Genomic DNA, 61,163 nt, shown 5'->3' on the forward strand with positions numbered 1-61,163 from the left:
GCGCTCAGAGCTCCCCGCAGTAGATGTTCCCGCGCCGCTGTGCATTGTAGTTGTAGGTTGTGTAATAGGAAAAAACAGGTACGAGAGTAAGATTTTTGTGTTGGATAACATGTGTATTGCAACGGATCACACCATCTTCGAGTGATTTGGCATGACATCATTTCAGACAGCAAGTCGTGAGTCTGTGCGTGGACATTTATGGCAGCTGCAGCTATCCAGTCATGGCAGCTACTGTTCAACAAACATGGCAACCATTGTTTTGCCTACAAATAACTACAAATAGCAAACATAGCGCTGTTTTTTGTGGTTCAGATTTTTCCCTTACCTTGTTGTGCTGTATTTGACCATCTTGTGTGGTCTGTGACACCATAATGACGTGCTCCACCTGCAATTTGTGAAGCTTGCCAGGAGACGTTTGCCGGGTCACTGCCATCGTAATAACTTGTAAGCATAGTAGTGGTTGGTCAATTCGTGGCAAATGCAGTTCGTGCTAGCACGGCAACTACAGTTGCCCCTTATGTGGCAACTGCAGTTTTGCTTGCATGGCAACTGAAGTTGCATCGGTATGGCAACCGCAGTTGTTCCTACATGGCAATTGCAGTTGCCATGACATGGCAACTGCAGCTGTTCCTCCATGGCAACTGCAGGTGTGCCGAGATGGCAACAACAGTTGTCCACGGACGACAAGTGTAGTTTTTAATCCATGGCAATTGTAGATGTCCAGTCATGGCAATTTGTAGTTGTCAACTATGCTCCTTGTGCTAATTGAGCATCCGCAACTTCACTATTTTTATGGACTCACCTGTGTATGACGTCGATGGCAGGTACATGGGTGCTGCCTGATGCCACGTGCTGCATGAAGGCTCTGCATTTTTCACCCGTGATAACTCGTGAGTCCTTTTGCCATCTTTTTTTCATGTTCATTTTTCATGTCCATAATAGTATGTGCTCTTTTTTCGTTTTGCATTACCTTGATTAGCCATACTAGCTAGTTGAAGTTGGCTGCCCGTACATTTGTCAGCGTTAGCGCCTTGTGACTGAACTTGCCATGGGCCCCCCCTAAGAGTGTTCTGGTCATAAGAACCTGCAAAAAAATTACAGTGCATGACATAAGTAGAATGTCATCTTCATCGTAGCGAAGATGGCAACTGTTCTCTTCTTTGTTTAGCACGCATCATACCTACGCCTGCATACTGTTCTAGTAGTGGCAGCAACGGCCCCGCAGAGATGAGCTGACTGTACTCTGATGCATCCAAAGGGTGCGTTTTTGGCCTTTGAGAACCCCAAGCATCAGCGCCATCTTCGTGATTCATTCTTTCCGTGTCTCGCTTCTTTTCGATGTGTTCTCAATCACTGGATGAACAAGAAGGCATCAACAATCCACAAGAATGGTATTCTTGTGCTGCTTGCACATAGAAGATAGGGATGGCAAGCAACAGGTCAAAATAGGTGGCAGCTACTGACAACGAAATGTGGCAACTGTAGTTATACACAAGTGGCAATTAATTTCTTCCACCCCCTTCATTCCAAAAATTGTCCTTCCTGCCCTTTTTTAGGGATTCCTACTCATCCATTCCATACCCAACTACTTTGCGTCAACTAAACCATGAACTTAAGTTAATCTCAAACGTAGTACATGGCAGATCTGGTGTATTCTACCTGGCAATTTGCGAATATGCATTGAACCACGCAGTGTTCTACCCCCTATAGCATGGACCCGGTACAAGATCGGGAGATTTTCAGCCTTAAGAATGAGAAGGATGAGATCGGGATATGTTCACCTGGTTTTAGATGATTGTCTCTAAAGCGCTGGGTTGGAGTGGGGGGCTGGGGGTGGGGAGGGCTGGTGTGTGGTTTGCGGTGGGAGTGCCCTATGGATCTGCCCTGGTTGCCATGGCAACCAGAGATGGCCGGCGACGGAGGTCGGGGTTCGACAGGCGGGGGACGAGGGTGGCAGACAAGAGAGGGGAGGGATCGGAGGCCAGGAACGGCTGGGTCGTGCGGGCAGCGGGTCGTCTGGCCCGGACGAGGCAGTGCGGGCGGGGTTGCCACACACCGGACGTGCGGGCCGCGCTTTTGTACGCGCGGACGGGGTCGTGCGGGCCGGTTCCCGTCCATGCCACACGAGGCGTGCGGGCGGGTTCCCGTCCACGCCACACGTGTGGCAGTTAGCGCGACCCATATTTTATGGAACTAAACTAAAGTCTATAGTCGATTCATCTGATTAGAAAATAACTGATGCAATCTGCTATGGCGAGTCGGGTGGAGCATGAGTGCCATGCTCATGCTTGTGTTTGCTGACTTTGGTCGCCATCTGTCCGAACAACTTAATGGCCTTCCGACATTGTCACTTCTCAGATTGATCTTGCTGTATTGGACTCGTCGATATCGCCAAGCCAGGCCCGTCTTGTAAGAACATGTTAATTCTGTGTCAATGGCAAGAGGACAACCTGGTTTAAAATCGCAATAAGGACTTGTTTTAGACAGTGCCACTAACTCGCTAGTATTCTGCCGGGTGGACTCGTTGGAAACCTTGCCGCAGACTCAGGGCGATTTAGTGTGTTCATCAACTTCTTGCCCATGCGAGATCGATCGCAGTGGTTTCTCAAACTCATCTGAGACTATTGTTTTGAAGTATCTATGCCGGCATTCCAAGGGTTGCCGCCATGCCAAGATCCCCTCAATAGACATTTTTCATGGCTGTTGCTGCTGCACGCGTGCTTCTGCAGTTGTTTGGAAGCCACCATGGTTATCATCTGAGCGTAGCAGCAAGACGGCTTTTCTGGGAGTCTGGGACAGAGATATTTTTTCTCGAGGCGAAGGTGGATCCGTGGATATCGTACGATTTTGATTCGCTGGGCGTCGTATAATTTCGATTCAATGAACCTCTAGATGTGTATTCTTTTGTACGCTTGGCCTCCGGATATGCATCGTTTGGAGTCCGCATCCTTCTCAACTACGTGTACGTGTAGTTACCGGAAAGCAATCAATTGTATAGTAATCTTTCCTAAAACAATATTGAATAGTTTCCAAGTCCATGTGCTCTTCTAGACCGTATTGCATAAGAATCGATCTTCCCATCATTTTTTCCTTTTGCAAGGATTCTAATTGTTGGTACTGCTTAGGAATCGATTTCTTCTAATCATTATTTTCGTTTTGCAAGGATTCTGATCGTATTTAGATCGGTTCTTTTATTTTCTTTTTTCTTTGCTATAGCGTGGGTGTTTTTGAGAGGATTTTTTAATTTCTATACAATGCATGTGTATGTACGTGCATGACTTGGTCTCGTAGGCCATCACATCCGGGTTATAGCGTAACTTTTCTGTTGCTATTTTTTTTGTCGGTCTCAGTGGACTAATGCATGTTTCCGTTCAAGTAGCTTTTTCTTATATGCATATAGCGTGTCAACTTGAAAGTTCAATACTATTGCCACAGATATATTAAGATGTTACGTAAAAACGTTTAAATCTCAGCCGTTATTATTCTAATCAAATGGTGTAAAAAATATTAGCATATGTGGATGAACGTGATGACTTGTTTGACTCTTGTAATATATATATAATAGATGAGCATACGGTACACTTTCCGAGAAAACAACCTCAAGTCCACAGTATCAACTCTGTTGGAAAAATTCCATCGATTATATTTGGAAGTTTTGAATTTCCTTTTCCTACTGTCAAAAAGAAATATGATATACTTATTATTGGGGATGTGCATATCCCCGTTGAGGTAACCTAGTGTTATTCGAAATTTCTCCGGTTCCATGTTAATCGGAATGAGTTTGTTAACAAGACTTGATCAACCTTGTTAGTGGATTCTTTTTGATGAGCATGAGATGGATGAAACTAGAAGCACAACCTTCTGTACCCTCTTTATACTTTCTGTTATTTAGTTGAAATAAAGTAAAAATAGTATTTTTCTGTCTGTTTCCTGATTTATCCGTGCAATATAAAAATATCCAGAAAATAAAAGTCCTCAGGATGACATGCCAATTTAATATGATTTTTTCGGAAATATTTGAGGATTTATGGTGCAAAAATCACCACGGGGGGAGCTGCCACCTGCCCACGAGGGTGGAGGGCGCGCCCTACCCCCCTGGGGCGCCCCCTGCCTCGTGGGCCCATGGTGGCCCTTCTCCACTTATTCCTGCACTCATCCTCTTCTTCTTTCTCCCACAAACACGAAAGACCAACTCAAGCACGAGTTCCAGCCCTCTTTGCTGTGATTTTTGATCTCCTTGCTCAAAGCACCTCTCGCAAAACTGCTTGGGGAGATTGTTCCTTGGTATGTGACTCCTCCATTGGTCCAATTAGTTTTTGTTCTAGTGCTTTATTCATTGCAAATTTGTGTTGCATAGGTGACCATGTTCTTGAGCTTGCATGTTAAATTTATATGGTTCCAAGTAGTTCTAATGCTTGATATAGGTTCTAGGCACTTGTAGGAGTAGTTGCTATCAATTTTATTGAAGTTGGTTCGCTTTTGTTTGAAGTTACTAAAAATTTCAGAATATTTCAGAAAATAATGAAGAGACTTTTGAGGGGCTCTTCGAGCCGAAGCTCAAAGGAGAAACAAAATGAAGAAGCACAGAAGCCCAGATATAATTTGCCTCGTACCGCGGAGGTCCGGCCGTGTGAATGGCCTTCCGATAATTTCTTGAGACAGGCCGGGATTTATGAGGATTTCTATTCATTGATTGAGAATGCTGGCCTCACCGACTTCGTCCGCGACCAACGTCCTCAACATCTCTTACTCACAAATACTTTTGTGCAAACTTCTACTTTTTCCCTAAGGAATCACCTCCTTCAGTAGAGTTTCATTTATATGACGTTGTTAAGAAGATGCCATTGTCTGAATTTTGCAAAGTCTGCAACATACCCCCTGAGGGTATCTTAGAGGAACCACACAGTAAAGAGGTGGAAGCGTTTATTAACACTATCTCTGTGGGAGAAACTAGAAAGGTTTCTGATGAAAGAATCACTAGCATACATTTTCCTGTATTACGCTATTTTGCCTTATTTGCTAGTCGTTGCTTGATTGGTCGTGGGAACTGTGGGAACCTTAGTGTTCCTGATATTATTATTTTGTTCCATGGTTTATACCGCGATAACACTGTTAGCATGGGCGGAATTATTGCTAGACGGTTAAGTATGAACCGTACTAAGGGTCCCATCTTTGGAGGCATTTATGCTTCACGCCTCGCTATACATTTTAACATAGCTATTAGGCTTCATGAGAAAGAAGAAAAATTGTTGCCTAGTGCTTATCTAGACTATAAGAGTATGCTAGCGCATGATTTTATTGTTAAAGGCAGGGAAGGAGAGCTCAAATATAAATTATTCTTTCATAAACATCACCCTGAAACTATTACCTTGCCTGCTCCTTCTTTGTTTAATTTTGTAGGACCCTATCTCATTACGTGGGCTGCCATCCAAGCTTACAAGAATCCTGCACCAGCCCCGAAACCGGAACCACAAGAGGAGCCTCCATGATAGTCTGTTTATTCTTGGGATCCAGAGATGGCTGTCAGCCAGTGGCAGTCAGAGTCTTCTTCATCACAGTATGATCCCAACTATTCTTCGTCGCAGTACGACCCCAGCTACATCTACGGGTATCCGCCAGGCTATCCCTGGCAATAAACCAACTTAGGCCAAAAGCCTAAGCTTGGGGGAGTACGTATTTCTCACCGACATTATATTTATGTTCACACACACTCATTGCTAGATGTCGGTGCTCATACTCTTTCACTGTAATATCCATGCTAGTTTATTTTGTTTTTTCCTGCTTTCTTCTTGTGTGTTTGTTAAACCTTAAGAAAAACAAAAAAATAGTAGTAGTTTACTTTTCTGATGTAGTAATAATTAAAAAAGAAAAACCCAAAAATATTTTCCGTTCTTCTTTTGCTTGTTGGGAGCTTTCCCGTGTAAATAGTTTTTATTTCTTTGGGGGTCGATAGGAGAAGACCATGATTAAATTGTTGAAGTGTCTCTTATATGCATTATTGTTGATTTAACCCATATCCCATATTGCCTTGTCTTCTCCTTTTTATTGAATGCTCGCAGATTCCAGCTTAGTCCAATGCACGTGCACTTTTATAATTATTCACATCGTTCGGTCGTGCAAGTGAAAGGCAATTATGATGATATATGATGGACTGGCTGAGATGAGAAAAGCTGGTATGAACTCGACCTCTTTTGTTTTTGTAAATATGATGAGTTCATCGTTCTTGATTCAGCTTATTATGAATAAACATGTTTGCAATGACAATTAGAGATCGTAGTTACTTGTGCCATGCTTGATTAGCTATGAGTTATAATGTTTTACCTTGCGTGCCAACATGCTATTGAGATGGTTATGATGTGGTATGATGGGGTGGTATCCTCCTTTGAATGATTTAAGTGACTTGACTTGGCACATGTTCACGCATGTAGTTGAAATAAATCAACATAGCCTTTACGATATTTATGTTCATGGTGGATTATATCCTACTCATGCTTGCATCCAATGTTTATTAATTTTAATGCATGTACATGGCTATTGTCGCTCTCTAGTTGGTCGCTTCCCAGTCTCTTGCTAGCCTTCACTTGTACTAAGCGGGAATACTGCTTGTGCATCCGATCCTATAAACCCCAAAGTTATTCCATATGAGTCCACAATACCTACCTATATGCGGTATCTACCTGCCGTTCCAAGTAAATTTGTATGTGCCAAACTCTAAACCTTCAAATAAACATTCTGTTTTGTATGCTCGAATAGCTCATGTATCAACTATGGCTGTCCTTATCTTCCATGTTAGGCGGGTTATTCTCAAGAGGAGTGGACTCCGCTCCTCACTCACGAGAAAATGGCTGGTCACCGGGATGCCCAGTCCCATGCTTTATGCAAACTAAATCAAAATTAATTGCAAACAAAACTCCCCCTGGGACCTGATGTTTGTTGGAGGCACTCGTTGTTTCGAGCAAGCCATGGATTGATGCTTGTTGGTGGAGGGGGAGTATAAACTTTACCATTCTGTTTGAGAACCGCCTATAATGTGCGTGACATGGAAGATATCGCCATCTCTTAGTTGCTATGTTGACAATGAAAGTATACCGCTCAAAATATTATCTATCTCTATTTCAAAACCGAGCTCTGGCACCTCTACAAATCCCTGCTTCCCTCTGCGAATGGCCTATTTATTTACTTTTATGTTGAGTCATCATCCTCTTATTAAAAAGCACTAGCTGGAGAGCGCAGCTGTCATTTGCATTCATCACTGTTAATTTATATTGGGTGTGACTATGATTGGATCTCTTTTACCATGAATTACAATGTCTAGTCAGTCCTTGATCTTTAAAGGTGCTCTCCATTTATGTTTTGCGGTCTCAGAAAGGGCTAGCGAGATACCATCTTGTTATATCTGAAGGAAATATGCCCTAGAGGCAATAATAAAGTTATTATTTATTTCCTTATATCATGATAAATGTTTATTATTCATGCTAGAATTGTATTAACCGGAAACATAATACATGTGTGAATACATAAACAAACAGAGTGTCACTAGTATGCCTCTACTTGACTAGCTCGTTAATCAAAGATGGTTATGTTTCCTAACCATGAACAAAGAGTTGTTATTTGATTAACGGGATCACATCATTAGGTGAATGATCTGATTGACATGACCCATTCCATTAGCTTAGCACCCGATCGTTTAGTATGTTGCTATTGCTTTCTTCATGACTTATACATGTTCCTATGACTATGAGATTATGCAACTCCCGTTTACCGGAGGAACACTTTGTGTGCTACCAAACGTCACAACGTAACTGGGTGGTTATAAAGGTACTCTACAGGTGTCTCTAAAGGTACATGTTGGGTTGGCGTATTTCGAGATTAGGATTTGTCACTCCGATTGTCGGAGAGGTATCTCTGGGCCTTCTCGGTAATGCACATCACATAAGCCTTGCAAGCATTGCAACTAATGAATTAGTTGTGAGATGATGTATTACGGAACGAGTAAAGAGACTTGCCGGTAACGAGATTGAACTAGGTATTGGATACCGACGATCGAATCTCGGGCAAGTAACATACCGATGACAAAGGGAACAACGTATGTTGTTATGCGGTCTGACCGATAAAGATCTTCGTAGAATATGTAGGAACCAATATGAGCATCCAGGTTCCGCTATTGGTTATTGACCGGAGACGTGTCTCGGTCATGTCTACATTGTTCTCGAACCGTAGGGTCCGCACGCTTAACGTTACGATGACAGTTTCATTATGAGTTTATGTATTTTGATGTACCAAAGGTTGTTCGGAGTCCCGGATGTGATCATGGACATGAGGAGGAGTCTCGAAATGGTCGAGACATAAAGATCAATATATTGGAAGCCTATATTTGGATATCGGAATCGTTCCGGGTGAAATCGGGATTTTACCGGAGTACCGGGGGGTTACCGGAACCCCCCGGGGGGTTATTGGGCCTACATGGGCCTTAAGGGAGAAGAGGAAAGGAGGCAAGACGTGGCCGCGCGCCCCTCCCCTTCCTAGTCCAAATAGGACAAGGGAAGGGGGGCGGCGCCCCCCCTTTCCTTTCCCTCTTCCTCCTCTTTCCCCCTTCTCCTTCTCCAACTAGGAAAGAAGGTAGTCCTACTCCCGGTGGGAGTAGGACTCCCCCTTGGCGCGCCCTCCTTGGCCGGCCGCCCCCTCCCCTTGGCTCCTTTATATACGGGGGCAGGGGGCACCCTAGAACACACAAGTTGATTTTCATGATCGTTCCTTAGCCGTGTGCGGTGCCCCCCTCCACCATATTCCACCTCGGTCATATTGTAGCGGTGCTTAGGCGAAGCCCTGCGACGGTTGAACATCAAGATCATCACCACGCCGTCGTGCTGACGGAACTCCTCCCCGAAGCTTTGCTGGATCGGAGCCCGAGGAGCGTCATCGAGCTGAACGTGTGCCAAGAACTCGGAGGTGCCGGAGTAACGGTGCTTGGATCGGTTGGACCAGGAAGACGTACGACTACTTCCTCTACGTTGCGTCAATGCTTCCGCTTTGGTCTACGAGGGTACGTAGACAACACTCTCCCCTCTCGTTGCTATGCATCACCATGATCTTGCGTGTGCGTAGGATTTTTTTTGAAATTACTACGTTCCCCAACAGTGGCATCCGAGCCTAGGTTTTATGGTTTGATGTTATATGCACGAGTAGAACACAAGTGAGTTGTGGGCGATATAAGTCATACTGCTTACCAGCATGTCATACTTTGGTTCGGCGGTATTGTTGGATGAAGCGGCGCGGACCGACATTACGCGTACGCTTACGCGAGACTGGTTCTACCGCCGTGCTTTGCACACAGGTGGCTGGCGGGTGTCAGTTTCTCCAACTTTAGTTGAACCGAGTGTGGCTACGCCCGGTCCTTGCGAAGGTTAAAACAGCACCGACTTGACAAACTATTGTTGTGGTTTTGATGCGTAGGTAAGATTGGTTCTTGCTTAAGCCCATAGCAGCCACGTAAAACTTGCAATAAACAAAGTAGAGGACGTCTAACTTGTTTTTGCAGGGCATGTTGTGATGTGATATGGTCAAGGCATGATGCTAAATTTTATTGTATGAGATGATCATGTTTTGTAACCGAGTTATCGGCAACTGGCAGGAGCCATATGGTTGTCGCTTTATTGTATGCAATGCAATCGCTCTGTAATGCTTTACTTTATCACTAAGCGGTAGCGATAGTCGTAGAAGCATAAGATTGGCGAGACGACAACGATGCTACGATGGAGATCAAGGTGTCGCGCCGGTGACGATGGTGATCATGACGGTGCTTCGGAGATGGAGATCACAAGCACAAGATGATGATGGCCATATCATATCACTTATATTGATTGCATGTGATGTTTATCTTTTATGCATCTTATCTTGCTTTGATTGACGGTAGCATTATAAGATAATCTCTCACTAAATTTCAAGATAAAAGTGTTCTCCCTGAGTATGCACCGTTGCCAAAGTTCGTCGTGCCCAGACACCACGTGATGATCGGGTGTGATAAGCTCTACGTCCATCTATAATGGGTGCAAGCCAGTTTTGCACACGCAGAATACTCGGGTTAAACTTGACGAGCCTAGCATATGCAGACATGGCCTCGGAACACGGAGACCGAAAGGTCGAGCGTGAATCATATAGTAGATATGATCAACATAGTGATGTTCACCATTGAAAACTACTCCATTTCACGTGATGATCAGTTATGGTTTAGTTGATTTGGATCACGTGATCACTTAAAGGATTAGAGGGATGTCTATCTAAGTGGGAGTTCTTAAGTAATATGATTAATTGAACTTAAATTTATCATGAACTTAGTACCTGATAGTATCTTGCTTGTCTATGTTGATTGTAGATAGATGGCCCGTGCTGTTGTTCCGTTGAATTTTAATGCGTTCTTGAGAAAGCAAAGTTGAAAGATGATGGTAGCAATTACGCAGACTGGGTCCGTAACTTGAGGATTATCCTCATTGCTGCACAGAAAAGTTACGTCCTGGAAGCACCGCTGGGTGCCAGGCCTGCTGCTGATGCAACTGACGACGTTAAGAACGTCTGGCAGAGCAAAGCTGATGACTACTCGATAGTTCATTGTGCCATGCTTTACAGCTTAGAACCGGGACTTCAACGACGTTTTGAATGTCATGGAGCATATGAGATGTTCCAGGAGTTGAAGTTAATATTCCAGAAGAATGCCCGGATTGAGAGATATGAAGTCTCCAATAAGTTCTATAGCTGCAAGATGGAGGAGAATAGTTCTGTCAGTGAGCATATACTCAAGATGTCTGGGTATTGTAATCACTTGATTCAACTGGGAGTTAATCTTCCGGATGATAGCGTCATTGACAGAATTCTCCAATCACTTCCACCTAGCTACAAGAGCTTCGTGATGAACTATAATATGCAAGGGATGGATAAGACAATTCCCGAGCTCTTTGCAATGCTAAAGGCTGCGGAGGTAGAAATCAAGAAGGAGCATCAAGTGTTGATGGTCAACAAGACCACTAGTTTCAAGAAAAAGGGCAAAGGGAAGAGAAAGGGGAACTTCAAGAAGAACAACAAGCAAGTTGCTGCTCAGGAGAAGAAACCCAAGTATGGACCTAAGCCTGAAACTGAGTGCTTCTACTGCAAGCAGACTGGTCACTGGAAGTGAAACTGCCCCAAGTATTTGGCGGATAAGAAGGATGGCAAGGTGAACAAAGGTATATGTGATATACATGTTATTGATGTGTACCTTACTAGAGCTCGCAGTAGCACCTGGGTATTTGATACTGGTTCTGTTGCTAATATTTGCAACTCGAAACAGGGACTACGGTTAAGCGAACACTGGCAAAGGACGAGGTGACGATACACGTGGGAAATGGTTCCAAAGTCGATGTGATCGCGGTCGGCACGCTACCTCTACATCTACCTTCGGGATTAGTATTAGACCTAAATAATTGTTATTTGGTGCCAGCGTTGAGCATGAACATTATATCTGGATCTTGTTTGATGCGAGACGGTTATTCATTTAAATCAGAGAATAATGGTTGTTCTATTTATATGAGTAATATCTTTTATGGTCATGCACCCTTGAAGAGTGGTCTATTTTTGATGAATCTCGATAGTAGTGATACACATATTCATAATGTTGAAGCCAAAAGATGCAGAGTTGATAATGATAGTGCAACTTGTTTGTGGCACTGCCGTTTAGGTCATATCTGTGTAAAGTGCATGAAGAAACTCCATTCTGATGGACTTTTGGAACCACTTGAATATGAATCACTTGGTACTTGCGAACCGTGCCTCATGGGCAAGATGACTAAAACGCCGTTCTCCGGTACTATGGAGAGAGCAACAGATTTGTTGGAAATCATACATACAGATGTATGTGGTCCAATGAATGTTGAGGCTCGTGGCAGATATCGTTATTTTCTCACCTTCACAGATGATTTAAGCAGATATGGGTATATCTACTTAATGAAGCATAAGTCTGAAACATTTGAAAGGTTCAAAGAATTTCAGAGTGAAGTTGAAAATCATCGTAACAAGAAAATAAAGTTTCTACGATCTGATCGCGGAGGAGAATATTTGAGTTACGAGTTTGGTCTACATTTGAAACAATGCGGAATAGTTTCGCAACTCACGCCACCCGGAACACCACAGCGTAATGGTGTGTCCGAACGTCGTAATCGTACTTTACTTGATATGGTGCGATCTATGATGTCTCTTACAGATTTACCACTATCGTTTTGGGGTTATGCTTTAGAGACGGACGCATTCACATTAAATAGGGCACCATCAAAATCCGTTGAGACGACACCTTATGAACTATGGTTTGGCAAGAAACCAAAGTTGTCGTTTCTTAAAGTTTGGGGCTGCGATGCTTATGTGAAAAAGCTTCAACCTGATAAGCTCGAACCCAAATCGGAGAAATGTGTCTTCATAGGATACCCAAAGGAAACTGTTGGGTACACCTTCTATCACAGATCCGAAGGCAAGACATTCGTTGCTAAGAATGGATCCTTTCTAGAGAAGGAGTTTCTCTCGAAAGAAGTGAGTGGGAGGAAAGTAGAACCTGATGAGGTAACTGTACCTGCTCCCTTATTGGAAAGTAGTGTTGGGTTTCGTAGTAATTTCAAAAAATTTCCTACGCACACGCAAGATCATGTGATGCATAGCAACGAGGGGGAGAGTATTGTCTACGTACCCAACGCAGACCGACTGCGGAAGCGATGACACGACGTAGAGGAAGTAGTCGTACGTCTTCACGATCCAACCGATCAAGTACCGAAACTACAGCACCTCCGAGTTTGAGCACACGTTCAGCTCGATGACGATCCCCGGACTCCGATCCAGCAAAGTGTCGGGGAAGAGTTCCGTTAGCACGACGGCGTGGTGACGATCTTGATGAACTACAGCAGCAGGGCTTCGCCTAAACTCCGCTACAGTATTATCGAGGAATATGGTGGCAGGGGGCACCGCACACGGCTAAGGAACAGATCACGTGGATCAACTTGTATCAACTTGTGTGTTCTATGGTGCCCCCCTGCCCCCGTATATAAAGGATCCAAGGGGGAGGGTGCGGCCGGCCTAGAGGTGGCGCGCAGGAGGAGTCCTACTCCTACCGGGAGTAGGACTCCCCCCCCAATCCTTGTCCAACTAGGAGAGGTGGAGGGAGAGAAGGAAAGGGGGGGCGCCGCCCCTCCCTCCTTGTCCAATTCGGACTAGGGGGAGAGGGGGCGCGCGGCCTGCTGTGGCAGCCCCTTCCTCTTCTCCACATTAGGCCCATAAGGCCCATTAACCCCCCGGGGGGTTCCGGTAACCCCCCGGTGCTCCGGTTTCATCCGATACTCTTCCGGAACCCTTCCGGTGTCCGAATATAGTCATCCAATGTATCAATCTTTACGTCTCGACCATTTCGAGACTCCTCATCATGTCCGTGATCACATCCGGGACTCCGAACAACCTTCGGTACATCAAAATGCATAAACTCATAATATAACTGTCATCATAACCTTAAGCGTGCGGACCCTACGGGTTCGAGAACAATGTAGACATGACCGAGACACGTCTCTGGTCAATAACCAATAGCGGGACCTGGATGCCCATATTGGCTCCTACATATTCTACGAAGATCTTTATCGGTCAGACCGCATAACAACATACGTTGTTCCCTTTGTCATCGGTATGTTACTTGCCCGAGATTCGATCGTCGGTATCCAATACCTAGTTCAATCTCGTTACCGGCAAGTCTCTTTACTCGTTCCGTAATACATCATTTCACAACTAACATATTAGTTGTAATGCTTGCAAGGCTTATGTGATGTGTATTACCGAGAGGGCCCAGAGATACCTCTCCGACAATCGGAGTGACAAATCCTAATCTTGAAATACGCCAACTCAACATCGACCATTGGAGACACCTGTAGTACTCCTTTATAATCACCCAGTTACGTTGTGACGTTTGGTAGTACCCAAAGTGTTCCTCCGGTAAACGGGAGTTGCATAATCTCATAGTCATAGGAACATGTATAAGTCATGAAGAAAGCAATAGCAACATACTAAACGATCGGGTGCTAAGCTAATGGAATGCGTCATGTCAATCAGATCATTCTACTAATGATGTGACCTCGTTAATCAAATAACAACTCATTGTTCATGGTTAGGAAACATAACCATCTTTGATTAATGAGCTAGTCAAGTAGAGGCATACTAGTGACACTTTGTTTGTCTATGTATTCACACATGTATTATGTTTCCGGTAAATACAATTCTAGCATGAATAATAAACATTTATCATGATTATAAGGAAATAAATAATAACTTTATTATTGCCTCTAGGGCATATTTCCTTCAGTCTCCCACTTGCACTAGAGTCAATAATCTAGATTACACTGTAATGATTCTAACACCCATGGAGCCTTGGTGCTGATCATGTTTTGCTCATGGAAGAGGCTTAGTCAACGGGTCTGCAACATTCAGATCCGTATGTATCTTGCAAATCTCTATGTCTCCCACCTGGACTAGATCCCGGATGGAGTTGAAGCGTCTCTTGATGTGTTTGGTCCTTTTGTGAAATCTGGATTCCTTTGCCAAGGCAATTGCACCAGTATTGTCACAAAATATTTTCATTGGACCCGATGCACTAGGTATGACACCTAGATCGGATATGAACTCCTTCATCCAGACTCCTTCGTTTGCTGCTTCCGAAGCAGCTATGTATTCCGCTTCATATGTAGACCCCGCTACGACGCTTTGTTTAGAACTGCACCAACTGACAGCTCCACCGTTTAATGTAAACACGTATCCGGTTTGCGATTTAGAATCGTCCGGATTAGTGTCAAAGCTTGCATCAACGTAACCTTTTACGGTGAGCTCTTTGTCACCTCCATATACGAGAAACATATCCTTAGTCCTTTTCAGGTATTTCAGGATGTCCTTGACCGCTGTCCAGTGATCCACTCCTGGATTACTTTGGTACCTCCCTGCTAAACTTATAGCAAGGCATACATCAGGTCTGGTACACAGCATTGCATACATGATAGATCCTATGGCTGATGCATAAGGAACATCTTTCATATTCTCTCTATCTTCTGCAGTGGTCGGGCATTGAGTCTTACTCAATTTCACACCTTGTAACACAGGCAAGAACCCTTTCTTTGCTTGATCCATTTTGAACTTCTTCAAAATTTTGTCAAGGTATGTGCTTTGTGAAAGTCCAATTAAGCGTTTTGATCTATCTCTATAGATCTTAATGCCCAATATGTAAGCAGCTTCACCGAGGTCTTTCATTGAAAAACTTTTATTCAAGTATCCCTTTATGCTATCCAGAAATTCTATATCATTTCCAATTAGTAATATGTCATCCACATATAATATCAGAAATGCTATAGAGCTCCCACTCACTTTCTTGTAAATACAGGCTTCTCCGAAAGTCTGTATAAAACCAAATGCTTTGATCACACTATCAAAACGTTTATTCCAACTCCGAGAGGCTTGCACCAGTCCATAAATGGATCGCTGGAGCTTGCACACTTTGTTAGCTCCCTTTGGATCGACAAAACCTTCCGGTTGCATCATATACAACTCTTCTTCCAGAAATCCATTCAGGAATGCAGTTTTGACATCCATTTGCCAAATTTCATAATCATAAAATGCGGCAATCGCTAACATGATTCGGACGGACTTAAGCATCGCTACGGGTGAGAAGGTCTCATCGTAGTCAATCCCTTGAACTTGCCGAAAACCTTTTGCGACAAGTCGAGCTTTGTAGACAGTAACATTACCATCAGCGTCAGTCTTCTTCTTAAAGATCCATTTATTCTCAATTGCTTGCCGATCATCGGGCAAGTCAACCAAAGTCCATACTTTGTTCTCATACATGGATCCCATCTCGGATTTCATGGCTTCAAGCCATTTTGCGGAATCTGGGCTCACCATCGCTTTTTCATAGTTCGTAGGTTCATCATGATCTAGTAGCATGACTTCCAGAACAGGATTACCGTACCACTCTGGCGCGGATCTTACTCTGGTTGATCTACGAGGTTCAGTAGTATCTTGATCTGAAGTTTCATGATCATTATCATTGGCTTCCTCACTAACCGGTGTAGGTGTCACTGAAACAGTTTTCTGTGATGAACTACTTTCCAGTAAGGGAGCAGGTACAGTTACCTCGTCAAGTTCTACTTTCCTCCCACTCACTTCTTTCGAGAGAAACTCCTTCTCTAGAAATGATCCATTCTTAGCAACGAATGTCTTGCCTTCGGATCTGTGATAGAAGGTGTACCCAACAGTTTCCTTTGGGTATCCTATGAAGACACATTTCTCCGATTTGGGTTCGAGCTTATCAGGTTGAAGTTTTTTCACATAAGCATCGCAGCCCCAAACTTTAAGAAACGGCAACTTTGGTTTGTTGCCAAACCACAGTTCATAAGGCGTCGTCTCAACGGATTTTGATGGTGCCCTATTTAACGTGAATGCGGCCGTCTCTAAAGCATAACCCCAAAATGATAGCGGTAAATCTGTAAGAGACATCATAGACCGCACCATATCTAGTAAAGTACGATTACGACGTTCGGACACACCATTGCGCTGTGGTGTTCCGGGTGGCGTGAGTTGTGAAACTATTCCACAGTTTTTCAAATGTACACCAAACTCGTAACTCAAATATTCTCCTCCACGATCAGATCGTAGAAACTTTATTTTCTTGTTACGATGATTTTCAACTTCACTCTGAAATTCTTTGAACTTTTCAAATGTTTCAGACTTATGCTTCATTAAGTAGATATATCCATATCTGCTCAAATCATCTGTGAAGGTGAGAAAATAACGATATCCACCTCGAGCCTCAATATTCATCGGACCACATACATCGGTATGTATGATTTCCAACAAATCTGTTGCTCTCTCCATAGTACCGGAGAACGGTGTTTTAGTCATCTTGCCCATGAGGCATGGTTCGCAAGTACCAAGTGATTCATAATCAAGTGGTTCCAAAAGTCCATCAGTATGGAGTTTCTTCATGCGCTTTATACCGATATGACCTAAACGACAGTGCCACAAATAAGTTGCACTTTCATTATCAACTCTGCATCTTTTGGTTTCAACATTATGAATATGTGTATTACTACTATCGAGATTCAATAAGAATAGACCACTCTTCAAGGGTGCATGACCATAAAAGATATTACTCATATAAATAGAACAACCATTATTCTCTGATTTAAATGAATAACCGTCTCGCATTAAACAAGATCCAGATATAATGTTCATGCTCAACGCTGGCACCAAATAACAATTATTTAGGTCTAATATTAATCCCGAAGGTAGATGTAGAGGTAGCGTGCCGACTGCGATCACATCGACTTTGGAACCGTTTCCCACGCGCATCGTCACCTCGTCCTTAGCCAATCTTCGCTTAATCCGTAGCCCCTATTTCGAGTTGCAAATATTAACAACAGAACCGGTATCAAATACCCAGGTGCTACTGCGATCATTAGTAAGGTACACATCAATAACATGTATATCACATATACCTTTGTTCACCTTGCCATCCTTCTTATCCGCCAAATACTTGGGGCAGTTCCGCTTCCAGTGACCAGTCTGCTTGCAGTAGAAGCACTCAGTTTCAGGCTTAGGTCCAGACTTGGGTTTCTTCTCTTGAGCAGCAACTGGCTTGCTGTTCTTCTTGAAGTTCCCTTTCTTCTTTCCATTGCCCTTTTTCTTGAAACTAGTGGTTTTGTTAACCATCAACACTTGATGCTCCTTTTTTGATTTCTACCTCCGCAGCTTTCAGCATTGCGAAGAGCTCGGGAATAGTCCTGTTCATCCCTTGCATATTATAGTTCATCACGAAGCTCTTGTAGCTTGGTGGCAGTGATTGGAGAATTCTGTCAATGACGCAATCATCCGGAAGATTAACTCCCAATTGAATCAAGTGATTATTATACCCAGACATTTTGAGTATATGCTCACTGACAGAACTGTTCTCCTCCATCTTGCAGCTATAAAACTTATTGGAGACTTCATATCTCTCAATTCGGGCATTTGCTTGAAATATTAACTTCAACTCCTGGAACATCTCATATGCTCCATGACGTTCAAAACGTCGTTGAAGTCCCGATTCTAAGCCGTAAAGCATGGCACACTGAACTATCGAGTAGTCATTAGCTTTGCTCTGCCAGACGTTCACAACATCTGGTGTTGCTCCAGCAGCAGGCCTGGCACCCAGCGGTGCTTCCAGGACGTAATTCTTCTGTGCAGCAATGAGGATAATCCTCAAGTTACGGACCCAGTCCGTGTAATTGCTACCATCATCTTTCAACTTTGCTTTCTCAAGGAACACATTAAAATTCAACGGAACAACAGCACGAGCCATCTATCTACAATCAACATAAACAAGCAAGATACTATCAGGGACTAAGTTCATGATAAATTTTAAGTTCAATTAATCATATTACTAAAGAACTCCCACTTAGATAGACATCCCTCTAATCCTCTAAGTGATCACGTGATCCAAATCAACTAAACCATGTCCGATCATCACGTGAGATGGAGTAGTTTCATCGGTGAACATCATTATGTTGATCATATCTACTATATGATTCACGCTCGACCTTTCGGTCTCTGTGTTCCGAGGCCATATCTGCATATGCTAGGCTCGTCAAGTTTAACCTGAGTATTCTGCGTGTGCAACTGTTTTGCACCCGTTGTATTTGAACGTAGAGCCTATCACACCCGATCATCACGTGGTGTCTCAGCACGAAGAACTTTCGCAACGGTGCATACTCAGGGAGAACACTTCTTGATAATTTAGTGAGAGATCATCTTATAATGCTACCGTCAATCAAAGCAAGATAAGATGCATAAAAAGATAAACATCACATGCAGTCAATATAAGTGATATGATATGGCCATCATCATCTTGTGCCTGTGATCTCCATCTCCGAAGCACCGTCATGATCACCATCGTCACCGGCGCGACACCTTGATCTCCATCGTAGCATCGTTGTCGTCTGGCCAATCTTATGCTTCCACGACTATCACTACCGTTTAGTAATAAAGTAAAGCATTACATCGCGATTGCATTGCATACAATAAAGCGACAACCATATGGCTCCTGCCAGTTGCCGATAACTCGGTTACAAAACATGATCATCTCATACAATAAAATTCAGCATCATGCCTTGACCATATCACATCACAACATGCCCTGCAAAAACAAGTTAGACGTCCTCTACTTTGTTGTTGCATGTTTTACGTGGCTGCTACGGGCTTAAGTAAGAACCAATCTCACCTACGCATCAAAACCACAACAATAGTTTGTCAAATAGACTCCGTTTTAACCTTCGCAAGGACCGGGCGTAGCCATACTCGGTTCAACTAAAGTTGGAGAGACAGTCGCCCGCAAGCCATCTATGTGCAAAGCACGTCGAGGGAACCGGTCTCGCGTAAGCGTACACGTAAGGTTGGTCCGGGTCGTCTCGTCCAACAATACCGCCGAACCAAAGTATGACATGCTGGTAGGCAGTATGACTTGTATCGTCCACAACTCACTTGTGTTCTACTCGTGCATATAACATCAACATAAATAACCTAGGCTCTGATACCACTGTTGGGTTTCGTAGTAATTTCAAAAAATTTCCTACGCACACGCAAGATCATGTGATGCATAGCAACGAGGGGGAGAGTATTGTCTACGTACCCAACGCAGACCGACTGCGGAAGCGATGACACGACGTAGAGGAAGTAGTCGTACGTCTTCACGATCCAACCGATCAAGTACCGAAACTACGGCACCTCCGAGTTTGAGCACACGTTCAGCTCGATGACGATCCCCGGACTCCGATCCAGCAAAGTGTCGGGGAAGAGTTCCGTCAGCACGACGGCATGGTGACGATCTTGATGAACTACAGCAGCAGGGCTTCGCCTAAACTCCGCTACAGTATTATCGAGGAATATGGTGGCAGGGGGCACCGCACACGGCTAAGGAACAGATCACGTGGATCAACTTGTATCAACTTGTGTGTTCTATGGTGCCCCCCTGCCCCCGTATATAAAGGATCCAAGGGGGAGGGTGCGGCCGGCCTAGAGGTGGCACGCAGGAGGAGTCCTACTCCTACCGGGAGTAGGACTCCCCCCCCAATCCTTGTCCAACTAGGAGAGGTGGAGGGAGAGAAGGAAAGGGGGGGCGCCGCCCCTCCCTCCTTGTCCAATTCGGACTAGGGGGAGAGGGGGCGCGCGGCCTACTGTGGCAGCCCCTTCCTCTTCTCCACATTAGGCCCATAAGGCCCATTAACCCCCCGGGGGGTTCCGGTAACCCCCCGGTGCTCCAGTTTCATCTGATACTCTTCCGGAACCCTTCCGGTGTCCGAATATAGTCATCCAATATATCAATCTTTACGTCTCGACCATTTCGAGACTCCTCATCATGTCCGTGATCACATACGGGACTCCGAACAACCTTCGGTACATCAAAATGCATAAACTCATAATATAACTGTCATCGTAACCTTAAGCGTGCGGACCCTACGGGTTCGAGAACAATGTAGACATGACCGAGACACGTCTCTGGTCAATAACCAATAGCGGGACCTGGATGCCCATATTGGCTCCTACATATTCTATGAAGATCTTTATCGGTCAGACCGCATAACAACATACGTTGTTCCCTTTGTCATCGGTATGTTACTTGCCCGAGATTCGATCGTCGGTATCCAATACCTAGTTCAATCTCGTTACCGGCAAGTCTCTTTACTCGTTCCGTAATACATCATTTCACAACTAACATATTAGTTGTAATGCTTGCAAGGCTTATGTGATGTGTATTACCGAGAGGGCCCAGAGATACCTCTCCGACAATCGGAGTGACAAATCCTAATCTCGAAATACGCCAACTCAACATCGACCATTGGAGACACCTGTAGTACTCCTTTATAATCACCCAGTTACGTTGTGACGTTTGGTAGTACCCAAAGTGTTCCTCCGGTAAACGGGAGTTGCATAATCTCATAGTCATAGGAACATGTATAAGTCATGAAGAAAGCAATAGCAACATACTAAACGATCGGGTGCTAAGCTAATGGAATGGGTCATGTCAATCAGATCATTCTACTAATGATGTGACCTCGTTAATCAAATAACAACTCATTGTTCATGGTTAGGAAACATAACCATCTTTGATTAACGAGCTAGTCAAGTAGAGGCATACTAGTGACACTTTGTTTGTCTATGTATTCACACATGTATTATGTTTCCGGTAAATACAATTCTAGCATGAATAATAAACATTTATCATGATTATAAGGAAATAAATAATAACTTTATTATTGCCTCTAGGGCATATTTCCTTCAAGTAGTACATCGCAGAAACCGGTTTCTGTGACATCTAAACCAATTAGTGAGGAAGTTAATGATGATGATCATAGAACTTCAGATCAAGTTGCTACTGAACCTCGTAGATCAAACAGAGTAAGATCTGCACCAGAGTGGTACGGTAATCCTATTCTGGAAGTCATGCTACTAGATCATGATGAACCTACGAGCTATGAAGAAGCGATGGTGAGCCCAGATTCCGCAAAATGGCTTGAAGCCATGAAATCGGAGATGGGATCCATGTATGAGAACAAAGTGTGGACTTTGGTTGACTTGCCCGATGATCGGCAAGCAATTGAGAATAAATGGATCTTCAAGAAGAAGACTGACGCTGACGGTAATGTTACTGTCTACAAAGCTCGACTTGTTGCAAAAGGGTTTCGACAAGTTCAAGGGATTGACTACGATGAGATCTTCTCACCCGTAGCGATGCTTAAGTCTGTCCGAATCATGTTAGCAATTGCCGCATTTTATGATTATGAAATTTGGCAAATGGATGTCAAAACTGCATTCCTGAATGGATTTCTAGAAGAAGAGTTGTATATGATGCAACCAGAAGGTTTTGTTGATCCAAAGGGAGCTAAAAAAGTGTGCAAGCTCCAGCGATCCATTTATGGACTGGTGCAAGCCTCTCGGAGTTGGAATAAACGCTTTGATAGTGTGATCAAAGCATTTGGTTTTATACAGACTTTTGGAGAAGCCTGTATTTACAAGAAAGTGAGTGGGAGCTCTGTAGCATTTCTGATATTATATGTGGATGACATATTACTGATTGGAAATGATATAGAATTTCTGGATAGCATAAAGGGATACTTGAATAAGAGTTTTTCAATGAAAGACCTTGGTGAAGCTGCTTACATATTGGGCATTAAGATCTATAGAGATAGATCAAGACGCTTAATTGGACTTTCACAAAGCACCTACCTTGACAAAGTTTTGAAGAAGTTCAAAATGGATCAAGCAAGGAAAGGGTTCTTGCCTGTGTTACAAGGTGTGAAGTTGAGTAAGACTCAATGCCCGACAACTGCAGAAGATAGAGAGAAAATGAAAGATGTTCCCTATGCTTCAGCCATAGGCTCTATCATGTATGCAATGCTGTGTACCAGACCTGATGTGTGCCTTGCTATAAGTCTAGCAGGGAGGTACCAAAGTAATCCAGGAGTGGATCACTGGACAGCGGTCAAGAACATCCTGAAGTACCTGAAAAGGACTAAGGATATGTTTCTCGTATATGGAGGTGACAAAGAGCTCATCGTAAATGGTTACGTTGATGCAAGCTTTGACACTGATCCGGACGATTCTAAATCGCAAACCGGATACGTGTTTACATTAAACGGTGGAGCTGTCAGTTGGTGCAGTTCTAAACAAAGCGTCGTGGCGGGATCTACGTGTGAAGCGTAATACATAGCTGCTTCGGAAGCAGCAAATGAAGGAGTCTGGATGAAGGAGTTCATATCCGATCTAGGTGTCATACCTAGTGCATCGGGTCCAATGAAAATCTTTTGTGACAATACTGGAGCAATTGCCTTAGCGAAGGAATCCAGATTTCACAAGAGAACCAAGCACATCAAGAGACGCTTCAATTCCATCCGGGATCTAGTCCAGGTGGGAGACATAGAAATTTGCAAGATACATACGGATCTGAATGTTGTAGACCCGTTGACTAAGCATCTTCCACGAGCAAAACATGATCAGCACCAAGGCTCCATGGGTGTTAGAATCATCACTGTGTAATCTAGATTATTGACTCTAGTGCAAGTGGGAGACTGAAGGAAATATGCCCTAAAGGCAATAATAAAGTTATTATTTATTTCCTTATATCATGATAAATGTTTATTATTCATGCTAGAATTGTATTAACCGGAAACATAATACATGTGTGAATACATAAACAAACAGAGTGTCACTAGTATGCCTCTACTTGACTAGCTCGTTAATCAAAGATGGTTATGTTTCCTAACCATGAACAAAGAGTTGTTATTTGATTAACGGGATCACATCATTAGGTGAATGATCTGATTGACATGACCCATTCCATTAGCTTAGCACCCGATCGTTTAGTATGTTGCTATTGCTTTCTTCATGACTTATACATGTTCCTATGACTATGAGATTATGCAACTCCCGTTTACCAGAGGACCACTTTGTGTGCTACCAAACGTCACAACGTAACTGGGTGATTATAAAGGTGCTCTACAGGTGTCTCCAAAGGTACATGTTGGGTTGGCGTATTTCGAGATTAGGATTTGTCAATCCGATTGTCGGAGAGGTATCTCTGGGCCCTCTCGGTAATGCACATCACATAAGCCTTGCAAGCATTGCAACTAATGAGTTAGTTGTGAGATGATGTATTACAGAACGAGTAAACAGACTTGCCGGTAACAAGATTGAACTAGGTATTGGATACCGACGATCGAATCTCGGGCAAGTAACATACCGATGACAAAGGGAACAACGTATGTTGTTATGCGGTCTGACCGATAAAGATCTTCGTAGAATATGTAGGAACCAATATGAGCATCCAATTTCCGCTATTGGTTATTGACCGGAGACGTGTCTCGGTCATGTCTACATTGTTCTCGAACCGTAGGGTCCGCACGCTTAACGTTACGATGATAGTTTCATTATGAGTTTATGTGTTTTGATGTACCGAAGGTTGTTCGGAGTCCCGGATGTGATCATGGACATGACGAGGAGTCTCGAAATGGTCGAGACATAAAGATCGATATATTGGAAGCCTATATTTGGATATCAGAATCGTTCCGGGTGAAATCGGCATTTTACCGGAGTACCGGGGGGTTACCGGAACCCCCTGGGGGGTTATTGGGCCTACATGGGCCTTAAGGGAGAAGAGGAAAGGAGGCAAGAGGTGGCCGCGCGCCCCTCCCCTTCCTAGTCCGAATAGGACAAGGGAAGGGGGCGGTGCCCCCCCTTTCCTTTCCCTCTTCCTCCTCTTTCCCCCTTCTCCTTCTCCAACTAGGAAAGAAGGGAGTCCTAGTCCCGGTGGGAGTAGGACTCCCCCTTGGCGTGCCCTCCTTGGCTGGCCGCCCCCTCCCCTTGGCTCCTTTATATACGGGGGCGGGGGGGCACCCTAGAACACACAAGTTCATTTTCGTGATCGTTCCTTAGCCGTGTGCGGTGCCCCCCTCCACCATATTCCACCTCAATCATATTGTAGCGGTGCTTAGGCGAAGCCCTGCGACGGTTGAACATCAAGATCGTCACCACGCCGTCGTGCTGACGGAACTCCTCCCTGAAGCTTTGCTGGATCGGAGCCCGGGGAGCGTCATCGAGCTGAACGTGTGCCAAGAACTCGGAGGTGCCGGACTAACGGTGCTTGGATCGGTTGGACCGGGAAGACGTATGACTACTTCCTCTATGTTGCGTCAACGCTTCCACTTCGGTCTACGAGGGTACATAGACAACACTCTCCCCTCTCGTTGCTATGCATCACCATGATCTTGCGTGTGCGTATGAAATTTTTTGAAATTACTACGTTCCCCAACAATATCATATTATGATTGTTTTGAGAAAATGTTGTCATCCGAGATTTAGTATTATGGCTCGCTAGTTGATTATGCTATTGATATGAGTAATTATGAGACCTGAGAATTATTGCAAATGTGGTTAGTTATAATCTTTGCTGAAAACTTGAATGCTGGCTTGACATATTTATAACAACAAGAGCAAACAGATTTTGTAAAAGTTTTTCTTTATTTTTCAGTTTGTCAACTGAATTGCTTGAGGACAAGCAAGGGTTTAAGCTTGGGGGAGTTGATACATCTCCGTCGTATCCACTTTTCCAAACACTTTTGCCCTTGTTTTGGACTCTAACTTGTATGATTTGAATGGAACTAACCCGGACTGACGCTGTTTTCAGCAGAATTGCCATGATGTTGTTTTATGTGCAGAAAACAAAAGTTCTCGGAGTGACCTGAAACTCCACGGAATATCTTCCAATAAATAATAAAAAATCCTTGCCAAAGATGAAGACCAGGGGGCCCACACCCTGTCCACGAGGGTGGGGGGCGCCCCCCTAGGGCGCGCCCCCTACCTCGTGGGCCCCCTGGAGACTTTCCGACGCCAACTCCAACTCTATATATTTGCTTTCGGGGAGAAAAAAATAGAGGAGAAGAAATCATCACGTTTTACGATACGGAGCCGCCGCCAAGCCCTAAAACCTCTCGGGAGGGCTGATCTAGAGTCCGTTCAGGGCTCCGGAGAGGGGGATTCGTCGCTGTCGTCATCATCAACCATCCTCCATCACCAATTTCAAGATGCTCACTGCCGTGCGTGAGTAATTCCATCGTAGGCTTGCTGGACGGTGATGGGTTGGATGAGATTTATCATGTAATCGAGTTAGTTTTGTTAGGGTTTGATCCCTAGTATCCACTATGTTCTGAGATTGATGTTGCTATGACTTTGCTATGCTTAATGCTTGTCACTAGGGCCCGAGTGCCATGATTTCAGATCTGAACCTATTATGTTTTCATGAATATATGTGAGTTCTTGATCCTATCTTGCAAGTCTATAGTCACCTACTATGTGTTATGATCCGGCAACCCCGAAGTGATAATAATCGGGACCACTCCCGATGATGACCATAGTTTGAGGAGTTCATGTATTCACTATGTGCTAATGCTTTGTTCTGGTTCTCTATTAAAAGGAGGCCTTAATATCCCTTAGTTTCCATTAGGACCCGCTGCAACGGGAGGGTAGGACAAAAGATGGCATGCAAGTTCTTTTCCATAAGCACGTATGACTATTCGGAATACATGCCTACATTACATTGATGAATTGGAGCTAGTTCTGTGTCACCCTATGTTATGACTGTTACATGATGAACCGCATCCGGCATAATAATCCATCACTGATCCGATGCCTACGAGATTTCCATATACTGGTTTACGCTTATTTACTTTTCCGTTGCTATTGTTACAATCACTACAAAACACCAAAAATATTACTTTGCTTTCATTACTCTTTTTGTTACTGTTACCACCACTATCATATTACTTTGCTACTAAACACTTTGCTGCAGATACTAAGTTTCCAGGTGTGGTTGAATTGACAACTCAGTTGCTAATACTTGAGAATATTCTTTGGCTCCCCTTGTGTCGAATCAATAAATTTGGGTTGAATACTCTACCCTCGAAAGCTGTTGCGATCCCCTATACTTGTGGGTTATCATGGTCCCGATTATTGTCACTTCGGGGTTGCCGGATCATAACACATAGTAAGTGACTATAGACTTGCAAGATAGGATCAAGAACACACATATATTCATGAAAACATAATAGGTTCAGATCTGAAATCATGGCACTCGGGCCCTACTGACAAGCATTAAGCATAGCAAAGTCATAGCAACATCAATCTCAGAACATAGTGGATACTAGGGATCAAACCCTAACAAAACTAACTCGATTACATGATAGATCTCATCCAACCCATCACCGTCCAGCAAGCCTACGATGGAATTACTCACGCACGGCGGTGAGCATCATGAAATTGGTGATGGAGGATGGTTGATGATGACAATGGCGATGAATCCCCCTCTTCGGAGCCCCGAACGGACTCCAGATCAGCCCTCCCGAGAGGTTTTAGGGCTTGGCGGCGGCTCCATATCGTAAAACGTGATGATTTCTTCTCCTCTATTTTTTTCTCCCCAAAAGCAAATATATAGAGTTGGAGTTGGAGTCGGAGGAGCTCCAGGGGGCCCAGGAGGTAGGGGCGTGCCCTAGGGGGAGGGCGCGCCCCCACCCTCGTGGACAGGGTGTGGGCACCCTGGTCTTCATCTTTTGCAACGATTTTTTATTATTTCCAAATAGACGTTCCGTGGAGTTTCAGGTCATTCCGAGAACTTTTGTTTCTGCACATAAATAACACCATGGCAATTCTGCTGAAAACAGCGTCAGTCCGGGTTAGTTACATTCAAATCATGCAAGTTAGAGTCCAAAACAAGGGCAAAAGTGTTTGGAAAAGTAGATACGACGGGGACGTATCAACTCCCCAAGCTTAAACCTTTGCTTGTCCTCAAGCAATTCAGTTGACAAACCGAAAGTGATAAAGAAAAACTTTTACAAACTCTGTTTGCTCTTGTTGTTGTAAATATGTAAAGCCAGCATTCAAGTTTTCAGCAAAGATTATGACTAACCACATTTGCAATAACTCTCCGGTCTCATGTTTACTCATATCAATAGCATAATCAACTAGCGAGCGATAATAATAAATCTCGGATGACAATAGTTTCTCAAAACAATCATAATATGATATAACAGGATGGTATCTTGCTAGCCCTTTCTGAGACCGCAAAACATAAATGCAGAGCACCTTTAAAGATCAAGGACTGACTAGACATTGTAATTTATGGTAAAAGAGATCCAATCATAGTCATACCCAATATAAATTAATAATAATGAATGCAAATGACAGCTGTGCTCTCCAGCTAGTGCTTTTAATAAGAGGGTGATGACTCAACATGAAAGTAAATAGATAGGCCCTTCGCAGAGGGAAGCAGGGATTTGTAGAGGTGCCAGAGCTCGGTTTTGAAATAGAGATAAATAATATTTTGAGCGGTATACCTTCATTGTCAACATAACAACTAAGAGATGGCGATATCTTCCATGCTACACACATTATAGGCGGTTCCCAAATAGAATGGTAAAGTTTATACTCCCCTCCACCAACAAGCATCAATCCATGACTTGCTCGAAACAACGAGTGTCTCCAACTAGCAACAGTCCCAGGGGGAGTTTTGTTTGCAATTATTTTGATTTAGTTTGCATAAAGCATGGGACTGGGCATCCCGGAGACCAACCGTTTTCTCGTGAATGAGGAGCGGAGTCCACTCCTCTTGAGAATAACCCGCCTAACATGGAAGATAAGGGCAGCCCTAGTTGATACATGAGCTATTTGAGCATACAAAACAGAATGTTTATTTGAAGGTTTAGAGTTTGGCACATACAAATTTACTTGGAACGGCAGGTAGATACCGCATATAGGAAGGTATAGTGGACTCATATGGAATAACTTTGGGGTTTAAGGGATTGGATGCACAAGCATTATTCCCGCTTAGTACAAGTGAAGGATAGCAAAAGACTGGGAAGCGACCAACTAGAGAGCGACAACAGTCATGAACATGCATTGAAATTAATAAACATTGGATGCAAGCATGAGTAGGATATAATCCACCATGAACATAAATAGCGTGAAGGCTATGTTGATTTGTTTCAACTACATGTGTGAACATGTGCCAAGTCAAGTCACTCAAATCATTCAAAGGAGGATACCACCCCATCATACCACATCATAAGCATTTTAATAGCATGTTGGCACGCATGGTAAACTATTATAACTCATAGCTAATCAAGCATGGCATAAGCAACTATGATCTCTAATTGTCATTGCAAACATGTTTATTCATAATAAGCTGAATCAAGAATGATGAACTCATCATATATACAAAAACAAGAGAGTCGAGTTCATACCAGTTTTTCTCATCTCAGTCTGTCCATCATATATCATCATAATCACCTTTCACTTGCACGACCGAACGATGTGAATAATAATAAGAGTGCACGTGCATTGGACTAAGCTGAAATCTGCGAGCATTCAATAAACAGGAGAAGACAAGGCAATATGGGCTCTTGGTTAAATCAACAATAATGCATATAAGATCCACTTCAACAATTTAATCATGATCTTCTCCTATCGACCCCCAAAGAAAAGAAAAGAAAAGAAACTATTTACACGGGAAAGCTCCCAACAAGCAAAAGAAGAACGGGAAATATTTTTGTTTTTTCTTTTAATTATTACTACTACAGCAAGAAAAGTAAACTAACTAAAAGCTATTACTAATTTTTTTTGGTTTTTCTTAAAGTTTATCAAACACACAAGAAGAAAGCAAGAAAAAGAAAATAAACTAACATGGATATTACAGTGAAAGAGTATGAGCATTGAAGCAATGAGTGTGTAAACATAAATGTAATGTCGGTGGGAAATACGTACTCCCCCAAGCTTAGGCTTTTGGCCTAAGTTGGAACATTGCCAAGGATGGCCTGGCGGATACCCGTAGTTGTAGTTGGGGTCGTACTGAGATGCAGCGTTTATAGCCTCCTGAGCTGCAGTGTGGTGCCTCCGCCCTCCTCTCGTACTCATCTGCCTCCTCTCTGGTAATAACATATCTTCCTTTTGCCGGATAATCAAAGAAGGTAGGAGCAGGGAGAGTAATACGGACAGCACGCCATTTGTCAAAGATTAGTCGATACTGGAGAGGTGATTCATTCCTCTCGACAAACTGGTGATAGACCATAGAATTATAGTCTAAATAAGTAGGAGGCAACTCCATATCATCCTCACGAACATCCACATCAAGAAAATCAGCTAAGCGGGTTGCATATATTCCTCCAAAGAAGTCTCCATTAAATCTATTATGATGCAACCTACGTGCAACAATGGCTCCCATATTATAAGTTTGGTCTCCTAACACAACACTCCTAAGAATACTGAGATCAGGGACACACATGTGACATACTTCATCTTTACCATTTATGCACCTACCTATGAAGAGAGCAAAATAATGTATAGCAGGAAAGTGAATGCTCCCTATGGTAGCTTGTGCTATATCTCTAGATTCCCCTACAGTTATACCAGCAAGAAAGTCTCTAAATTCAGATTTCGGGGATCACTAACACTACCCCATTGTGGAAGTTTGCAAGCAGAAGTAAAATCCTCTAAGTCCATGGTATAAGATTTTTCATAAAGATCAAACATGACCGTTGGAGAATTACGTGAAGATGAAAGTTCAAACCTCCTCACAAATGAACTAGTGAGTTGATGGTACTGGGGCATTTGTCTGCCTCAAAGCTCACAAGATCGGAGTTACGCAAATATGCATTAAATTCTTCCTTGATTCCCGCTCGATCCATAAAATTTTCTGAGGGCCACTCACAAGGCCGCACTGGAGCGTCCCTTGGTGGCTCCTCGTTAGCATCACACATTGCAACCTTGGGTCCTTGCTTCCTTGAAGAACCACCTTGGAACATTTTCCTAAGCATATTTCTTCTTTTGTAAAATTTCTGAAATTTTTAGTAACTTCAAACAAAAGTGAACCAACTTCAATAAAATTGATAGCAACTACTCCTACAAGTGCCTAGAGCTTATATCAAGCATTAGAACTACTTGGAACCATATAAATTTGACATGCAAGCTCAAGAACATGGTCACCTAGGCAGCACAAATTTGCAATGAATAAAGCACTAGAACAAAAACTAATTGGACCAATGGAGGAGTCACATACCAAGGAACAATCCCCCCAAGCAGTTTTGTGAAAGGTGCTTTGAGCAAGGAGATCGAAAATCACAGCAAAGTGAGCTAGAACTCGTGCTTGAGCTGGATATTGGTGTTTGTGGGAGGAAGAAGGACTGTGTGGGTGCAGGAATAAGTGGAGGAGGGCCACCATGGGCCCACGAGGCAGGGGGCGCGCCCTCCACCCTCGTGGCCAGGTGGTTGAGCCCCCTGTTGTGTTCTCAGTTCCAGAAATCCTCAAATATTCTAGAAAAAATCATATTTCATTTTCATGGCATTTGGAGAACTTTTATTTTCAGGGTATTTTTATATTGCACGGATAAATCAGAAAACAGACAGAAAAATACTTTTTTTACTTTATTTCAACTAAATAACAGAAAGTAGAGAGAAGGTACAGAAGGTTGTGCCTTCTAGTTTCATCCATCTCATGCTCATCAAAAGGAATCCACTAACAAGGTTGATCAAGTCTTGTTAACAAACTCATTCTGAATAACATGGAACCGAAGAAATTTCAAATAACACTATGTTACCTCAACGGGGACATGCACATCCCCTATAATAAGAATATCATATTTCTTCTTGACAGTAGGAAGAGGAAATTCAAAACCTCCAAAAATAATCGATGGAAATTTTCCAATAGAGTTGATACTATAAACTTGAGGTTGTTTCCTTGGAAAGTGTACCATATGCTCATTACCATTAACATGAAAAGTGACATTGCCTTTGTTGCAATCAACAACAGCCCCTGCAGTATTCAAAAAAGGTCTTCCAAGAATAATAGACATACTATCGTCGTCGGGAATATCAAGAATAACAAAGTCCGTTAAAATAGTAACGTTTGCAACCACGACAGGCACATCCTCACAAATACCGACAGGTATAGCCGTTGATTTATCAGCCATTTGCAAAGATATTTCAGTAGGTGTCAACTTATTTAAATCGAGTCTACGATATAAAGAGAGAGGCATAACACTAACACCGGCTCCAAGATCACATAAAGCAGTTTTAACATAGTTTCTTTTAATGGAGCAAGGTATAGTAGGTACTCCTGGATCTCCAAGTTTCTTTGGTATTCCGCCCTTAAAAGTATAATTAGCAAGCATGGTGGAAATTTCAGCTTCCGGTATTTTTCTTTTATTTGTAACAATATCTTTCATATACTTAGCATAAGGATTCATTTTGAGCATATCAGTTAATCGCATACGCAAAAAGATAGGTCTAATCATTTCAGCGAAGCGCTCAAAATCCTCATCATCCTTTTTCTTGGATGGTTTGGGAGGAAAAGGCATGGGTTTCTGAACCCATGGTTCTCTTTCTTTACCATGTTTCCTAGCAACAAAGTCTCTCTTATCATAACGTTGATTCTTTGATTGTGGGTTATCAAGATCAATAGCAGGTTCAATTTCTATATCATTATCATTACTAGGTTGAGCATCATCATGAACATCATCATTAACATTTTCACTAGGTTCATGTTCATTACCAGATTGTGTTTCAGCATCAGAAATAGATATATCATTTGGATTATCAGGTGTTTCAGCAATAGGTTCACTAGAAGTTTGCAAAGTCCTATCATTTTTCTTTTTCTTCCTTTTAGAGGAACTAGGTGCATCAATATTGTTTCTCTAAGAATCTTGCTCAATTCTCTTACGGTGGCCTTCAGGATACGAAGGTTCCTGAGTCATTCTACCAGTTCTAGTAGCCACTCTAACAGCATAATCATTTTTCTTACTATTCATTTCATTGAGCAAATCATTTTGAGCTTTAAGTACTTGTTCTACTTGAGTGGTAACCATAGAACCATGTTTGCTAACGAGTTTAAGTTCACCTCTAACATTAGACATATAATCACCCAAGTGTTTAATCATATAAGCATTTTGTTTTAATTGTCTACCAAAATAAGCATTGAAATCTTCTTGCTTAACCATAAAGTTATCAAAATCATCCAAGCATTGGCTAGCAATTTTAGTAGGAGGGATTTCAGCTTTATCATATCTATAGAGAGAATTTACCTTTACTACCTGTGTCGGGTTATCAAGACCATGAGGTTCTTCAATAGGTAATAGATTAAGATCATATGTTTCTTCAACAGGCGGTAGATTAAGACCATGTATTTCTTCAATAGGAGGTAAATTCTTAACATCTTCAGGACTGAGAAATAGAACACCTCTCTTCTACGGAGTTGGTTTAGGAATAGGCTCAGGAATTGGCTCAGGAGGAGTCCAATTATTTTCATTTGTCAACATATTATTCAATAGAATTTCAGCTTCATCCGGTGTTCTTTCCCTGAAAATAGAACCAGCATAACTATCTAGGTAATCTCTGGAAGCATCGGTTAGTCCATTATAGAAGATATCAAGTATTTCATTTTTCTTAAGAGGATGACCAGGCAAAGCATTAAGTAACTTGAGAAGCCTCCCCCAAGCTTGTGGGAGACTCTCTTCTTCAATTTGCACAAAGTTGTATATTTCCTTTAAAGCAGCTTGTTTCTTATGAGCAGGGAAATATTTAGCAGAGAAGTAGTAAATCATATCCTGGGGACTACGCACACAACCAGGATCAAGAGAGTTAAACCATGTCTTAGCATCACCCTTTACTGAGAACGGAAATATTTTAAGGATATAAAAGTAGCGAGATCTCTCATCATTAGTGAACAAGGTGGCTATATCATTTAATTTAGTAAGATGTGCCACAATAGTTTCAGGTTCATAGCCATAAAAAGGATCAGATTCAACCAAAGTAATTATATCAGGATCAACAGAGAATTCATAATCCTTATCGGTAGCACAGATAAATGAAGTTGCAAAAGCAGGGTCAAGTCTCATTCTATCATTAAGAGATTGCTTATTCCATTTAGCTAATAACCTCTTGAGTTCGTAACTATCTTTGCAAGCTAAAATAGCTGCAGAAGCTTCTTTATCAAAAATATAACCTTCAGGAATAACAGGCATATCTTCATCATCAATTTCATCAATAATATCAGTTTCAATAGTTTCTTTCTCTCTAGCCCTAGCAATTTGTTCATCAAGATATTCACTAAGGGGCACAGTAGTATCAAGCATAGGAGTAGTTTCATCATAAGTATCATGCATAGCAGAAGTGGCATCATCAATATTCGAGGGTCGTGATAACCCACAAGTATAGGGGATCGCAACAGTTTTCGAGGGTAGAGTATTCAACCCAAATTTATTGTTTCGACACAACGGGAGCCAAAGAATATTCTCAAGTATTAGCAGTTGAGTTGTTAATTCAACCACGCCTGGATAACTTAATATCTGCAGCAAAGTATTTAGTAGCAAAGTAATATGATAGTAGTGGTAACAGTAACAAAAGTAACGGAAGAAAATGTAATATTTTTGGTGTTTTGTAGTGATTGTAACAGTAGCAACGGGAAAGTAAATAAGCGAGGAACAATATAGGAAAAGCTTGTAGGCATTGGATCGGTGATGGAAAATTATGCCGGATGCACATTCATCATGTAACAGTCATAACATACGGTGACACAGAACTAGCTCCAATTCATCAATGTAATGTAGGCATGTATTCCGAATATAGTCATACGTGCTTATGGAAAAGAACTTGCATGACATCTTTTGTCCTACCCTCCCGTGGCAGCGGGGTCCTAATGGAAACTAAGGGATGTTAAGGCCTCCTTTTAATAGAGAACCGGAACAAAGCATTAGCACATAGTGAATACATGAACTCCTCAAACTATGGTCATCACCGGGAGTGGTCCCGATTATTGTCACTTCGGGGTTGCCGGATCATAACACATAGTAGGTGACTATAGACTTGCAAGATAGGATCAAGAACACACATATATTCATGAAAACATAATAGGTTCAGATCTGAAATCATGGCACTCGGGCCCTAGTGACAAGCATTAAGCATAGCAAAGTCATAGCAACATCAATCTCAGAACATAGTGGATACTAGGGATCAAACCCTAACAAAACTAACTCGATTACATGATAGATCTCATCCAACCCATCACCGTCGAGCAAGCCTACGATGGAATTACTCACACACGGCGGTGAGCATCATGAAATTGGTGATGGAGGATGGTTGATGATGACGAAGGCGACGAATCCCCCTCTCCGGAGCCCCGAACGGACTCCAGATCAGCCCTCCCGAGATGTTTTAGGGCTTGGCGGCGGCTCCGTATCGTAAAACGTGATGATTTCTTCTCCTCTATTTTTTTTCTCCCGGAAGCAAATATATAGAGTTGGAGTTGGCGTCGGAGGAGCTCCAGGGGGCCCATGAGGTAGGGGGCGCGCCCTAGGGGGGAGGGCGCGCCCCCACCCTCGTGGACAGGGTGTGGGCCCCCTGGTCTTCATCTTTTGCAACGATTTTTTATTATTTCCAAATAGACGTTCCGTGGAGTTTCAGGTCATTCCGAGAACTTTTGTTTCTGCACATAAATAACACCATGGCAATTCTGCCGAAAACAGCGTCAGTCCGGGTTGGTTCCATTCAAATCATGCAAGTTAGAGTCCAAAACAAGGGCAAAAGTGTTTGGAAAAGTAGATACAACGAAGACGTATCAACCCACAAAGGTGACACGTTCCCTATAGGAACCATGAGCATTCTTGAGAAAAGCTTATACCAAAACTTGTCCCAAATCAGACAAATTTTTTACCACGACATGTTGGTGCCATGTCAAGACACCATGCCAAGTTTCATGATTTTCAGGTGAGTTTTGGATTTACAGTAATTTAAAAACCAAGTTTCTCAATGTTTTTGGTTGAGGCACGACGCCCAGATGTTTGAAATTCATTCTCATTTCTTGCATGTGACCTAAACATTCACCCAAGGACACATATATGATTTTTCAACCAATTTTGGTGCACTGGAGCATGTGCATTTAGTTCAAAATCGAATTATGCACATTAAATGCATGGAAAACTCGATTGATGTATAAAAGGTCAAACGAACCCGAAACATTTCCAAATTTTAGCACGACACTCCTATTGGTCCATGTTGCTTCTATAAAAAAATCAAGGCAAGAAGAGGCTGCGTATGTCATTTTGCCCACAAAGGAGACACGTTCCCTATCGGAACCACGAGCCTTCTTGAGAGAAGCTTCCGTTTGCAAAAAGCTTATACCAAAACTTGCCCTAAATTGGACGAACTTTTTACCACAACATGTTGGTGCCATGTCAAGACACCATGCCAAGTTTCATGATTTTCAGGCGAGTTTTGGATTTACATGAATTTAAAAATCAAGTTCTCAATGTTTTCGGTTGAGCCACGACGCCAGATGTTTGAAATTCATTTCCATTTCTTGCATGGGACCTAAACATTCACTTAAGGACACACATATGATTTTTCAACTAACTTTGGTGCACTAGAGCATGTGCCTGTAGTTTAGATTTGAATTATGCACATTAAATGCCTAGAAAGTCAATTAATGTGTAGAAGGGCCAAACGAACTCGGAATTATCTAACTTTTAACACAACACTGCTACAGTTGCATGTTCACTGCTGATAAATGTTCTAGCAATTCAAACACCGTCTTTTCCCGCCGTAATCCCATTTTGTCTTCCAAATCAAAATTAAAAAACATGTACACCACAAACAATTTATTAGCAAGAATCGTGTGCAATGCAGTATAAAATATCTTGGGGCTCCCTCATGTATGACTTATGCCGGAAGCTTCATCGGCTACAGTCCACCGCCTGCGCGTCAACCACACTCCCGCGCCAGTTTTTCACTGCACCGAGCGATAGTAGTCACACAGTGAAGGCAAATAGGTAAAGCAGACAGGCAATGACTTCACGAAGACAACTATAAATAAAGAGAGGGAGACGATAGAACCGGTCGCTTGGCGAAGATAAGGATTTGTTGGACCAGTTCTAGTTGCTGTGACAACTGTACGTCTGGTTAGGGAGGCTAAGATTCAACTTAGAAGACTGTGTCTTCACCTTATTCCCCTTGAGCTAAGGACACCCAGTCCTCGCCCAATCACTCTGGTAAGTCTTCAAGGTAGACTTTCAAACCTTCACAGACTTCGTTCACCGACGATCCACAATGACTCTTGGATGCTCAGAACGCGACGCCTAACCGGCTGAAGGATTCACAGTCCTCAAGTATAACAAGTCTTCAGGTCACGTGGACAGAAAGACTTTAGTGATGCCTAACACTCTTTGGCTCTGGGTGTTTGGGCTTTGTCCTCGCAAGGATTTCTCTCTCTCAAAAGCTTCGGAGGTGGGTTGCTCTCAAACGACAAAAGCCGTGCACTAACTCTGAGCAGCCACCAGTTTATAGTGTAGGAAGTGGGCTATTTATAGCCACTAGGCAACCCGACCTGATTTGTCCGAAATGACCCTGGGTCACTAAGGAACTGACACGTGTTCCAACGGTCAGATTTCAAACATACGCGGCAGCTTGACTTGGGCTACAAGTAAAGCTGACTCATCCAGCTTTGGATAATATTTGCTCTCATTTCTTCGCTCGAAGACATAGGATTTGGTTGAGCATCACTTTAGTCACTCTGACTTTGTTCACTGGGACCCACTTAACAGTACGGTGGTTCCTACGACTCAACAAAGAAGAAAAGAAAACAACAAAACATCTAAGTCTTCGCGCTCCATAGTCTTCATGCAATGCCTTATCTTGTCATAGTCTTCAATGTGAATATCTTCACATACGACCATTGTCTTCAATATCTTCATACATTTTTAGGGGCCATCTCCGGTAGGTAAACCGAATCAATGAGGGACTACTACCTGTGTTATTCTGCAATTCTCACAAACACATTAGTCCCTCAACCAGGTTTGTCGTCAATACTCCAAAACCAACTAGGGGTGGCACTAGATTCCCTTACACATCTATTTCAATTTTTTAACCGAAAGTGACATGAACAATAATTAAAATATGATCAAAATTAGTGTACCAAACTTTTCCATTTTTAATAAACATTACTTCCATTTTTCTACAGTAATCTAAAGTATTAGTTTCACAATATCAATTTGGTAAGGGTGACAATATTGTTTCGTGTGGACGAATGTTTACAATAAATTCAAGGGAGCAAAAACTGGCCATACCACATTTAGAATGATTTTCTTTACTAAATCAGCCCCGTGAAAGTTCTATGCACTAATCACACTAGGCTGAAAATGATGCGATGTTGCAGAGCATATATAGGCAACTCTCCCTTAAGATTGACATGGGATACACACTCAACCATATAGTAATTACCTCCAAGCCATCACAACTTTTGTTCGGGAAATTGGGCAAAGGCAATGTGTAGTAAAAAAAACTAATTGTCAAGCTTAGGGGTTTAATGTAGTAATTTATGGAGGTGACATTGGACCAATAAAGAAAGTTAGCCGTGAGGCTAAATAGAGAGCCACCAATCCATGGTCCTTGCGGATGAGATATTGTTAAAACCATATTTGGAATGGCTACATACTTCGCATCGTGGTTGACCTCATAAAAAATTCAAGTTTCTCAAGGAAGAATAAAACAAAATTTTGAAGTAGCATTAAAATTTGCCCAGTAAAATAACAACTATATACTTAGCTAATGTAGCCAGACAAAGGCATCAGCAATGCATATACATAAATATATGCATTCTTGGACCATACATTTGATCTAAAGATATACTTTTTCACATGTACATATTTACACGTAATTGTTCTATACTATTCATTATCAGTAAAAAAATCTTCATTAGTTTTAACACATATTATGAATGCCCTAAATTAGCTAAATACATAGATTAAAAACGGATGATAGTATACAATATTTATTATAAAATATAAAAGATATTTACAAAGAAAGAGTGAATTCCAGTTTTTACCCCTAAGTTTAACATTTTTGACGCTAATTACCCCATTTAAGAGAATTTCATCCGGCATACCCCATTTAACAAAAGTGTTGCCACAAATTACCCTTTTCTACTTTTGTGAGTGTTCTGATCTATGGGCCCCGATTACCAGGTCCACGTGGCGTGCCACGTCGTCAGTTTTTTCCTTGGCGACTTTTCTACAGACTGAACCGATTCGCCAGCTTCTGCCGACCGGACCGGGCCGATGGCAAGCACACGCAGAGGCGGGTCCTCACCGATTTACAGGTCGCTTGAGTCTGATGCACCAGGATCCCATCCAATCCCGCCACACATATCTCGCTTGAGTCTGTTGCGCCACGATTGCCTCCAATCGCGGCACACATCGCTCACCTTCCTATCGCATGCACGATCGCCCAAGTCTAGCCTAGTCCGCTCGTCCTTCGTTCAGAGAGGGCAGGCCGAACGTAGGCAAGGAGCGTCAGGCGACACTTGTAGTTGATGTTGGTGATCGTCGGAGCAGGAAGCTACAACTGGTACGGTGATCTCCTCCCCTCTCATGCATGCTTGAATTCTCTGTTTTTCACACCCCGGTGGTTAGGCTTTTAGTTCTCTTGCAGTCCGTGATGCATCTTAGATGGGTTCGGGTCAGCTGTTTCTTGTTTTGAAGATCTGCGATGAGATGGCTGCACTTGACCACTGTGGCATATTATCACTGTGGAGAAGGTTTTCTGGATAAAATCCTGAAACCTGTATGTTTTTTCTTCAGTACTATCATAAAGCGACCTTAACTTTTTTCTTCAGTATTATCATAAACCAACAGTAAATTATGTATGCCTAGATGGATCGGATTAAAACATATGTATATATACGACTATGTGCTGAACTTGCAAACTCTGCATATGAGCATCTTCTTGTTGTGTGGCTTGTAAGACTGGATGCTATGATGGCTGCTTTATAATACAATGCAGGGTTGCTATGCTGTAGTTAAGCTGAACATGCTGAACTGCTATGTTCTCTTCTGTGACAATGAGTCTTTTGTAAATTCTGAATTTGAATGTATATATAGTCTATACTGAACATAATGAGCTTCATGTTACACATTCTTAGAGTATGTTGATGCATCGCTAATTCATGATTTCATTTTCTTGCGCAAATCAGATGGCAACTGAGATGTGGAGTGTTAGGTACATTTGTCATGTCCGTGGATACAGCAATCCAGAGCCAGAGATGATTGACAGGGATTTCATCAGTTATTTTGATATAAAGGAGAGGACAAAGGAGTTGGGTTTCAACAATTGGGACAACATTTATTATCAGAAGAAAGGGCCCAATGGAAACTCCATGGTTGAGTTAACAGACGATACAAGTGTTCTGAAGATGCTTGAGGAGGTTGAAGCTTATAAGGAGATTGATTTGCATGTTTTCAGGACCAAAACTCCATCTACACTTCCAGTTTCCAATAATGGTGCAGATTCTTACAAGCCAATAGTTGTGGTGCCCATTGAAGAGAATACTGAAGAGGAGGGTCAAAATGTGGAGTTACTTTCAGATGTGGAGTACAATGATCCAGCGGAATATTGGAAGGAGTTGAATGGGCAAGATTATGGAACTGACTCCAGTGATGAAGATTTTGATGTTGTTGCTGAAACAAACAAGTTGAGAGCCATGTATGCTAAGAAGAAGGAGAAGGAATTGGCAGAAAAAGGTGTATATTCAGAGGACGAATTTGAAGATTTATTTGATGTCACAGAAGGCTTAGATGGCATTGATCTTGATGAAATTGCTCTTCCTCAAACACAAATGGAGAAAGAGATGATTTTTGCAAAGGAAGAGGAAGCAAGAGAGAAAAAGGAAAAGGCAGATAAGAAGATGGCATTGGCAAAGAGAAGGGAGCAGAAGAAGAAATTAGTTGATGATGACTTTGAGCTTTCAGATCCTCCGAGTTCAGATGGTGGAAATGATCCTTTAGGAGAAGATACTGATGAAAATGAAGATTCACGTTCGATGGTTTTATTACAAGGGAGAAAAAGGAGAAGGCCCAAGAGGTTGTTAGACCCGAGAATGCAATTTGATGATACTTACCTTAATGATGCTGACAAGATGCCGGAACAACTTGTCAAAGGGATGTGTTTCAAAGATGTCAAAGAGTTTAGGGCAGCACTTAAGTCATTTCATATATTGCAAGGAAGAAGCTTTGCTTTTCTGAAGAACAAGATGGAAAAGGTGAAGGTGCGTTGCACAGAGCCAAATTGCACCTTTTATCTTTTTGCATCAAGGATAGCTGGTGAGCCCACTTTTATGATCAGAGAGGATGTCGAGCCACACTCATGTGGAATTAATAGAGAGGACGCTAGGCTGAATTCCAGATGGATAGCTTCTCATTATGAGGCTCAGTTCAGAGTTGATCCCAATTGGAAGCTTGATGCTTTCATGGGAGCTGTTAAGAGAGATTTTAATTTTGAAATAACAAAGAGGATGGCATATAGGGCTAAATCTTATGCCCAAAAGAAGGTTCTTGGGGATGAAGACAAGCAGTATCTTAGAATTAGAGACTACTTGCAGACATTGTTGAACAAAAATCCTGGAAGCGTCGCTATAGTTACCACTGAGCCAAATCTCGAGCCACATATCAATCCTAATCCTATGTTCAGTGGGCTGTTTGTGAGCTTTCATGCACAGATTCAAGGGTTTCTCTCCGGTTGTAGGCCATTTATTGGATTAGATGGTTGTTTTGTCAAGCTAGCTAATGGTGCGCAAGTTTTAGCTGCTTCTGCAAGAGATGGCAACAACAACATGTTTCCTCTAGCTTTTGGAGTGGTTAACATAGAGGACACTGACAATTGGACATGGTTTTTGCAAACACTGGAGTCAGCAATTGGACAGGGCGAGCAACATGGTGGATGGACAATCATGTCAGATAGGCAGAAGGTAATAACATATTTCTTATCTTTGTCATTTATATGTTAAATTTAGTTTGCGTGTTGTAACTGACAACTCTGCCATTTATTTGTCATAGGGATTACTTTCAGCAGTCACAAAGATTTTTCCACATTGCGAACATAGATTTTGCAAAAGACATGTCCTTGCAAACTTCTCCAGAGCTGGATTCAGAGATGAAATCTACAAGGAATACTTTGATAAGGTTGTTTATGCATGCACTTTGAGCAAGTACAATATTTCCATGGACAACTTGAAGGCTTATGATGTAGAAGCTTGGAAGTGGGTTAGAGCAATACCCAAGGAGCACATTAGTAGGCATGCATTCAGAACAAGATCCAAGACTGATCTTGTTGTGAACAACCTCAGTGAGGTTTTCAACAAATACATCCTTGACTATAGAGACAAGCCAATTCGTACCATGATGGAGTTCATCAGGACTAGAGTTATGACTAGATTTTGTTTGAAAAGAAAAGGATGTGAGTCAGTGGGCTGGGATATCACACCTGTCATGAGTGAGAAATTAGAATCAGCTAAGAGCAAAGCAAGGTATTGCACAGCTCATCAATTTGGTGCTGGGCTTTGGCAAGTAAACTACACCGACAAGACCTATGAAATAAACCTGCTTAACAAGACTTGTGGTTGTTTCAGATTTCAGTTGTGTGGTGTTCCTTGTGAACATGCTTGTGCAGCTATATTTAGGGCTAAGGAAAGGCCTGAGAATTATGTTGATGATTTCTTCAAGTTGGAAACTTACAAGAAAGCATATGAACACATGATATACCCTGTTCCACATGAATCTGAGTGGATTAAGACATCAAGTCCAGACATTGAACCACCAGGTTACACTGTTCAACCAGGAAGGCCAAAGAAAAATAGAATAAAAGGGCCTGAGGAGAGTGGTCCTGCTTATGCAAGAGCAAGAAAAGGAACAGTGCAGTGCGGAAATTGCAAGGAACTTGGTCACAATGTCAAGGGCTGCGACAAGCCACTAAGAGCATATCTTGCTCTTAGGGTTAGAAAACATGTGGTAAGCGCTCTCCTTTCCTTTGGAAGCAATTACGCCGCCGGTACTAGATGCAATTATGTTACTAAATTGATGCAATATGTTACCAAATAACCGCCTTTTTTACTGTCTACAATGCAAGCCTTTGGCAACAAGAACACAGGGGAGCAATGCCAATCCACCACCTGCACCTAATCCAGAACCTAGAGGTACTCCAACAGCGGGTGCAACAACAACTAGTAGCGTGAGAGGAAAAGTAGCTGCAAAGAAGCCTAGAAGTTCAGCACCGGCAGCACGTACGACTACTCCCACTGCTGCTCCAACAGAATCTAGTAGGGGGAGAGGAAGAGGAGCATCCAAAGCATCTAAAGGTACTCCTAAAACATCAACTGGTAAGGGGAGAGGAAGAGGAGCACCTAAAGCATCTGTAGCTAAATTCCAGGTAAAATAATCACTTCTGGAATAAATGTAGCTAGCAGTAATTTTATTGTTATTTACATCACCTCATAATTTTCAGGTCCAAGAATCACAGGCATCATCATCAAGTGCTGCTGCAGTTGGGAGAGGAAGAGGGTCGGCTGGAAGTGGAAGGGCGGCTGCAGTTCAACCTGGTTATGTACAAAACAGAGCTTACGGAAGAAGTTCAAGTGGCAGAATGCACTCCTAGTTCACCATTGGTGCTAGTGCAGCTGCTAGAGATGATGGTGCTAGAGAGGAATAGCAATTATCTCATTTTCTAGCTTATATAGTTGAAAACTCATGTCTCATGTTTTGCTTTTGAACTCCCGCCATGTTTTGCTTTTTATCTCTGTGTCGTGTTGAACTCATGTGTCATGTTATCATGTTCCAAGAACTCATGTGTCATGGTGAACTCATATGCAGAGTTGAAATTGATGATGTTTACCTTTGTGTAATGGATCAGGAAAATGAATGTGGACAAAAGGCGTGGGTTCTGACAAAAATATTCTTCCTATTTATGCACAAGATCATGCTTTCAAAACTGATTATTTTATATGGTAGCTTACATCAGACTTATGCACATCGTTATGTCAAAACGGATTGCTATACATTGCTATTAAAACTGTCATTACAATGTACAGAAATACTAGTGAGGAAGCTCTTACTTCCTGCAGCTCTTACATACATGGTTTGACGAACAGAGGAATACATAAGCAACAGTACTAGTTTGAATTTCTTTCATCACATTGATATTTGTTCAATTTTTTTACATACTAGCATCACTAGGTCAATACAAACATCACTGGTTCCCTACTTTACATGTAACCACACTCCAGGCTCCGCCATCACCAACAGACTCGAAAGGCACATAAAGTGGATGTAGCTACATTCAGTCATGCACTTGTTGTCGAAGTACGTCGCATCAGCAGCAACAGTTGCAAACAGAAGCACGGCAACTAAAATGGCAAGCTCATTTTCCTTATGCACCAAGCTGAGCAACTTCAGAGTGCGAACCTCCTGCTCTGCTTGCAGCTCATCATTCTTTACGGCACTGGCTTCTATGTGATACATCAAACCAACCATCAAAGAATCACTAGAGGAGTTAACTGCACCCTGCATCAAGCGAGAACTATTCACACATACAGTAGGCCAACCATGTATGTACAGGGAGTCTAGTTCCATGGAGAAACAATTCAGAGGAAGGAAGAAATACCTGAACTTGCTGACAGTGACGGCCGGAGCAGGATAACGCGCCAGCATGGGACTACACGCTCGAGGCACGGCAGCCGCAAGCCGTTGTCGTCGCCGCCCTTCAACACCCTCCGCCACCGTCGCGGCCCTTCAGCACCGTCGCCACCGTCGCGGCCCTTAGGCACCCGTTGTCTCCGTCGCCGCCATTGAGCACCCCCAGTTGCCGTCGATGTCATTCAGCACCTGCAGCTGCCGTCGTTTCCCTTCAGCACCCGCTGCCGCCGTCGCCGCCGCCGCCGCCGTAATCGAATCCCTAACCCTAGGCGCGAGCGAGAGCGGTGCGTGCGGTAAGAAGCAGGCCGACCGGTGCGTGCGCTAGGCTAGACGTGAACGCGGTGCGGCCCTGGTCGAGGCGTCGAGCGTCGGTCGCGACGGTGCGTGCGGTTCAGCAATCCGGTCGAGCTCAGCAGCGCGGACTGGTTTCACATGAGGAAAAAACCCAGAAAACCGACGACGTGGCATGCCACGTGGACCTGGTAATCGGGACCCATGAATCAAAATGCTCACAAAAAATAGAAGAGGGTAAACCCTGGCAACACTTTTGTTAAATGGGGTATGCCGGATGAAATTCTTTTAAATGGGGTAATTAGCGTCAAAAATGTTAAACTTAGGGGTAAAAACTGGAATTCACTCTATATAGCTTGTAATATATGAAATTGTAAACTAAAAAATTCTAGCCGCGCAAATGCGCAAAACTGGGTCGCGATAGTGTTTGGTTCGCCACACTAGTCGAACCACTACGGGGACCCGGACCACTTGTGTGAAAAAAGTCGTGCTACAGTGGGATAGTGCCTGCTAATGGTCTCGCCTAGTCCGGGTCGTCTGTGTGCGTTGGCGTTGCCTCGCTAATTGACGCAATGAGTGACATAAATTACAACGTTGGCTTACTTCATGAGGCATTGAGGCTTGGGGTCAGCATGCCATGCCCGCCTCGGGCCATGTCCGGCTCGGGTAGTCGGCCTGGGTTGCCGGCCACATCGTACTGGCAGGGCATGAGAGCCTCATCGGTGGGTCCTGGTTGTATGACCCGCAGCATGGCAGCACGCCGTCGAGCCATGGTGGCATAGACCCGCCCTATTCAAGGACGATGCAATCAAAGTCACCCTCAAGCTGGTAGTCGGCAGGCACTTGCCACAGCAACAAGCGCGCATGGCCTCGCCACATCAGGCTTTGAAGACCGCGATACCACTCGCAGCTAGAAAGGAGATCTAACAACCGTTGAATAAAAGAATGAAGCATCACCCACATGTAATGCAGGTGTGTAATCCATCACCACTCGTCCAGAGGGTTGTAAAAATCAAGGTGTGCCGCAGAACAACTCGAAAGAAGAGGTCGAAGTCGCTGTGTTGGAAATATGAACAATTTACCATATTATTTTATTAACAGAAATACTAGATAAAATATGACTAATGTAGTTGAGATAAAACATGTCATGTAATCTAGCAGAGTGAAGGTAAATAGCATCTGAACATATGAACTAGAACAGAATATATGTAGAACAGAGGGTGGAACAAGAAATGCTAGAGCAAGAAACTGTAGCATGATCTTAAATAGAGAGACCAAGACGTACGGAGCAACGGCAGAAGCACCGGTCTTGGGGTCGGTGTCCTCGTCAGCCATGTCGTCGAAGAGGCTATTGACGTCGGGGGAGAAGTCGTCGTTGGGGAAATGGTCGTCGGTGTCCGGAGTGTCTGTGATGAGCCGGTTAGTAGTCGCGCAGAGCGCTCCCTAAAAACCTTATCACCCTTCTCCCATACAGGACTCAAAGAGGTGGGGTTTCGGAGGCCTACTGTCCCGACCTACGGTGCACGCCGCAAGCCAGGGGAAGATCGTAGCAGCAGCTCAACGATTGGAACTCGGTGGTGCGAGGGAGATGGTCTTCTGGTGTGTCTCTCTGGAGAGGAGCGACCTCTCTTTTATAGGCACGGGAGAAGGACGCGAATAGGCTGCGACGGGAACTGAAGCAAAAGAGGGAGACGAAACAATCGGGCAGCACCCGAAGGGTGCAGCGTTCGTATTCAATATCCACTACAACAAAAACTTTTTAGCTCCCGAGTGACCTTCCGTATACCCGTAGTGCATGGCAAAAATTCAGACATCCGCTCGGCTCATTCCCGCAACCCGCAGCATGTCGTGACAAGGCGTGGTGTGGCGAGCGGGCGGCGGAGGAGCGGACGTGAATGTCCCTCTTGTTCTCATGCTCATACATGTGGGAAACAACCTCCCTTATAAGGAGGTCCAACTCCTACCAAACTAGCAATATGGGACTAAACTTTAGTTCCACCTCTTGCCTTGCACGAATGGGCTGAGTGGGCCTCTAGGATTTATTAGGAATTTCTGAAATTATTTATTGGGTTGGCCCAAAATAGAAAATTCCAGCAATCCCCCACCAGATCCTAGAGGTACACAAAATTTGCCTTTGGTTCCAAAACACTGTTTTATATACCGGTACTGCGGTGGAGACTGTTAAGTTTAACTTCCACCTAAAACTCTATGCTATACTAGTTAGCAACTTCAACAGTGGACTAGGCCTTGAACTGCAAGTTTTCTACGAATCTAGCTTTAGACAAAGCCTTGACCGCTACTAGGCTACCGTGGGACTTCCCCGCGTGTGGAGCTTATGCGTCATACTCCGAGACCTTTCATGAGTTTACTAGAGAGCACCCTACTCTCATAGATTGCGACGTTTAACAATCAGACTCATATAGGTGTATTCTGTTGGAAATGTGTCCTAGAGGCAATAATAAAATGGTTATTATTATATTTCCTTGTTCATGATAATTGTCTATTGTTCATGCTATAATTGTATTGACCGAAAACCGTAATACATATGTGAATACATAGACCACAACATGTCCCTAGTAAGTCTCTAGTTGACTAGCTCGTTGATCAATAAATGGTCATGGTTTCTTGGCCATGGACATTGGATGTCGTTGATAACAGGATCACATCATCGGGAGAATGATGTGATGGACAAGACCCAATCCTAAGCATAGCACAAGATAGTGTAGTTCGTTTGCTAGAGCTTTCCCAATGTCAAGTATCATTTCCTTAGACCATGAGATTGTGCAACTCCGGATACCATAGGAGTGCTTTGGGTGTATCAAATGTCACAACGTAACTCGGTGGCTATAAAGGTGCACTACAGGTATCTCCGAAAGTGTCTGTTGGGTTGGCACGAATCGAGACAGGGATTTGTTACTCCGTATGACAGAGAGGTATCTCTGGGCCCACTCGGTAATGCATCATCATAATGAGCTCAATGTGACTAAGGAGTTAGCCACGGGATCATGCATTACGGAACGAGTAAAGAGACTTGCCGGTAACGAGATTGAACGAGGTATGGGGATACCACGATCGAATATCGGGCAAGTAACATACCGATAGACAAAGGGAATTGAATACGGGATTGATTGAATCCCCGACATCGTGGTTCACCTGATGAGATCATCGTGGAACATGTGGGAGCCAACATGGGTATCCAGACCCCGCTATTGGTTATTGGCCGGAGAATGTCTCGGTCATGTCTATATGGTTCCCGAACCCGTATGGTCTACACACTTAAGGTTCGGTGACGCTAGAGTTGTTATGGGAAATAGTATGTGGTTACCGAAGGTTGTTCGGAGTCCCGGATGAGATCCTGGACGTGACGAGGAACTCCAGAATATGGTCCGGAGATGAAGATCGATATATTGGACGAAGGGTATTGGAGTCCGGAATTGTTCCGGAGGTACCGGGTGACGACCAGCGTGTCCGAAAGGGGTTTCGAAGGCACTGGCAAGCGTTGGGGGGCTTATGGGCCAAGGGGAGGGGGGACATCAGCCCATTAAGGGTTGTGCACCCCTCCCACCCTATCTCACGTAACGTGGAGAGGTGGGGGCGCCTCCCCTAGGGCAGCCACCCCTCCCGCCTTGGGGGGCAAGTTTCCTAGGGGTGGGGGCGCCCAAACCCATCTAGGGTTTCCCCTGTGGCCGCCGCCCCTCCCCTAGGGAAACCCTAAGGCGCCTCCTCCTCCACCTTCCCCCTATATATAGTTAGGGAGAGAGAGGGCAGCCGCACCCCCTTCCCTGGTGCAGCCCTCTCCTCCTCCAACACCTCCTCCTCCCCCATAGTGTTTGACGAAGCCCTGCCGGAGAACCACGAGCTCCACCACCACCACGACGTCGTGCTACCGGAGCTTTCCCTCAACTTCTCCTCTTCCCTTGCTGGATCAAGAAGGAGGAGACGTCCTCGGGCTGTACGTGTGTTGAACGCGAAGGCGCCGTCCGTTCGGCGCTAGATCGGATCTTCCGCGATTTGAATCGCCGCGAGTACGACCCCATCAACCGCGTTCTTGTAACGCTTCCGCTTAGCGATCTTCAAGGGTATGAAGATGCACTCCCTCTCTCTCGTTGCTAGCATCTCCTAGATTGATCTTGGTGACACGTAGGAAAATTTTGAATTATTACTACTTTCCCCAACATATTCTTCAAAATATGTTTTGCAGGACAACATCTCTGCTTAAATAAGCCACTTAGAACACATTAAGATATACATCAACCTGCCATGCAGATAAGGAGAGTATTGCATCTTCATGGAGTGGTATTGTTAATAGTAAGGATACTCTCCTCTCGGTTGACCAACAACTTGTCTTCCACATCTAATTCACGGGATCTCTTATCACATAGATTAGGTTACCACTATGAACAACTCATATTGTGGGTCTCATACCATCTCCTTCGGTGCATTATCTATCAAATTACGTGATAGACCCTCAGTAAAAGGATCTACCAGATTTTTAGACGTTTGGACCTAATCCAATGCAATAACTTTAGAGTTTTTCATTTTCCACTTTAACTTTCTCTGAACATGTCTTGATGACTTCATGTGGGAACGACTAGAATAGAAGAAGAGGTTCAGGTGCAAAAATAGAAAAAACGATTATGGGCCGTTGGATGGACCATGCATCGTACAGATTGTACTGAGTGGAATCTGTGCGCAAAACTGACATTCGAGTCCCTGGCTCCTAGCTATTTTCCTCCTCGCACCCTTCTTCTTCTTCGAGCCCCCCATAGCGGCAGCACAATCCCCCTCCAAGGCTCCAACCATAACCCTCCGCCGCCCGCCGTCGATGATTGGGAAACCCTAAGGCGCCTCCTCCTCCCCCTTCACACAGTAGCCGCTAATGCCGCCCGCCGCCCGACCGACCGCGAATCCTTTTGCAACAGCGACATAACCACGGCCATGGTGGTGAGTTCCACCACTCCTCAAGCTTTCTTCCCCCTCCTTCACGGAGTGCAGAGTCTCCACACGACTGACTTCCGTGCAGCAATTCCTCTTTCCCCTTTCTTTTTGAGAAGTATTCCTCTCCCTCTCTCTCTCTCTCTGTCCCTTGCCCCTCCTCTTCTCTTTCTTGTGTGGCGCATCTGTTCTCCCTCGGATGGCCCCTCTTCTCCCCCCTTGCTTGTTCTCTCATGAAATTCCCGCAAACTGAGCCACCTCTCAAGCTCCAACCACCTTCCTGGATGCACGAAATCTGGTCTCATTGTCCCTATATATATTGCAGATCAATTAGGAGATGTAGACATTTTTTGCGATAAAGTTGTCGAAGAAATTTAAGTGGCAAACCAGATCAGGTTTGAGGTAATGAGCGTCATTCTGGTGTCATGCGTTTGTTGTATGTGCTACTGTTTTTGTACCATTGTTTCGGCATATTTTTGAATCCCTCTCTTTTGTGTGTATTGATTCTGAAGCATGTGTAAGCCTGCTTACTCCATATTTTGATTCTGAAGCATGTGCGAGGCTGCATAATCTGTATTTTTTAACAGTGGATTTATACAGATTCTGACTGTCGCACAGGGAAGACATGTTTGATTTCCTCTGTTCTTTGGGTCCCCATTGTTCCTCAAGCTTTATGCTTACGGAAATATATGTTCTTGTGCTGATGTATTCCTCTGATGGTAGGCATCAGACTAGAGTAGGAACTAAAGTTTAAACTAGATAATATCTCCCTAAGGTTTGGCCTAGAAACGATGATCTCAGTTCTGACTGTAATTTTCGTCTCAAGATCCAGTGATGAAGGGGAGCAGTGCAACGTTGCCTTTAGTAAAGTTGATAGTTCCAATTATCCCAGCATGTGCACCAAAACTATCATGTGAGAACATCGGTCTACGAAAGTAAAGAATATGTTGATGCACCTAACATTCTGTTAATCCAATGTGTGATGTTGTTTGCTAAAAAAATTGTTTGTAGCTATGGAATTGGTCAACAGTGCTCAAAATCAAGATTAATTCCTCACTGCTTCTCATTGATGATTCCAGTACACCAAAAAAGAAATAGTCATTCTCTCAAGAGGTACACACACTTTTGAAATTTATGTACTTTAATTTCTTATGTTTGTCCATGTTAAATTCCATGACTTCATTCATGTCTCGTAGGAAAGTATACACCCTTATCATGTGTCATGTCCATGCCAAACCATTGGCCTTGCAGTTTGACTGACCTCTTCTTCTTTTTTTGCAAGTAAATTTGACTGACCTCTTTACTATCACTAAAGCAAGTATGCATGTTCCGGATTTATGATTAATTCTTCTTCCATGACACATGCCTTTCTATTATCTTGTTCACTTATATTTCTCATGATGTTGTAGTTTTCTTGTTATTAAAAGGTATAATGTAATGCATACCATCACTAATTTGCATCAACAGTATAGATATAAAACCCCCTTTCTTGTTTGTCGTTGCTACTTATGAAGTTATGCTTTTAGATAGTCGTTGAAACCTGTAATCTGCTGACAGGGTTATATTAAGGAGTGGCTCTGCTAATATTGTTGTTGTCAAACTCATGACCAGTTTTGAGTGATTAAAATGTCCAGTTGCTTCGAGGGTTCAACACATCATTTTATCGTACGATACGCTCTTTTCTTATTTGTACATACAATTGGCTATTCGAAAATGCCAAGGTTTTATAAAGGATGGATTTCTAATAGGACAACTAAATAATTGTATTGCCTAATTCTGCCGGTTGTGGCGAATCTCTAGAATGCACTAGAGTGGTTTTTCCTGTACAAGATAAATAATGTTTATATAATTTGTTCATTATTGGTAAGTTAGGATTATCCACAACATAGTGGCTTGTCTGTCAGTTTCAGCATAGAAACATACTTTAGGTTGTCTTTGCGATGAATGTGATTTCTTCTCCATTTTTCCTTCCGTGTGGTATGTGCAGGAAACACAGCTAAATGGTATTGTGAATGCATATTTATTTGATCAGCTCATGATTAAAATGTTTTAAGTATGAATGTATGACACATACATGGACTTGCACTAACTGAATCATATTTGTTACGTTCAATCTCTCCCGGGACAAGAAGCTCGATGAACAAGAGGCACTACATCTGGAGGCAACTGTTGTGTGCCAGCAAGATATCAACATTGATGCAGTTTTTAATAGCAATTCTTGTTGAGCGATGATTATTATACCCCTGCAGACTTAGCCTTGCCCGTCATGTACCAAAGCTGATGCAATTTCGCTAACAATGTTTGTTGATCCTGTCATGTTTTTTATAACTTGATATGAATGTCTTCTTTTGTTATGTCCGGGATGTTCCAGTTTGACATGTACTAAACAGATGTGGCGGGGATAGTCCAGTTTGACATGTACTCAAGTATTTGTGTCTGGAATGGTCCATTTTACCATCTTGTACCTGAGATGGTCCAGCTTACACGTATTTACATATAGTGCATGTGCCTGTGAGAGTGTCTTAATTTTTGTCATGTACTCAAATATCTTTGAAAAATGTTGACATACTCTTGAGTGACCATCATGTTCAAGTTTCTTGCATAATTATTTTATATGGTATAACCCACTATTGTACTTAATAGACGTGCAATGGGAAGGAACAGGAATGAACGCTGTGAAAATATGGCAGTCTTACTAGTAAGAACAAAATGTTTGGACAGGAAAAGGTGGAGGTGGTTACTGCAAAAGTCTAGTTTACATCTTACTACCAGTAAGGGGGTTTTCATAAAATGTACATTAAGTGGCCTAGGATGCCTCCACTTGAATCTGTACCATTCACGCTGGATCCGACGGCTCAGATTCGTTTTTCTATTTTTGCACTACAAGTTGTGCTTTTATTGTAGTCGCTCCCACTTCATGTTATCCTTTGAGCTACTCACTTTAGCGATCACAGTTTGGTTGTCGCGGGTCAAAGGATACCCGGTATAGGTTTCTCAACAATCGGCAAGTCATTCAAGAGCCGACGAAGCCAATCTGCTTCGACTGTAGCTGTATCTAGTGATGTGAGTTCTGCTTTCATTGTTGACCTCGTTAGAATGGTCTGCTTGCAAGACTTCCAAGAAACAACGTCACCTCCATGAGTGAATACATATCCGCTCGTGGCCTTTATCTCATCAGCATCAGAGATCCAGTTTAAATCACTATACCCTTCCAGTACATTTGGGTACCCAGTGTAGCGAATTCCATAACTCGCAGTGCCTTTCAAGTAACGCAGAACTCTCTCTAGAACTTTCCAATGCACATCTCCTGGTTTTGAGACAAACCGGCTCAGTTTGCTAACAGCAAAAAAGATGTCAGGTCTTGTAGCACTGGTTAAGTACATAAGCGAGCCAATAATCTGAGAATATTTCAATTGATATCTAGCAATTCTTCGATTCTTTCAAAGCAACACGCTAGCATCATATGGTGTTGGAGAGGGCTTGCAGTCGCTATAGCCAAAGCGACTCAAGATCTTTTTCACATAGTGAGATTGAAACAATGTAATCCCATCATCATCGTCTCTCAACCGCTTGATGTTCAGAATAACATTAGCCACTCCTAAATCCTTCATCTCAAAACAATGAGATAGAAAATCCTTGACCTCCTTAATAACATTAAGATTTATTTCAAAAATCAGTATGGCATCAACATACAAGCAAAGGATAACTCCCTCGCCCCCATCTTGGCGATAGTACACATTTTATCAGCTTCGTTTACAACAAAGCCTGCAGCTGTTAAAGTTCTTTTAAACTTCTCATGCCACTTCTTGGATGCTTGCTTAAGTCCACATAAAGACTTCGACTTGCACACTTTTCCTTCCTGGCCATCTACTACAAATGAAGGAAATATGCTCTAAAGACAATAATAAAGTTGTTATTTATATTTCCTTATATCATGATAAATGTTTATTATTCATGCTAGAAACTTGCTTGACGGCTAGGGCTAGTGAATGACGTTTTGGCTCCCGGAAGCGCACGCTCCCCATGAATAGCAAAAATATATATATAGTAAATGTTTTTAAAAAATTCAGATTTTTTTTCTAGATGTTCATGTTAGGGTCACAAGCATCCTTAAAAAAAATATGTGAAACGGAGCTGCGATGTTTTGCCCGTGAAAAAACAAATTGAGGGTGACAATTTGGGATAACATTTGGTGTTTTTTTTCACATGTCAAATTGTTTAATCTTTTTGTCTGTAAATTTGTATGTAGCATTTAGATGTGACAAAGAACACATAGAACTTTTGTTGGAATACTTTTGACATTTCAAATAATATTTTTCACGCGCAGGAGCGCGCACTCCCAAGAGCACCAACAAATTTCCGGTACAAGGAGAGAGAGAGACAAGGAGGACCAACTACATGACCAGCAAAAACTAGCATCTCAGTACGACCAAGATACCAGGTTCAGAACCAGAGTAAACACTAGAGCGAACATAAATGAACCCGCGATTCAACGGATTGAAATGTGTCGAAGGATCAAAAGCTGCTTCAACCAAGTACTGTAGTACTGAGCATAAATGGAACATTTTTCTACTAAATCATCAATGAAGCAACTAAAGACCATATTTGAGGATCACATGAACTCAGGCTAAGACGGCATAAAACACACATAGGAAAACATTCTTATGCTTTAATATTGCAGACGTACAAACTATAAACTTATGGCGCCTTGGCCAGCATAACTTCTCTATATAATTCCAGCGCCTCATCCATGATATTTGCTTTAGATAAAAGCTGTGCTCTTTTCTTCCCCGAAGGATGATATATGTCATTCCCAGCTAGCTTCTCAACGGTCTTAGGGGCTATGTGTGGATCGAAACCAGCAGCAGCCATTATCAGCATTCCCATGCGATCTGCCTCTCTCTCGATCCTACATAGGGAACATCATCAGGAGTGATTCTAACATGAAATGTTCACATAGAAAAGTTAAACATAAAACAAGCTAGAGAACTGTAGATCAAGTAAATGAACTCAGAGGCGACACCCATGAAGGGGATACATTGCATAACAAAGAGTTTGGCTAACCAACCAAGTTCCGATCTAGAATAGACCAGTGACTTTTGTTCCATGTAGATGCCCCAAAAGCTATACAACCTACTCAATTAAACACTACTTGCCTTACAGATGCATCTCTGCCGAAATTAAAACAGTTTATAAAGGAATAAAGGGGCAAGAGAAATTCTGCAACTCGTATAAATTCTTGAATGCATCACATGCAAAATTAGATTTGGGAGAATCGATTTGGCTAGTTAAACTTGGGTATTTGTGTTACTAGCTACATAAATTAGATTTGGATGAATGATTTTGGAGGTTTCAAAGTTAACATGGATTCTTTTTATGAATATATCACTGTATATAGACTACTATGTCAATTAAATTTTCTTTTGGGGTGACATGGCAGCAAAGATACCCCAGTAGATCTGCCTACGAAACTCATCATCGACAATCTGAGATGCAGAAGTGAATATACCTTCGTACGAAGTACACCTTGAGAGGATAAGGAAACCACTTCTTATATATAATTAACTCTGACCAGTGTCTGGCAACCAAATGTGCAATCTACAAAGAGGAGCAATAATGTCAACTTGAATACACCGGGAAAAGACTCAAAAGAAAAATAAACCTATTAATTCAGTAGGCCTACCTCATGTGCAAGAATAGTAGCAATTTCGGCATCAGTCTCCAAATTATTGAGCAATCCAGTGAACACTAAAATTTTGCCATTGGACCATGACACTGCACCCATATGCTGATCATTTTTCATAACAAACACCTCCAAGTCAAGACCATCAAGGTGAGTTATCTGTGGCTGTGATCTGCATGACTTGCCCTGTTTATTGCTCTCAACTGCATGCCTACCATCTAAGCTTGCGTCTTTGCCAGGGGAGCCATGGACCAAGGCCGCATCAGAACCCTTGATATCAAGGCCACGTTGAACGGCGCGAACAAGTTTCGCTGTGATAAGATTGACACGTACACTGTCGGGGTGGAGCGGGCTAAAGAACGTGGATGGGTAATTCCTCTTGAACATAGAAAAACATGACTCGCCATACTCGCGGTCATCTAGAGGAGAGCGAACGACAAAGTGGATCCGGTTGGTATAAGGCACAGTCTCAAAGCGTAAGAAACGAGTTTGGCTGGTGTATGGGACACGAACAAGATAAGTGTGGTAGACAAACGACCACATAATGTTGATAAAAGCTGCAGCCACTGTGACCTTCCACAAACATCCAAAGTAGCTACGAGCAAAATGGATCGCCGATCTCGATGGGGCCACGCAATACTGCCAAGGCCGACATACAACTTGACGAATATGACCGAAGAAGAGTCCTCGGATGGGTCCCAAAATCTGCTGTTGCTGCAATGGAGCACTGAAGTACCACCGAGGAAGAAAGATGCCAGGCGTAATGCCTCGAAAAAGGAGTCTTCGGATAGATTCCATGTCCTTGAATTGCCGTGTGGTGGTGTAGAAACACCTAGGTAGCAGTGCCCCCCGTGCTAACGCAGGCGATCGACTATTGTGAGGCAAAATACGGCTGAAGAGGCGTCGATGAGTTGAGGCCAAGACCTCCCCATGCCATGGCACCGTCCGGTAGGGCCGAGAAAGCAGTGTCGCTTGTGCTAATGCAGGCGGTCGATTAATGTGCTTGATGATGTTGTGGAACAGACGCCCTTGGATCGGACCATGCCATGGGGCGGTGTAGTAGTGCCGAGGAAGCAGCATCGCTTGAGGCAACACAGGCGGTCTACAGCTGTGTTGAAATAAGAGTCCTCTGGTTCTGTCCAAGACCACAGAGGACTGCTCTGGCTGTGGCTGCAGGAGGCGGAAGGCCGTGGGCTTGTAGAGGAACGGAGGCAAGAGGACGGACGGCGAGATTCCCCTGCAGCTCATGTTCTTGGGTTTGAATTTCTACCAGGAAGAATTTTTGAGCACCGGCTTTCGTCTATACAGGGGTTGGATTCGCCAGGATGTATATATGAGCGACGGTGTTGGGCTGTTGGGAACTTGGGATCGGAGTAGGACCGTAATCCTTGACGGACTGGAATACTGTGGACGGATAATCCGAGTTAGAGAAAGAAAAAAATTATCATCAGATCCGGTTCATAGGAGAAGAGGAATCCGGCCCAATCTCTTTCTTTGCCTTTGATGGCAAAAAAAAAGGGGGGAGGGGATTACCAGCGAAGCTGCCACAACGCCGCCGCCGGACCGCCTTGCCCCGGCGCTCGCGGCCAGGACACCCTGTCGCCGCTGGATCCGTGCGCTAAGTGGATTCAGGCATTGAAGCGCGATTGGGGTACCCTGCCGCCGCTGGGCCAGGACACCCTGCCGCCGCTGCTCATGTGTTGGAAGGATTAGGGTTGGGGACGCGCAAGCGGCGGCCGCCGCCCAGAGTCAGAGGGAAGGGGAGAACTGAAACTACCGCCGAGGGGACGTACTACACCCAGCGCCGTTGATCTACATCCGACGACACTCGCTACCAGCGCCACTTTCACTCGCATGGACACGAAAACAAGCAGCCCATGCGGCCCAGTACGCCCAGAAGGCCAGAACTCCCCGTGACGGAGGCTATGGAGGGGGCGGAGCAAGCCACTGCCCCGTGACGCGCCGAAGCAAGCATCGTCGCGCCGTCGAGCTTTCGAGGCCACTAATCCAACGCCGTTGGCTACTCAGGCTCTAGACAACGCCGTTCCCTGCTACTTCTTTTGTATTAATATTTATCAGTTTTAGTTGGACAGATCCAGCAGAGGAAGTAACGCAGCAGAGACAAAGCCAAATTTGTAATTGATGTAAATCAAAAGTAATGTGTAATGAATAGTGTGAGTGGATTTAAATTCAGTTTGCAATGTGATTTGAGAGTGGAGTTGAGTGAATAGTTTGCCTTAATTTTTGTTTGGTTGTTGAGTTTATTTGACTGAATGTTTGAGTTGAGAGTGGAGTTGAGCGATTCCAGGACTACAAAGACCAACAAGTCACAATCCTTGATTTGGCTGTTGAATGTACAATTACCATAAAAGTGACACTTGAACAGAGGCCTTGCATATAGAACTTGCAGGTGCATCGAACAAAATAGATGCCAAAACAGGGTAATATATCTCTGGGATATATGGCTGGAGATTGAGCATTATAATTGCTACTTGTAGTGAAGTTCGACTTGTACATGTGCATAATTAGACCAAAGCAAATGGCAAAATGTTGTCTAGAACTAAACTTGGACTTGAAAAGATCATCTGTAATTGCCCATCAATTCTTGTTTGCTCTCTCATTCATTTGCCCAAAAACAACAGTACTTCACCATGAGCCAGTGAAAAGATCATCTGTAATTGGCCCCTGAAAGTTAAATAAATAAGAATACCATATGAGCAAGATTTTACCATCAACAACTGAGTGAAGCTAAGGCTGGTCTTGTAACCTTCAGGCACCTCCGCATTATCCCTATAAACCCTATCATTTGCAACTTGTGCACCACCACCACCTGCCACTTCCCCCACCTCTTGTATCTTGTTGTGAATTAAAATTGGAGGCCGTGAGAATTAATGGACATAATGATAACAACGAAAGCACTCTATAGTTTAGCAACATGCATATTCACCCAACTGTGATGTAGCTCTGCTTTCTCTCCTTTCCCTAGCCTTGTGCTTCTTATCGAGCCAAATTTATTTTCGTTTTGAACTCTTTGTTTGGACCTCCTTTTTCTTTAGACGTGCATTAGTCAACAAGTCATTTGGCGGCCTAGCATCTGTCGGAATTGTACATGGATACTCGGATGTGCTTGCACATGCATTAATGTTTTCTTCAATTTGTTTACCAAGGACGTCAAGTGTGTCGTCTACTATCACGACACATTCCCAAAAGTAGGCCGCTCAATCTACCAAATTATGAAATTTGTGGGACATATATTTGTAGCTAAGCATGGCATCCATATTCGGATTTAAGATGATATTTCTTCCTTCCTTGTCTTGTACAGTTCCACTCCGTGCTTCCTTTGTCCGGCGCTTTAACACACATAATGTGGCGGTAGTGACTTGATATTCATCAAATCGAGAACTTTAAGAACATGGCCACACAATATCCCAATTCTATCAAATTGCCGACAGCAGCACACAACTGTTTGCTTCAAAGGATCACTGATAACTTTATACTCCTCCTCAAAGATACAATCTCCTACTAGATATTCATTACAACCATCTAATGCCTTGGTACAAACTCACAAGGATATTTCATATTCACCTTGAAAAGCTTCAAAAATACCAGATGTATATAACTTGCTAGCTTGCACCAACATAGGTCTCCTCATAAATATTCTAGGCAACCTTTTCCTTGATTCAAATTCTGAATTCAGTTCATTGTTCCTTTTTCCCTTGCACCACCCTTTCAAAATGCTTAAAGAACCGGACGATGTCAATATCAGATTTGAAATGGAATTTCAAGTTATTATTCAAGCTCTCACTCAATTGTGTACTTCTCATTCCTAATGTGAAGATATCCTTCATATAATATTCAGCCCATTTTTCCTTTAACTTATATATATACTATCCAACCAAGTTTGCTTGCTCATCTTTTTCCTTATGAGGTCAATTTTGTGTTCAAATTCTGCCATGTCTTCATACTCAAACATGCACGCGCTAAAATCTGATAGAATACTTGTTTCTTGATTCTCCTCTTTTTCCTTCTCTTCATTCTCTTCTTTTTTCCTTCTCTTGCTTCTTATGTTTTTTCTTCCCTTTTTTCTTCTCCCCATTTTTCTCTTCATCATTCTCTTCATGTAGATGTTTGACATCATTCTGCATAATGTGAAAGGTGCATAAACCATGTCGTGCTTCTGCAAACACGTCCTCAACTGCATTTCCCATTGCGGTCTGATGGTTGATGGACGGTGCCAAGCAAAGGACGTGCCTCTGACTTGGAATCGCTGAGTCAGAGGATCGCGTTCCCGTTCCATTAGGGTTAGGGTGAGAGTAAGCACTTTTCGGCAACGTCCTAACTTCCTGATGTCTTCGCAACGTCATTTTTAAGCGACCTTCGCAATGTCATTTCTTTCTTAGATTTCGCATTTATCTTTTGCTCTGGTTCGCCCGATCGCATTTGGGAAAAAAGAAAAAAATGAAATAATTCACAAAGAAAAAAGTTCGTGAATTCAAAAAAAATCCACTGATTTTGAAAAAAAACATGAAATGAAAAAAAGTTCATCGACTTTAAAAAAAGTTCATCCAATTTTACAAAAATTCATAGAATTTGAAAAAAAATCATTGAACTTGAAAAAGTTTCATCAAATTTGAAAAAAAGTTCATTGAATTTTACAAAAATTGAAATAGTTCATCTAATTTTAAAAAGGTCATCAATTTTGGAAAAAAATCAAGACTTTTTTTTGGAAAAGAACAAACCGAACTGTAGAACGAAACAAAAGAACAGGGCAAGCAACCACCAGTTCCATTTAAAAAAATTCACAAATATGAAAGTGATCACAATTTTCAAATATTGATCACAATTTCAAATAATGTTCTTGTTTTCAATTTTGTTCCTTTTTTATTCACAAAAACTGTTTGTGCTTTTGAAAATTTGTTCCCATTATCAAATTTTTGTTCTCAAAATTCTATAAATGTTAGGGTTTTCGGAAAATGTTCACAAATTTCAAAAACCAATCTATCGAAAAATGTGCACGTCTCTTGTTTTATCTTTCTGAAATTTGAAAATATGTCCGAGTTGGTAATTTTTTTATCGCATTTTGATACACTGCCCGTTTGTTAAAAAAAATCACAATTTCGAAGGAAAAATTCAAAAAATTCAAAAAACTGTCCAGATTCTTCATTGTATTAGTTCTTATACCAGCACGCTTCATATTTAGCATGAAGGCTTGTTAGGTCTACTGGGTAGCTCCTCTCGTATGCAACATGGAGATCCAGAAATTGAATCTTGGCAGCACTTTTTAGGCTTGCTTTTTTTTCACATTAACATCGCAGCGCTACTGTACAAGCAGGCGCGCCCGCTATTGGGCCGGCCCAGTCAGGGTTCCGTGCGTGCGTCGCACGGCTGTTTGACGCAGCAGAATACGTCTAATAGGAGCTCTCCGCTGATTCGATCTTGTGCACTTTTTTTTGAAAAAAGTTGATGGGAAAAAAGAGAGAATGGGCCAACCCAGAGCGGATCAGTATGTGCGCCTGTTAGCGAATTTAGCACCTCAAGCGTTGAATAGGATAGGGTACTCCAAAACCACTGGTTTTGCCAAAAATAACACAAAATACCACCACCTTCATGGCAATAACAAATCACACTAATTCCAAACTGAGCCGTGTCTATAGAATGGGTCGGCCCAGAGCGGAGCAGAATGTGCGCCCGTTAGCGAATTTCAAAGAAACTAGCATCTGAAGCGCTGAATAAGATATGCCCATACCGAACTAGTCGTCTGGTGGAGAGTAAATTGCTCAAAACCACCATATTTGTGGCTAGGATACTCCAAAACCATCGTTTTTGCCAAACCTCTACGGCAAGTAAATAACAAATCGCACAAATTCCAAACTAAGCCGCGTCTAACAGCGAAGCTAACGGGTGGGGTCAGTCTATCGCATCCTACCATCCATCCTGCCGCGTCTAACAGCGAAGTTGTGGCAGGATGCGACGGGCGCGCGTGGAGCGGTGCGCAGTTGCGTCCATCACCGTCCCGCCTCCAGTCACGCCCATCGGAGTGCCGCCTGGCTGGGTCTCCTCATGCCAGGCGAGGTCACGAACTAGTGGAGGATTCGGCGGGTGGCATGCCCGCTTCGTGTCGCCCTCGCATCCATCATCGG

General features: G+C 43.0%; 2 protein-coding genes and 2 long non-coding RNA genes across 4 annotated transcripts; 2 read left to right on the plus strand and 2 right to left on the minus strand.

Moving 5' to 3' along the window:
• The first annotated feature begins 38,823 nt into the window (after positions 1-38,823).
• On the plus strand, positions 38,824-43,354 carry LOC119327976. Its single transcript, XM_037601027.1, has 5 exons — positions 38,824-39,000; positions 39,626-41,395; positions 41,484-42,434; positions 42,553-42,852; positions 42,928-43,354. The coding sequence occupies exons 2-5, from the start codon at positions 39,626-39,628 to the stop codon at positions 43,075-43,077; spliced, it is 3,171 nt and encodes a 1,056-aa protein (XP_037456924.1). The 5' UTR covers positions 38,824-39,000; the 3' UTR covers positions 43,078-43,354.
• Positions 43,355-43,454: 100 nt separating this feature from the next.
• LOC119331315 lies at positions 43,455-44,476 on the minus strand. Its single transcript, XR_005160446.1, has 2 exons — positions 44,083-44,476; positions 43,455-43,982 (listed from the first exon to the last, which is right to left on the minus strand). It is a non-coding gene; the product is annotated as an uncharacterized LOC119331315 (long non-coding RNA).
• A 4,685-nt stretch (positions 44,477-49,161) lies between these two features.
• LOC119327959 lies at positions 49,162-51,829 on the plus strand. The gene is made up of 2 exons (XR_005158770.1): positions 49,162-49,349; positions 49,666-51,829. It is a non-coding gene; the product is annotated as an uncharacterized LOC119327959 (long non-coding RNA).
• Positions 51,830-53,808: 1,979 nt separating this feature from the next.
• On the minus strand, positions 53,809-56,819 carry LOC119327787. Its single transcript, XM_037600873.1, has 4 exons — positions 56,557-56,819; positions 55,024-56,427; positions 54,850-54,938; positions 53,809-54,249 (listed from the first exon to the last, which is right to left on the minus strand). The coding sequence occupies exons 2-4, from the start codon at positions 56,269-56,271 to the stop codon at positions 54,039-54,041; spliced, it is 1,548 nt and encodes a 515-aa protein (XP_037456770.1). The 5' UTR covers positions 56,272-56,427; positions 56,557-56,819; the 3' UTR covers positions 53,809-54,038.
• Positions 56,820-61,163: the final 4,344 nt, after the last annotated feature.

This window comes from Triticum dicoccoides, chromosome 7A (assembly GCF_002162155.2).
Source record: "Triticum dicoccoides isolate Atlit2015 ecotype Zavitan chromosome 7A, WEW_v2.0, whole genome shotgun sequence".
In the NCBI taxonomy this organism is placed as follows: Eukaryota; Viridiplantae; Streptophyta; class Magnoliopsida; order Poales; family Poaceae; genus Triticum; species Triticum dicoccoides.

What these genes read in the sequence shown, in the direction of transcription:
- LOC119327787 (XM_037600873.1), bottom strand. Translation starts at nt 56,271, where the DNA reads ATGAGCTGCAGGGGAATCTCGCCGTCCGTCCTCTTGCCTCCGTTCCTC. An exon ending in CTACTATTCTTGCACATGAG is followed by an intron (nt 54,939 to 55,023) that starts GTAGGCCTACTG and finishes TCCTCTTTGTAG; the next exon opens with ATTGCACATTTGGTTGCCAG. An exon ending in AAGGTGTACTTCGTACGAAG is followed by an intron (nt 54,250 to 54,849) that starts GTATATTCACTT and finishes TTCCCTATGTAG; the next exon opens with GATCGAGAGAGAGGCAGATC.
- LOC119327976 (XM_037601027.1), top strand. Translation starts at nt 39,626, where the DNA reads ATGGCAACTGAGATGTGGAGTGTTAGGTACATTTGTCATGTCCGTGGA. An exon ending in TTAGGGTTAGAAAACATGTG is followed by an intron (nt 42,435 to 42,552) that starts GTAAGCGCTCTC and finishes CTACAATGCAAG; the next exon opens with CCTTTGGCAACAAGAACACA. An exon ending in CATCTGTAGCTAAATTCCAG is followed by an intron (nt 42,853 to 42,927) that starts GTAAAATAATCA and finishes CATAATTTTCAG; the next exon opens with GTCCAAGAATCACAGGCATC.